The following is a 72,089-nucleotide window of genomic DNA, read 5'->3' as shown; positions in this document are numbered from 1 at the left end:
TCTTCAGGCTTTTAACCACTTGCCGACCGCCGCACGACTATATACGTCGGCAGAATGGCACGGGCAGGCAAAAGGACTTACATGTACGTCCTTGCCTGCCCGCGGGTGGGGGGTCCGATCGGACCCCCCCCCGGTGCCTGCGGCGGTCGGCAAATGTCCCCCGGCGATCGGAGGTGAGGGGGAGGCCATCCATTCGTGGCCCCCCCCTCGCGATCGCTCCCAGCCAATGGGATCATTTCCCTGCCTCTGTATTGTACACAGAGGCAGAGGAAATGATGTCATCTCTCCTCGGCTCGGTATTTTCCGTTCCGGGCCGAGGAGAGAAGACTGCAATGTGAGTGCACCAACACACTACACACACAGTAGAACATGCCAGGCACACTAAACACCCCGATCCCCCCCCCGATCGCCCCCCGATCCCCCCCCAATCACCCCCCCCCCCCCTGTCACAAACTGACACCAGCAGGTTTTTTTTTTTTTTTTTTTCTGATTACTGTATTGGTGTCAGTTTGTGACAGTTACAGTGTTAGGGCAATGAGTGGTAGCCCCCTGTAGGTCTAGGGTACCCCCCTAACCCCCCCTAATAAAGTTTTAACCCCTTGATCACCCCCCGTCACCAGTGTCGCTAAGCGATCATTTTTCTGATCGCTGTATTAGTGTCGCTGGTGATGCTAGTTAGTGAGGTAAATATTTAGGTTCGCCGTCAGCGTTTTATAGCGACAGGGACCCCCATATACTACCTAATAAATGTTTTAACCCCTTGATTGCCCCCTAGTTAACCCTTTCACCACTGATCACTGTATAACCGTTACGGGTGACGCTGGTTAGTTCGTTTATTTTTTATAGTGTCAGGGCACCCGCCGTTTATTACCGAATAAAGATTTAGCCCCCTGATCGCCCGGCGGTGATATGCGTCGCCCCAGGCAGCGTCAGATTAGCGCCAGTACTGCTAACACCCACGCACGCAGCATACGCCTCCCTTAGTGGTATAGTATCTGTACGGATCAATATCTGATCCGATCAGATCTATACTAGCGTCCCCAGCAGTTTAGGGTTCCCAAAAACACAGTGTTAGCGGGATCAGCCAAGATACCTGCTAGCACCTGCGTTTTGCCCCTCCGCCCGGCTCGGCCCAGCCCACCCAAGTGCAGTATCGATCGATCACGGTCACTTACAAAACACTAAACGCATAACTGCAGCGTTCGCAGAGTCAGGCCTGATCCCTGCGATCGCTAACAGTTTTTTTGGTAGCGTTTTGGTGAAATGGCAAGCACCAGCCCCAGGCAGCGTCAGGTTAGTGCCAGTAGCGCTAACACCCACGCACGCACCGTACACGCACCGTACACCTCCCTTAGTGGTATAGTATCTGAACGCAACAATATCTGATCCGATCAGATCTATACTAGCGTCCCCAGCAGTTTAGGATTCCCAAAAACGCAGTGTTAGCGGGATCAGCCCAGATACCTGCTAGCACCTGCGTTTTGCCCCTCCGCCCGGCCCAGCCCAGCCCACCCAAGTGCAGTATCGATCGATCACTGTCACTTAAAAAAACACTAAACGCATAACTGCAGCGTTCGCAGAGTCAGGCCTGATCCCTGCGATCGCTAACAGTTTTTTTGGTAGCGTTTTGGTGAACTGGCAAGCACCAGCCCCAGGCAGCGTCAGGTTAGTGCCAGTAGCGCTAACACCCACGCACGCACCGTACACCTCCCTTAGTGGTATAGTATCTGAACTGATCAATATCTGATCCGATCAGATCTATACTGGCATCCCCAGCAGTTTAGGGTTCCCAAAAACGCAGTGTTAGTGGGATCAGCCCAGATACCTGCTAGCACCTGTGTTTTGCCCCTCCGCCCGGCCCAGCCCAGCCCACCCAAGTGCAGTATCGATCGATCACTGTCACTTACAAAACACTAAACGCATAACTGCAGCGTTCGCAGAGTCAGGCCTGATCCCTGCGATCGTTAACAGTTTTTTTGGTAGCGTTTTGGTGAACTGGCAAGCGCCAGCGGCCTAGTACACCCCGGTCGTAGTCAAACCAGCACTGCAGTAACACTTGGTGACGTGGCGAGTCCCATAAGTGCAGTTCAAGCTGGTGAGGTGGCAAGCACAAGTAGTGTCCCGCTGCCACCAAGAAGACAAACACAGGCCCGTCGTGCCCATAGTGCCCTTCCTGCTGCATTCGCCAATCCTAATTGGGAACCCACCACTTCTGCAGCGCCCGTACTTCCCCCATTCACATCCCCAACCAAATGCAGTCGGCTGCATGAGAGGCATTTTCTTTATGTCCTCCCGAGTACCCCTACCCAACGAACCCCCCCAAAAAAGATGTTGTGTCTGCAGCAAGCGCGGATATAGGCGTGACACCCACTATTATTGTCCCTCCTGTCCTGACAATCCTGGTCTTTGCATTGGTGAATGTTTTGAACGCTACCATTCACTAGCTGAGTATTAGCGTAGGGTACAGCATTGCACAGACTAGGACACACTTTCACAGGGTCTCCCAAGATGCCATCGCATTTTGAGAGACCCGAACCTGGAACCGGTTACAGTTATAAAAGTTACAGTTACAAAAAAAGTGTAAAAAAAAAAAAAAAAAAAAACACAAACAAAAATATAAAATAAAAAATAATAGTTGTCGTTTTATTGTTCTCTCTCTATTCTCTCTCTCTCTATTCTCTCTATTGTTCTGCTCTTTTTTACTGTATTCTATTCTGCAATGTTTTATTGTTATTATGTTTTATCATGTTTGCTTTTCAGGTATGCAGTTTTTTATACTTTACCGTTTACTGTGCTTTATTGTTAGCCATATTTTTGTCTTCAGGTACAGCATTCACGACTTTGAGTGGTTATACCAGAATGATGCTTGCAGGTTTAGGTATCATCTTGGTATCATTCTTTTCAGCCAGCGGTCGGCTTTCATGTAAAAGCAATCCTAGCGGCTAATTAGCCTCTAGACTGCTTTTACAAGCAGAGAGAATGCCCCCCCCCCCCATCGTCTTCCGTGTTTTTCTCTGGCTCTCCTGTCTCAACAGGGAACCTGAGAATGCAGCCGGTGATTCAGCCAGCTGACCATAGAGCTGATCAGAGACCAGAGTGGCTCCAAACATCTCTATGGCCTAAGAAACCGGAAGCTACGAGCATTTTATGACTTAGATTTCGCCGGATGTAAATAGCGCCATTGGGAAATTGGGGAAGCATTTTATCACACCGATCTTGGTGTGGTCAGATGCTTTGAGGGCAGAGGAGAAATCTAGGGTCTAATAGACCCCAATTTTTTCAAAAAAGAGTACCTGTCACTACCTATTGCTATCATAGGGGATATTTACATTCCCTGAGATAACAGTAAAAATGATTAAAAAAAAAAAAAATGAAAGGAACAGTTTTAAAATAAGATAAAAAAGCAAAAAAATAATAAAGAAAAAAAAAAAAAAAGCACCCCTGTCCCCCCTGCTCTCGCGCTAAGGCGAACGCAAGCGTCGGTCTGGCGTCAAATGTAAACAGCAATTGCACCATGCATGTGAGGTATCACCGCGAAGGTCAGATCGAGGGCAGTAATTTTAGCAGTAGACCTCCTCTGTAAATCTAAAGTGGTAACCTGTAAAGGCTTTTAAAGGCTTTTAAAAATGTATTTATTTTGTTGCCACTGCACGTTTGTGCGCAATTGTAAAGCATGTCATGTTTGGTATCCATGTACTCGGCCTAAGATCATCTTTTTTATTTCATCAAACATTTGGGCAATATAGTGTGTTTTAGTGCATTAAAATGTAAAAAAGTGTGTTTTTTCCCCAAAAAATGCGTTTGAAAAATCGCTGCGCAAATACTGTGTGAAAAAAAAAAATTAAACACCCACCATTTTAATCTGTAGGGCATTTGCTTTAAAAAAATATATAATGTGTGGGGGTTCAAAGTAATTTTCTTGCAAAAAAAAATAATTTTTTCATGTAATCAAAAAGTGTCAGAAAGGGCTTTGTCTTCAAGTGGTTAGAAGAGTGGGTGATGTGTGACATAAGCTTCTAAATGTTGTGCATAAAATGCCAGGACAGTTCAACCCCCCCCCCAAATGACCCCATTTTGGAAAGTAGACACCCCAAGCTATTTGCTGAGAGGCATGTCGAGTCCATGGAATATTTTATATTGTGACACAAGTTGCGGGAAAGAGACAAATTTTTTTTTTTTTTGCACAAAGTTGTCACTAAATGATATATTGCTCAAACATGCCATGGGGATATGTGAAATTACACCCCAAAATACATTCTGTTGCTTCTCCTGAGTACGGGGATACCACATGTGTGAGACTTTTTGGGAGCCTAGCCGCGTATGGGACCCCGAAAACCAAGCACCGCCTTCAGGCTTTCTAAGGGCGTAAATTTTTTATTTCACTCTTCACTGCCTATCACAGTCTCGGAGGCCATGGAATGCCCAGGTGGCACAAACCCCCCCCCAAATGACCCCATTTTGGAAAGTAGACACCCAAAGCTATTTGCTGAGCGGTATAGTGAGTATTTTGCAGACCTCACTTTTTGTCACAAAGTTTTGAAAATTAAAAAAAGAAAAAAAAAATTATTTTTTTTGTCTTTCTTCATTTTCAAAAACAAATGAGAGCTGCAAAATACTCACCATGCCTCTCAGCAAATAGCTTGGGGTGTCTACTTTCCAAAATGGGGTCATTTGGGGGGGGTTTGTGCCACCTGGGCATTCCATGACCTCCGAAACTGTGATAGGCAGTGAAGAGTGAAATCAAAAATGTACCCCCTTAGAAATCCTGAAGGCGGTGATTGGTTTTCGGGGTCCCGTACGCGGCTAGGCTCCTAAAAAGTCCCACACATGTGGTATCCCCATACTCAGGAGAAGCAGCAGAATGTATTTTGGGGTGCAATTCCACATATGCCCATGACCTGTGTGAGCAATATATCATTTAGTGACAACTTTGTGCAAAAAAAAAAAAATAAATAAATAAATTGTCACATTCCCGCAACTTGTGTCAAAATATAAAATATTCCATGGACTCAACATGCCTCTCAGCAAATAGCGTGGGGTGTCTACTTTCCAAAATGGGGTCATTTGGGGGGGGTTTGTGCCATCTGGGCATTTTATGGCCTTCAAAACTGTGATAGGTAGTGAGGAGTAAAATCAAAAATGTACGCCCTTAGAAATCCTGAAGGCAGTGATTGGTTTTCGGGGCCCCGTATGCGGCTAGGCTCCCAAAAAGTCCCACACATGTGGTATCCCCATACTCAGGAGAAGCAGCTAAATGTATTTTGGGGTGCAATTCCACATATGCCCATGGCCTGTGTGAGCAATATATCATTTAGTGACAACTTTTTGTAATTTTTTTTTTTTTTTTTTTGTCATTATTCAATCACTTGGGACAAAAAAAATGAATATTCAATGGGCTCAACATGCCTCTCAGCAATTTCCTTGGGGTGTCTACTTTCCAAAATGGGGTCATTTGTGGGGGTTTTGTACTGCCCTGCCATTTTAGCACCTCAAGAAACGACATAGGCAGTCATAAATTAAAGGCTGTGTAAATTCCAGAAAATGTACCCTAGATTGTAGGCGCTATAACTTTTGCGCAAACCAATAAATATACACTTATTGACATTTTTTTTACCAAAGACATGTGGCCAAATACATTTTGGCCTAAATGTATGACTAAAATTGAGTTTATTGGATTTTTTTTAGAACAAAAAGTAGAAAATATCATTTTTTTTCAAAATTTTCGGTCTTTTTCCGTGTATAGCGCAAAAAATAAAAACGGCAGAGGTGATCAAATACCATCAAAAGAAAGCTCTATTTGTGGGAAGAAAAGGACGCAAATTTCGTTTGGTTACAGCATTGCATGACCGCGCAATTAGCAGTTAAAGCGACGCAGTGCCAATTTGTAAAAAGTGCTCTGGTCAGGAAGGGGGTAAATCCTTCCGGGGCTGAAGTGGTTAAAGGGCGAGTTCCTTATTTTACTTCCTGACTACCTATCACAGTTTAGAGGCCCTGAAATGCCAGGATAGTACAAACACCCCCCCCCATTACGACCCCTTTTCCGGAAGTAGACACCCCAAACTATTTGCTGAGAGGCACATTGAGTCAATGGGAGAATTCAATTTTTGCTATAAGTTTTTGAATAGTGACAAAAAAATCTTTTTTTTTTTTTTAACACTTTAACTACTTAAGCCCCGGACCATTTGGCTGGCAAAAGACCAGAGCGTTTTTTGCGATTCGGCACTGCGTCGCTTTAACTGACAATTGCGCTGTCGTGCAATGTGGCTCCCAAACAAAATTTACATCCTTTTTTTCCCACAAATAGAGCTTTCTTTTGGTGGTATTTGATCACCTCTGCGGTTTTTATTTTTTGCACTATAAACAAAAAAAGCGACAATTTTGAAAAAAACGCATTATTTTTTACTTTTTGCTATAATAGATATCCCCAAAAAATATATAAAAAAACATTTTTTTTCCTCAGTTTAGGCCGATACGTATTCTTCTTCTACATATTTTTGGTAAAAAAAATCGCAATAAGCGTTTATTGATTGGTTTGTGCAAAAGTTATAGTGTCTACAAAATAGGGGATAGTTTTATGGCATTTTTGTTAATATTTTTTTTTGTACTAGTAATGGCGGCGATCAGTGATTTTTTATCGTGACTGCGACATTATGGCGGACAGATCGGACACTTTTGGCGCTATTTTGGGACCATTCACATTTATACAGCAATCAAAAATGCATTGATCACTGTGTAAATGTGACTGGCAGTGACGTGGTTAACCACTAGGTGGCACTGTAGGGGTTAAGTGTGTCCTAGGGAGTGACTCTGTGGGGGCGAGTGGCTATGTGTGACACGACACTGATCACTGCTCCCGATTACAGAGAGGTGTGATCGGTGTCCTGTCAGTAGGCAAAACGGGCAAATGCTTGTTTACATCATTTCCCCGTTCTTCCTCTCCGTGAGACGATCGCGGGTATCCCCGCGGACATCGAGTGCACGGAACACACGACCACACTCACGGAGGTCGCGGCGGCGCGCGCCCCCCGGAAGCCGCTTCTTAAAGGGCAACGTTAATCAAAGGGTGTAATTTCCTCATGTCGCTTCCTCACTATCTATTAGTTTTGGAGGCTCTGAAAGGGCAAGATAGTTAAAACAACCCCTAAAATCTAATTTGTTGCCTCAAGTTTTCAGCAAACGAAGAAAGAAAACAATTTTTTTTTCCTTTCTTCATAACCTTCTGACTAAAATTGAGATCTGCAAAATATCATGCCTCTAAAGGGGTAATTTGGTGTGTGTGTGTGTGTGTGTGGGGGGGGGGGTTGGGTTGCACTATCCTGGCATTTCAGAGCCTCCAGAACTGTGATAGGTAGTGAGAAAGCAACATGAGGAAATACACCCTCTGAAAGCCTGAAGGTGGTCATTGGATTTTGTGGGCTTGTATGTGGCTAGGCTGCCAAAAGTCTCACACATGTGGTATCCACATACCCGGGAGAAGCAGCAGAATGTATTTTGGGTGTAATTCCACATACCCATGGCATGTGTGGATTTTATTTTCTTTTTTAATAACCACTTGCCGCTTCCCCCCCATCAAATGACGGCTTGGAGGTACAGCTCTTGTTCTGGGTGGGCGTCATATGACGGCCTCCCAGAACGACCAATCTCGCACGCCCCTGGGGGCCGCGGCTTTTTAACCATGTGATTGGCTGTGTCCAATCACAGCCAGTCAAATGTAAACATGGTATAAAATAAATACTGCACTAACACTAGTTCAACTTACATGAGCTGCGACTAAAAAGTAGTAAACCATATAATCTAATAAAATTCAAAAACTGCTGCCTCTTACCAGAAAAAGTTGGTCCTGTTGTGACGAAACGACGTAGGGAGGAGGAGCTACGTCCCGACGACACCGCAATTCGAATACCCGGAAGACACGGGTTGTCTTGGAGCCGGCCGGCTTGCATATATGCTTTTATACACTACTGCTTTTGTAAGTGCAATCCATACCTTTTTTTATTCAATAAACGTTAGATTTTATGCTATGTGGAGCTTTTTATCTCTTTTATGGGGATACATCCTACTTACTGAGGTGTGACTGGCGGAGGGAGTTCCTGGATTCGGATGACAACAAGTGCCTGTTGTACAGATCCCTGGCTGGGGTTGTAGCCATCCGCCCTTTAGGTCTCCCATAATTAAGAGACCAACTTTTTCTGGTAAGAGGCAGCAGTTTTTGAACGGTGGAGGTCTGCCTACGCACCTTATTCACTGCAGCAAGTTTTGGTTCCATATTCACTCAGCACTTGGGGACACTTATTACTCCGTTTTGTATGTGTGCTACAAAGCATGTACGGACTATAATCATCACTGTTTCTGTACAACTATGGACTTTCTTTTCTTTTGAATTTATAAGCTTGGTTTATTTTATACACTGAATATCATTTTTTAGTTTTGTGACACGGCTCTCTTAGACATATATCTGTCACACTGTTATATTTTGCCTTAGTGTTTTCAGGCATTCACTTGTTACCCGTATCAAGCTACTTATCATTGAGTGTTTTTTTTCTTCTTTTTTTTTGATTTTTTTATGGACATATAAAGCAATATCTGTGTTCTATAAGTTTAATTTTTTATGGTGCATTCATACACTGATTAGCATTGAAATATTAGCTTAGTGACCACTATTTATCCTCATATTTTTTTGAGGCCTTTAGGCACTTGCCTGTTGCCACTTTCATTTTTTTAGCACGACTTTTTGAATTTTATTAAATGTAAACATGGAGATGCCGGTAATTGGTGCTCCTCGCCTCACACTGACAGACTGTGAGGAGAGAAGAGCCGATCAGCGGCATCTCCTCACAATGGGGACAGTTAGGTATGTATTCAGGGCACTGATCATAAGTGCCCTGATTACAATTAAGTGCCCACCAGTGCCAGCAATGATTGCCCACCACAGCCAGTAATCAGTGCCAACCAGTGCCCACAATTGCCACCAATCTGTGCCCACAATTGCCACCAATTTGTGCATACAAGTGCCAGCAATCAGTGTCCACAAGTGCCAGCAATCAGTGGCCATTAGTGATGCCAGTCAGTGCTGGCTATCAGTGCTGCCTATCAATGCCCATCACTGCTCATCATTGCTGCCCATCAATGCTGCCTATATGTGCCCACCAGTGCCGCCTATCTGTGCCCAGTGCCACCCATCAGTGCCGCATTTCAGTGCTCATTAGTGCCACATATCAGTACCCATAAGTGCGGCATATTCGTGCCTCCTCATCAGTGCCACCTAATCAGTGCCCATAAGTGCCGCCTCATCAGTGCCCATCAGTGCAGCCTATCAGTGCCCATCAGCGCCCATCACTGAAGGAGAAAAATTACTTATTTACAAAATTTACTGACAGAAACTAAGAAAAACTTTTTTTTTCAAAACATTTGGCCTTTTTTTTTTTTTTGAAAAAAAAAGACAACCCAGGAGTGATTAAATACCACCAAAAGAAAGCTCTATTTGTGTGAAGAAAATGATAACAATTTCACATGGTTACAGTGTAGCATGACTGCGCAGTTGTCACTCGAAGTGTGACCTGTATTGAGGTGGTTAAAGTGACAACTTTGTGTAGAAAAAACAAAAAAATTATAATTTTTCAAAAACTTGTGGCAAAAAAAAATATATTTAATGGAATCAACATGCCTCTCAGCAAATAGCTTGGGTCCAAAAGGGGTGTTTGAACTGTCCTGGCATTTTATGCCCAACATTAGAAGCTTCCGCTACGCATCCACCCACTCAACTAATGTTGGGCATACATGTAATGTTCTTTTTTCGTGCAGCCTGTGGAAAATGGAGAAATCTCTGCCAGAAAAAGTGTGTGGTATGCCCACCGTTAGAATCTACTGCCACACATCCACCCACTCTTCTAATGTTAGGCATATATGTAATGTTTTTTTTTTTTTTTCATTCAGCCTGTGATTTTCCCCTTATAAACTCTGAATTTGTATGTATAGCTTGTTGCCCTCTCACAGAGCTTATACAGTTAGACCCCATATCTAGCACACTTGCTGGGGAGATACTGCTTAATTGCAAAGCGGCCAGTGAAATGTATAAGGGACTCGTCAATGCAAATGTTTTGTTGGGGCATATACAAATCTGCAAATTTCTCAGAAGTAGTTTATCAGGGGTCGAATTCTGTAAAGCTGATCATATTCAGGGTCACCCCAAGGACAACAGCGTTATAGCACTAAATTGTGTAATACGCATTATTGTCTCATATCTTTTCCTTGCCATTGCAGCAGAGAACATATGATGAATTGGGTTCTTTTTTGTAGTGCCCATGTTAAGGGTTAGGCCCAAAAAAGTTTTAAATTCAGAAACCGTGATACATTTCCATGTGAATGGTGTTGCAAGAGCTGAATTTGGGTTGGCAGCAATGTATTTTTGTGCGTAAAGACTGCTTTGGTTCACAATCGATACAGATTTTCCTTAAACAACAACTCAAAAAACCAAGGGGAGCTGTTAGTTTTGCTGTTTCCATCTAAATTCCGGGTTGGGCTGTGAATGGGGGGATAACAGGTGCTGCTGAATCTGGGGGGCTGCCAATCAGGATTTGCAAGCACCTGCAGAAGGACACTATGGGCTCTACAGGCCTGCGTGCAATTTCTTGGTTAGCTGTGGGAAACGAGTGCTAGCCACCTCATCAGCTTGTACTGCACTGCTGGGACTCGTCACATCACCATGCTGCAGTGCTGGTGTGTAAAAAGCCAGGATGTACTAGGTTGGGATGCCAATAATTCTTGATGGCAACCACAGGCATCGTAAAATGCAGCCACCATGTGGTTCTGTGTAGCGTGGTTTTGGAAATGGTTCTGGGACTTCTTCACCCATTTTTCTTGCGGGTACAGCAAATTATTGGGCTGCCGTACCCATGATGTGCGCGTAAACGCACACAAAATAGTGTGTAACTTAGGGTACGAAAACCTCTGGACTCTGCTCATTATATTGCTGGGAAGTTATGCCCCGTACACAAGGTCGGATTTTCCAATGGAAAATGTGTGATAGGACCTTGTTGTCGGAAATTCCGACCGTGTGTAGGCTCCATCACACATTTTCCATCGGATTTTCCGACACACAAAGTTTGAGAGCAGGCTATAAAATTTTCCGACAACAAAATCCGTTGTCGGAATTTCCGACCGTGTGTACACAAATCCGATGCACAAAGTGCCACGCATGCTCAGAATAAATAAAGAGATGAAAGCTATTGGCTACTGCCCCGTTTATAGTCCCGGGGTACGTGTTTTACGTCACCGCGTTCAGAATGATCGGATTTTCCGACAACTTTGTGTGACCATGTGTATGCAAGACAAGTTTGAGCCAACATCCGTCACTAGTATATATGAGGAGCAGGGACTAGTCACTACAAGAAAGGCACTCTTTCTGGGGAAGATTTTAAGTTTGGAAGTAGAGATCACCCAAGTGTTGCAATGATCTGTATATAGGAACATTCAAACCAAGAGCAGTTTTTAATGTCTAAACTCTGTAAGAAAATTCACAAAGAAAATATAAACTACCATAACATCATCTTAAATGCAACCCGGTCACAATTTAATGTTTCTACACTGCAAAGTGGAAAAATGTAAGGTGACCTTACATCTACGAAACCACTATATAAAGTTTGCCAAAGAATGAATGCAAAATATTTCCACAGATACTACATGTAAGGAAATTAGGCACTGTAGTAATTTATCCACAGAAGAAACACTTTTCTATATATTTACACAAATGAAAAATAAACAATCTGTCCATCAATTTTATTGTCAAAAACTAAGGAAGAGCATATAACACATGATTTAAACATCAGTGGCAACTGTTCTTTTTTTAACAATAGTTCTCCTAAACAATATTTAGTAGCAGATTTTTTAAGCAAATATATATTTTCTTCTAAATACAAAAGCATTTGGAAAAATAAAGTTGCGTACACAAACTAAGAAGGCTACAGAATTTGCTACATACATGAGAGGTTATTTTCAAGTTTATTAGATGTTAATAAACAGACTTTGCCACTTTTGGTGACCATGTTTAAAACAATGCTAAATATGCTCAAAATAACAACAATAACAAAAACAACAAAATAAACATTACAATAAGCACTGGCACAAAAAATAATAAAGAGATTTTGCACATTAAAAAGGACACCCCCCTGCATTTACATTAATCATTTATAACAAGACATCAATCCCACTGTTGTTTACTCTGTATCCACTAATTAACACCACCTCTTCAAACAGAGAACCACAAATAGAGTAAATAGCATGCAAATTCTAATTATGTGGGCCTGGCAAAAAGTGGCCTGATGATGGAGCAGGTTACTGCAAGGACAGGGCTAGCGCAAAGCTCCAGTTTCTATTAAAATTAAGTACTCCATAACAAAAATTTAAACAAAAGTACATCAGTGTTTTCTTATATTTTAAATTTTAAGAAAGCAATATTTGTCAGTGCAAATCTAGTGATGCGGTTACATCATCTTATATTTAGTACTGAATTTTGGCTCTGAATAAAATAGCACCTTTTTCCCTTATAGTACAATTTGTCAAATTTTCTTGTCAAAACTGCAATAAAAATGTATTAGTTTATCTTGGCTTTTTAAAAACATCTTCCGGATGTAGACTAATTATTTGATTTTTTCAAAGCTAAGTTGACTGATATATAAACATTAAACCATTTCCCTTGCATATCGGTTTGGTATTTAAAGTGAAATGTACGCCAAGTGCAAAGTGAACAGCATCTATTCCATTATGTAAATCAATCCCATTCTATAGCTTGCAAGACCTTAGATTATGTAACGCAGGACTGTTCTTTTTTTCTGAACTAAAGGTCCAAATTTTATTTAGGTATATATTTGTTTTTATGCATTGATATATGACCAATTGCTATAGATCATTTGGATTCCTAAGTAGATATCTGAATATTTAAGGAATGAATATGGCATAGCATTCTACAATGCTACAAAAACATAGCAATGAATATGAAGTAACATGTCCTGACACTTCAATGATAAAAAAGCAATGCTGTCACATTTAGAACTCTCTTTGATAAGCACTACAGAATTTACATCATGCTCTGTTCATTATTGCAAATCATTGCAGCAATCTTAGAATTAAAGACAACGTTCCCTTTTGAAAAACAAACTTACATTCACTTGTTCCCTGAAAATCATGGCACTTTCTTTTATACTTTTTGTCACAGGTGGCTGTTTTCGGTGCTACTTCATTCTATAGAAACAGCTAGCTTGATTCTTAATTTAAAATGGCCCTTCTAAATTACGTGTTTCTATTCTTCAGCCAGTGCACTGAATAAATGCATTGATGTCAAACATGGGAAGCGTAGGATCCAAGGCAAAGAGGTAACTTCAAGTAACCTCAATTCCAGCTAAAACTATTTTCTTTTTAATAAGGGAAGTTTCCCCAAGAGAGACACTGACCACAATAAAAACCTGACTGCTGTTCTTATCTTTCCCCAATTCTACTGTAAAAAAAATTTTACTGCTGTTTGTTGTTCTATCAGAAAATAGACAAAATGACCAAACTGTATAAAGTACTTAATAAAGTGGTATTAAACCCAAAAACAAACATTTATTATATTGCAACTTACCAATTATTAGATGTGATGGCAGCATTAGTTTTCTTTTTTTTTTTTTCTTTCCCTTGTTTTCACCTGGTGTTCAGACCATTAAGTCTGTTGTTTTTTTCAAGAGAACAAGCTCTCTTACAAATGTAGCAGTTGAAGCAAACCATATAATAAATAAATAAAATTGATCAATGTAAGTAAAACTTTTACCCAAAAGGAAAAAAAACAGCTTGCTGTTACTGCTTATAAAGTGTCAGCTGAAATTTGACTTCAATTTTTTAGTGTATCTAACAACCCCCTCCCCCAGACTGACAATGCTACTGCTCTTTTATCTAGAGTGGGAGCACTCTAATGCCCCGTACACACGGTCGGATTTTCCGATGGAAAATGTCCGATCGGAGCGTGTTGTCGGAAATTCCGACCGTGTGTGGGCTCCATCGGACATTTTCCATCGGATTTTCCGACACACAAAGTTGGAGAGCAGGAGATAAAATTTTCCGACAACAAAATTCGTTGTCGGAAATTCCGATCGTGTGTACACAAATCCGATGGACAAAGTGCCACGCATGCTCAGAATAAATAAAGAGATGAAAGCTATTGGCCACTGCCCCGTTTATAGTCCCGACGTACGTGTTTTACGTCACCGCGTTCAGAACGATCGGATTTTCCGACAACTTTGTGTGACCATGTGTATGCAAGACAAGTTTGAGCCAACATCCGTCGGAAAAAATCCTAGGATTTTGTTGTCGGAATGTCCGAACAAAGTCCGACCGTGTGTACGGGGCATAAGGCTGCACTCACACCTGGGCGTTTTGAATTGCCACGATTTGGCCCGCAATTTCTAAACACTTTGGTAACATGAAAAATCGCACAACGCACATTTCAGATGCCATTCATTTTAATGGCACCTAAAAACGCAGTGTGGTTGGACCACGATTGTCGCACGATAAATTGCTTTGCAATTGCGGCAAAACTAATCGCATGATGTTTGCCGTCCAAAAAAAGTTCAGGAACTACTTTTGGACGTCAAGCTTCGCGTGATGCGGTTTGCCACAATTTATTGTGTGACAATTGTGGCCCAATCGCACCACATTTTTAGGTGCCAGTAAAATGAATGGCATCCGAAATGAGCATTGTGCAATTTGTCATTTTACCAGAGCATTTTGAAATCGCAAGCAGAATCGCCCAAGTGTGAATGCAGCCTAATACAGGAGGTATGTTACTGGTCAGATTACAAAGTGAAAACAGGGAAAAAGCTAATACAGCCACCAAACCTAATGATTGGAACATTGTAATATATTACATTTTTGGTTCTGGGTTTAATACCGCTTTAAGCAATGATTGCTGATTGACACTGTAAAGAGTTTGTTTTTTTCTCAGCTCGGTTTGACTGGAGATTTTCAGTGTATATTGTGAAAGTGAAATGATATGAAACCTGGCTCATAAAACTGTCTGAGGTAAGAGCTGTCTAAACAGCTAACCAGATTTAAACATTAACAGGTCAGTCTACCGAAAAAGTATATGATAGGTGGAGCCTGGTGAGCTCAGTGAGTGAATACACAAACAGGGAGGACTTTAAGCCACCGATTGTGACTGACTTGTTCCTGTCCATTTGGGAGTTTTGAGTACAGAGGGGAACTCCCTCACAATGGATTCTGCAGGTGCACAGGTCCATAAACGATAGGATCTCACTAACAGGGTCCTCAAGAGGTATATACAAGAAGTTATTAACTCCCCAGCCTCTACCAAAAATCAAAATGGCAGTTTTGGGTGGTTTTATCCCTTGATGTTCCAATGCGAATTTAAATCTGGTTAGTTGCTACGTATTATGTCAGACATGCTATAATTTTTATATTTAAATAATTCAAAATAACTCTCCCTGATGTATATATGAAAATAGTACACAATATAACACGCTTAAGAACATGAAGGAAGTTATAGTGACATTTTTTTACCTAAATGGTATAGTGGATGCCTGCTTGTGCAAGAACACACAGAGCACGCATTCACAACCCACCTCATTAATACTAGAGAATCAAAGGCACAACTGTTCACACATTTCATCTATTCAAATTCAACAGCAATACATTGTATCTGAATAAATGGACTTAGGTTTGCCATAGTCATAAAACAGAGCTTGAACGACCTGTACAGTTTTACACAAAGGATCATTCAAAACACACTAAACATTTCTACTGAAAGAAACAATACATTAACAGATTAGAAAATAACTGCCTTGTTTCATATAATACACAAACAATACTTCCAGGGAGAGAAATGTTGATCCACAAACTTGTGCATATTGTGCATGATCATTCAATAAACCTAAAATGAAAAAAGAGATGTGAAAATATTCTTCAAATATTCTGCAACAGAAACCAACCAATTCCACAGACTAGTCCTCTTATCAAGACTGCGTTCTTAAACCGCACACTATTTTTCCTGACTCAAAATTCATGTTTCCTAAGACCGGCATCATATATCTATGGATAGCTGTCAGCTTGCAGGAACCATACAACGGACAGATCCTCTGCTGATCTAATCAGAGTCCACCCTGTGTGAAAGGGGCCTAAAGCAAGGATCCACTTTCACTTCAATATGGAACGTTTCTAATATAACCAGAGACAAAAAGTGAGTTGATCTAGCATTACCAACTATCTTAAACTGTTTGTTAACACAAAAGTGTAAATCACTACCAGCCCCTCTATTATAGCTAGGCATACCACACTGCATAAATCTTTTATTAAAATGAGGCATGTAAATACCTTTTTAGAGCTATTTTCGGACCAGTCATGTGACTCGCGGCCGGTCACGTGATTCCCGGGCGCTCTACACCTCCGGTACAGGGCTACTGCAGGAGGGGACGAGATCTCCCTCTAACGTCAGCCGGGGAGGTCACGTGACCACTCAGCCCCTCCCGCAGTAGCCCTGTATCAGAGGTGTAGAGTGTCCACGAGTCACGTGACCGGCATGAAGATGGCTCTAAAAAGCTATTTACATGCCTCGTTTTAATAAAAAGAATTGTAGTGTGGTATGCCTAGCTACAATAGCGGGGCTGGCAGTGACCATTTATAAACCATTTTCTTTCTACCAATAGCAGTGGAGGGGGGCGGAGACAGAGACACAGACACGGAGCTGACAGGCAGGGAGGGGGTGAGAGGCGAGCACAGGGGAGAGCTGCAGATGATGGTGGCCAGGGCTCAGCAGCCCTGATTATTGTGGTCAGCACAAAGAGGGGGACACAGGAAGTGGCAGGATCCGCCAGGTTTTTTTACAGTTTGGAGAGGGGCAGATTAGGGAGCACAAGCACTGTGCTGTTTAATCTGCTTTAAGGGAACAGGATCTCTATTTTTTTAGTTTAACAAACACTTTAAATACTGACGTCCTAAAGCTCGTTACATTAACTTTAAAGCCGGAAATGTATGAAACTTCTAAACCCAATAATAAATGAACTTCATAATCAAACATTTAACAGATAACTGATGATAATGTCCATTAGTGTAGGTAACCCATGACAAAAATTAATAACTTCAGATAAAAACTAATACCCCTTTGACTTTTTGAATGTCTGTAATATGATAGAAAAGACACACTCAGCTTCATTTATTAGTGTCTATAATCCGAATCAAATGAGAGAGTATAAAAGTCTGAATTTGGTAAATTGCTGTTGGGCCACACAGTTCCATACACTAGGGGGGCTTCATTTATAAAGAATCCAGCCATTTGGCCAATGAAAGTGCATGTACATTTCTTCTGTGCGAATGGGGCAAAAAACTAATGTAAATATGCTATACATTGTAACCAGATGTCGCTTAAGTGGTTGTACACCCTTGTACAACCACTTTTACCTACAGGTAAGCCTATATTAAGGCTTACCTGTAGGTGCTTGAAATATCTCCTAAACCTTCACGGTTTAGAAGATATTTACTAAAAAGCCGAGCGCCAATGACTACGGTGCATGCGCACTTTAGAAAGGGCACATCGTGCCCTTTCTAATAGGGGTCATGTCATGACTGGCAGAGAGACGTCACGTGACTCCGGCCAGTCATAGAGCCGGAGTTCACGGCCCCGGAAGGAAGAGGAGCGAAGATGGACGCTCCCTGCTAGTGGGGAGCTTCCATCTTCTTATGCTTTACCTTTGCAGGGAAATAAAGAGGAAGTAAAACCCACCAGGGTTTACTTCCTCTTTAGTATTATAGCAAATTTCTATGATACTTAGCGCCATCTAGTGGCCAAGTGCCAATGATTTACATTTGAAAGCACAAGTTATAGCTTGTTTGCATGCATTTTTTGCCCTATTTACACAGTACAAACGTACATACACTTGCGCTGGGCGCATGGCTATGCAAATTCTTTATAAATGAACCCCTTAGAAAAATCTAATCTGTTTTTTTTCTTCATATTTTACCCCCAATAATACAATTCTCCACAAACCCAATATTTGGACTTTATAAAACTGTAGTAAAAGTAACCTATTAGCGGACTGCAACTAAGCAGTTTTCTCAATTCAATAAGCCTTATAAATGGTTACTGTGGTAGGCATGTCTAAGTTAACTCTTGTTTTCAACATTCAGCGCACCAGCCAGTTTGTAGATAATGCACAACGTATTAAAGGAATCCACGTACAGAACAAACAAAAAGGTTGCCTTTGCTGTACTACTTCTAATGCAGCATACACACGGTCAGACTTTTCGTCCGGACTGGTCTGACGGACCGAGTCCGGCGGACAATCCGATCGTGTGTGGGCTTCATCGAACCTTCAGCTGACTTTTCCAGTCGTAGATCTGACGGACTTTAGATTTGGAACATGCTTCAAATCTTTACGTTGTAACTCCGCCGACCCCAGAAATCCGCTCGTCTGTATGCTAGTCCGACGGACAAAACCGACACTAGGGCAGCTATTGGCTACTGGCTATCAACTTCCTTATTTTAGTCCGGTGTACGTCATCATGTACGAATCCGTCGGACTTTGGTGTGATCGTGTGTAGGCAAGTCCGTTCGTTAAAAAGTCCGTCGGAAGTCCGTCAAAAGCCTGTTGAAAGTCCGTCGTACCAGTCCAGTCGAAAAGTCCGCCCGTGTGTACATGGCTTAAGAAGTATAGTTTCTTAGCTATCGATGGGCTACAATACTTTGAGATACTGACATGGAACAAAGTATACAAACCAGAACTCCTGATTTACATACATTTTCCAAGTCAGGTATTTTCAGGTGATGTCATTCATGGTAGTCTCCATTCTTCTTCAATATAGGTTCTTATTAAGAAAAAACATAATGAAAGAGCCACCTTACGATAAAACTCATGAAAACCCGAAGGGCTCTTCTGATAGAAGTTCGTATGTCTATACATACACACACACACACACACACACACACACACACACACACACACACACACACACACACTAAACAAATAAATAAAAACTATAAACAAATAAAATCTTTCAAAGTACTGCATACATTTTCAGAAATAAGAAGCCTGATTAGAAATAAATAGCCTCTGCTCCATGTGGTTTCCATTAGCCAAAGACAAGGGAGGTGAAACTGAGTAATTGGGGCAGGAGTAGGTTTTAGATGTATACGGGATTACATTTGCTGTTCCAGCTGAGAAAGCAGTATTCACTGGTGATAGGTTATTTGCTGAACCACGGCAGATAGTGTAGCCTGTAAAGAACACAATTAAACTTAGCTTGTTTATATAGAAACATTCAAACATTTACACAAAATTATATTTGCTGGTTATCCCTACAATAAAAGCATATCTAAACCTAAGAACAAAAATGTAATGTATTGCATATCACTGTAGATGTGGTGACTGCATTAGTTTTCTTGCAACTTCCTGTTCACTGAAATGATATCTAAAACAATGTTATCAGCTTTCCAAGTTATCTTCTGTGAACTGTAATACACTGCCTCCCAATGTAATGAAGATGAGAAGAAGGCAGTCCAGATCAGGAGTGCAGCATATGGTGACAGTGCTGCTTCTTCATAGATATTGTAGTGAATGAGCATTGTCACCCTAGGACAGGAACTGTGTTTTTCACAATATTACCAGGTGAAAAAACATGAAAAAACAAATGCAGCCACTACATCTAGACCCATAAGCTGTAAAAATAATATAAAAAGTACATTTTAGGGATAGTTTCATACAATAGTAAAGTGAATGTGTCCTGTCCTGAAATATGCCTAATCTAACATCCCTGCTAAAGAGCACGCACCAATGTTAGTCTTCAAACCCATCAATGTGAGTCCCCTGAGTTCCTATGTTAGATTGAAGAAGGGGCATCAACTTTTTTTGTAAGTCAAGTTTAAAGCTGGTCATAGGTTGATTGAAATTCAGCTGGTTCAGCAGGGACCGGCAGAATTTCGTAGGGCAGGGAGACTTACAGTAGTTAATCTACAGAACTATAGCCAGCAGCCCAGATCAGTGTATCCTGGCGGTGGGGAAGTTCCCCGCTGTCAAAATACAATGACACAGCGGGAGGATTCCCTCATCCCCCATGAATGTGTGGATAGGGGAATCGGGTTGAAAAAAAAAAAAAAAGAATCATCTATGGGCTGTCTAAGTCACGTCCTTGCGCTAGGGCTGACCATACACTAGCTTTAAGTAAAATTTAGTTTGTTTGGACCAAGGTGGTCCAAAGAACTATTACCTTTACTAACATCACTGTATAAACTTCACTTGGAGCACTGTATAAACTGTATGTAGCTTCAGCTATAGTATACAGCACTGTATTTGGGCAGTGGGATGGGAACTTCTCATCTCACTCCCGGAACAAAATCAAGTCTATGAATGAATACAAAGCTTCGTCTGTTTGGTTGAGATGGAGTGACGAATGTATGATGTCACAGTTCATAGAATACAAAGCTCCCTATGAACTGGTGATCACTGCTCACCCCGACACGATTTTCTTCTGGGATTAGAACCGTAAGTTCTTGTCCCACTGTCAGAACACAGCGCTGTATACTGAACGTACCTGAGGCTACATACGGTTTATACAGCACACACAGCCATTGCAACTGTTAGTGAAGATAACAGGTCATTTAGAACAGCTTGGTCCAAACAAAATATTTAAAGTGTAAGTTCACTTTTACCGAAAATCTGTAAGTTTACCTTACACTGGGCCCCCTCCACATCCACCCAGCTGTACCAGACTGCCACGTTCCCTCTCTGCCAGACACGGAAATCCGATTCACCGGTCCTGGGATTTGAAACCTTCCCACGGCTTAACCTTGTCTCTGTAACGCTTAGGCAGTATGGACTGCAGGAATTCTAAATGGCCAGTACTGTCACATGGATGGCGCTGACTAATCAGAAGCCATTTAGCCTCTACTGTCAGCACTGCAAGTAGAAGAGAGAAAGCCGTCAGGATTTCAAATCACCGGACCAGTGAAGCGGCTTTTCTGTGTCTGACAGCAGGGGATCGCGGCAGTCTGATACAGCAGGATCAGGAGGAATGGGGAGGGGGTCCAGTGTAAGGTCACCTTACAGATTTTCTGTAAAGGTGAACTTAAACTTTACTAAAAGCTGGAGATCAGCTTTAAGCATACAACAGAGATAACTGTCAGTAATGCCCCGTACACACGGTCGGATTTTCCGATGGAAAATGTCCGATCGGAGCGTGTTGTCGGATATTCCGACCGTGTGTGGGCTCCATCGGACATTTTCCATCGGATTTTCCGACACACAAAGTTGGAGAGCAGGAGATAAAATTTTCCGACAACAAAATCCGTTGTCGGAAATTCCGATTGTGTGTACACAAATCCGACGGACAAAGTGCCACGCATGCTCAGAATAAATAAAGAGATGAAACGGGGCCACTGCCCCGTTTATAGTCCCGACGTACTAGTTTTACGTCACCGCGTTCAGAACGATCGGATTTTCCGACAACTTTGTGTGACCGTGTGTATGCAAGACAAGTTTGAGCCAACATCCATCGGAAAAAATCCTAGGATTTTGTTGTCGGAATGTCCGAACAAAGTCCGACCGTGTGTACGCCCTATTAGGCTGGCTATACACATCTTTTTTTTTTTTTCTTCGTTTTGCTAAAAAATGAACAGATTTTTACACTGAATTTTTTCGCTAGCTCCTGGGATTAGATGGGAGTCTTTTAATACGCTCATGTGCATTACACTCTTATCAACAGCTGTGCTCTAAGACTGTCTACTAAATATGCTTCCATGAAGCACATGGTGTTACAACAATTATACCTTATTCACCTTGCTAGTAGAACTGTGGTCATTGATATGACTATAGCTAGTAATTAATAAAAAGCTACAATTTATTTTAAACATTTACTGCAGAGTTCTGTGGCTTTAGTTTATTCTCTGGCTTTTTGAACTAGGATTGCCAAAGAGAAATATCAAGTCATCTCCAGAGCACACATAAGGAATAAAATTGAAAGATGATTTTATTGTATTTTATCTGGTCATCAGCAATATGATATCTGAGGTCTCTGGAGATGAAGACAGTGCCAAAAAGAGGAAAGATTGATTGTTTGTGGCAGGACTTGCAGGGCACCTCTAGACCTGGTTTTGGTGTGGATTCAATCATAATATTTTTGGACTACAACTAAGTTCCATGTTTTTTGTGTTTTTTGGTAACAGTTCTTTTTTCCCCTATATATGTCACTACTGCTGACAAATGTTTTTGCTTTGAGCAAGGGAACAATAGTTCCATTGTCAACCTTACTAGTCCATCTCCCTCCCACTTCCACCTCCCTTAATAATTTTGCACTAAAAATGTATCTTTCCTTAGGGTAACTAGAAAGGCTAGAACAACCACCAGTAAGGTTGAAATGGAAGTACTGTTTCTTTGCTCAAAGCAGGCAACACCTTAAAAAACAGAGTGTGAACATTTTAAACTTACCCAAATGCATCAATGTAATTTGTGCTGCCAATTCCTTTGCATCTTCCAATGAGGTGCATAGCCTGTCAGGTATGAAGCAGTTCTGGGAACTATTACCAATATTTGGAAGTACAACTTTATAAATCAAAAGCAGTTTTTCATCCTGGCTATAAGTTGAGTACAAATAGTATTCAGGGAATGCCAAATTATTTTTGTAACAGTAGTACTCTAGATGCATCACAGCAGAGTGAAAGTGATTAGGCTTTAAAGACTGAATGTTTATTGGGCTAAGCTTTGTGCCAGGATAGAAAGGATACGTGCCTCTTTCAGGCTCAGAACATACTGGACTTTCTCTGCCTCTAAGAGGAGCAGGTAAAATTGAAGATCTTCCAATAGATTTCTGAGATACTTCCTCCTGATTTGCAAACAAATGCAAACTTTCTGCATTCTGACTCAAATGGCCATTCCTTTGTTTCCAAATAGAATCCTTATTTGCAGGCTTAGCTAAAGTAACCTCAATACTTGCTCCATCAATATATTTCCCATTCATTACTGAAATTGCTGCAATGGCATCATCTCGATTAAAAAAATGTACAAAAGCATAGTCCCTCAACTTTTTGACACGTTCAACAGATCCAGGCTTAAATTTATTAAACTCTGCTTTGATAGTCTCTTCAGTAGTTGCTATCATCAAATTCCTTACATACAGGACCTTAACTCTCTGCATCGTTTCTTCATCAACTTCTTTTTCTGGGTCTGCCCAGTCTACTTGAATAGTATGACCCCATAACTGAAAAGTTCCTAAAATGATATTGCACCAACAATGATATTAGAACCATTGAAAATATAAACATACTTGTATGATTAAAGACAAAAAGAAAATGACTGTAAGCATAGGAAATTTGACTTACCTGTAAATTATCTGTCTTGAATAGGAAACAGAACTTGTATTCATAGACCATGGGTATATGCAGACTATCCCCAGGTGATTAGACCTTGGCAGTGGACCACCCATATAATCCTGCCCACTCTGTCAAACTTCCCTCAAGACACAGAGGCGCAGAGCCCGTGTCCTATACTGTACACCAAGATAAAGAATATACAGGTAAGTCAAAGTTCCTATTATCTTAGTCATACAATACAGGATGCTGGACTTGTATACATAGCTCATATGATATTCTCAAGCAATAAAATGCGGAGAGGGCAACATCATAGTAAAATACTCAGATAACAGCTTACTGTAAAATTCAAGTAGAATTACCTTGCTGTAAAAATAGCTTGCATAAGCCAAGGCGTGAACATCCACTTGGTAAGACTTGGAGAACATGTGAACAGAGGACTAGGAAGCAACCTTGCAAATCTGGGATACAAATGCTTGGTGCTGAAAAACCCAAGATACACTAATAGCCATGATGGAATGAGCTCTCATGGGAAACAGAGGAAGCCCTGGAAACATGTTGTCTGATACATCTAGCAAGTGTGAATCAGAAAGTCTTCTACGAGGTACGAGGACCTCCAGACAGGGAGGGATTCAGTTTTGCAAACAGAGACTGTGGCTGTCAAGTGGACAATATTCTCATTGGTAAAAAGGAAAGTTTTGGTCTCAAAAAAGAGCTGCCAACTCAGAAACATGCCTAAAAGGACATAAATTATGACCATCTTTACATGCAGAGCTGATTTACACAAAAGTGAGTGCATTTACTTATTCTCATTTAAGCATCAACACAGGAATGCTTAGATGGTGCGCCCTCTCTCCCTCTCTAATTTATGTGCATTAGGCTTTCTAAGGACCTGATCCAAGGGATCAGTGGTCATTACCCTTCATTACCTCCTTCCCTGGGGACTCAGTAGCACCATAGTTGCTATTTGTATCTTTATGCCTAAAGGGTATAATGGCAACCAGGAAGGCAACCTTAAAAATTAGGTCTTCCAAAGCAATCTTTCTGATCGGTTCAAAGGGGGGGGGTCTCTGAACAACAGAGAGCACAAGGTTGAGATCCCAAGGTGACAAAGGAGGTCGAACTGGGGGAATTTCATGAGCAACTCCCCAAGAAGAGTTTTGATAAATATTTGTGAGGCAAGAGGTTTCTGGAAGAGAATGGATGAGGCAGAAACTTGTCCCTCAGGGCCGGACACTGGTCAAGACCAGACTGAAGAAAGGCCAAAGAAAGAGTATTCCCTAAAGCCGTCTGTCATTAGCAGCTTGCCAACCGTATCACTTACATGTACAGCGGCAAGGCAGCTCTGCTGTGCCAGATCACGTACTAGGTATGTGATACAGCACTTCGGGGTAGGGGGCACGCATGTGTGCCGCCAGCAACCTGGCTATGCTGTGATTATACACGCTTCCCAGCCAGTGTCAGTAGTACAGTGACGGTGTATATTTTTAGCACTAATCGCTGTATTAGTGTCACTGGTTCCCAAAAAGTGACAAGTGTCATTGTCCGCCGCAATATCTATGTCCCCCTATAAGTCGCTGATCGCCGCTATATTAGTGTATATATATATATATATATATATATATATATATATATATATATAAAAAGTACATATAACATAGTTTGTAGACGCTATAAAGCCTCATTCACACGATCTGACTTTCCACGGGAAATGTTAGATGTGAGCTTGTTGGCGGACAATCCAACCGTGAGTATGCTCCATCGGACAATTGTTGTCAGACTTTCCGCCAACAATGTTGGCTAGCATGTTCTCAAATTTTCCGTCAACAAATGTGTGTTGTCTGACTTTCCGCTCGTGTGACACAAATCCGTCGGACAAAAGTCCAAAGTACAAACACGCATGCTCGGAATAAGAAGCGGTTGGTCTTGTAAACTAGCTTTTGTAATGGAGAATAAACATTTGTGAGGTGGCAAATGATGAAATCTCCAAATGAAGCGCAAAATTCTCTTCTTCTTTAATATACTGATGGAGTTATTGCAAACTAATTTTCAAAGGCTTTTTTTTGTAGTGATATCAAGAATAATACTAGAAAAGGTAGAATTTCTGGGGAAATTGTGAAAAGTGTTCTTGCCTCTACAACTGGAGTGGGCGGAGTAACTGTGAAAAGTGTTAAAAAGCTTAATATTTTAAAAAGTATAAATAGTAGAAAAAAAGTTGAAGTCCCATCATTAGCTGAAAGAGCTGAACATTTTTTTCAAAAGATTTTTTTTTCAAAAATGATTTTTTTTTTTCAATGAAATTTTTTTTTTCAAAAATGATTTTTTTTTTTTAAATGAAATTTTTTTTCAAAAAATGATTTTTTTTTTCAAAAATGAATTTTTTTTTTTCAAAAATTAATTTTTTTTTCAAAAATGATTTTTTTTTCAAAAATTAATTTTTTTTTCAAAAATGATTTTTTTCTTTCAAAAATGTTTTTTTTTTTCATGGGGCGGTCATAATGTTTTGGCTGATCATGGGGTTGTCAGCTTTTGTCACCTCCCACTCTAGTTTTTAACATTTCACCATTCATTCCTATGGGACCAATTTCGCCGCAAAAACGACGATATTTTGTGAACCATTCTGTGAAACGTTCCACAAAATAATTTTTTTTTCATGGGGCGGTCATAATGTTTTGGCTGATCATGGGTTTGTCAGCTTTTGTCATCTCCCACTCTAGTTTTGAACATTTCGCCATTCATTCCTATGGGACCAATTTCACCGCAAAAACGACGATATTTCGTGAACCATTCGGCGAAACGTTCCACAAAGTAATAGCACACCAATTAAATGACATTGAGGCCGGATTCACACTGGTATATTTCAGCTTTTCACAAAGTTCCACAAGGTAATAGCACACCAATTAAATGACATTGAACATTTCGCCATTCATTCCTACGGGACCAATTTCGCTGCAATAACGACGATATTTCGTGGACCATTCGGCGAAACGTTCCACAAAGTAATAGCACACCAATCGGGAACAATCCGCACGTTTCGGTATATTACTTGTCTCTGTAGTGTAAAAACTGTGGGAGGAGTCTACAAGCATTATCAAGTCTAGCAGATGAAGTCACATGCATTTGGGGTGTCTCAGCATCTTGTGTTTACAACCACTGTTTCCTAGCAACGCTCATGCCCTGTTTATGCTTCACAAATACTGCTCAATACACAATAGACAGGACCATGATAGATGTAGTAACTGTGCAGTAATTCAAATGGCCGTATTTTAAAAACTATAAATCCTACAGCGAAGATCTTTATATTGTGAGAATCACAAGACCCAGACCTATATTTTGATACATAGTATGTCTCTGAAATATTAAAATTGAAGGCACAGTCGCAGTTAAGAAATTGCCCTTCAAATTTAAAGGGGCTAGAGTGTAGTTTCAATGAATGTCAATGGACGGTGTGAGTTGCAAACAAATGGTCATATTGTGAAAACTATCAGGACTATGGCTTAGCCGTGGACATGTTTAGTGGCAGCAGGGATAGCTGAACGTTTTGATATAAGATTTGTGTAGGTGGGCTTGAAAATTAGGGAGTGGCGGCAGTTTAGAAATCATGTTCCGATATTTCGTGAACCATATATATGTGAGATAACAGTAAGTGGTCTTGCTATGCAAGAACACTTAATAATAATAAGAATAATATATATGTGAGATAACAGTAAGTGGTCTTGCTATGCAAGAACACTTAAATAACTAGAAAATGCATTTCCTGGGGAAAATGCGTGGGAATGCTGAATAGCTAAATTGCTAAAACGGCCGCCATCAAAACTGCCCCATCATACTGCCATCAAAACTGCCCCATCAGAATTGCCCCATCAAAATTGTCCCCATTAAAACTGCCCCATCATATTGCCACCATCAAAACTGCCCCATCAGAATTGCCCCATCATATTACCACCATCAAAACTGCCCCATCATATTGCCACCATCAAAACTGCCCCCATTATATTGCCATCAAAACTGCCCCATTAGAATTGCCCCATCAAAATTGACCCCATCAAAACTGCCCCATCATATTGCCACCATCAAAACTGCCCCATCAGAATTGCCCCATCAAAACTGCCCCATCAAAACTGCCCCATCATATTGCCACCATCAAAACTGATAATAATATATATGTGAGATAACAGTAAGTGGTCTTGCTATGCAAGAACACTTAATTATTATGCTTTTTTTTTTTTATTTGTGCAAGTTACCACAACACCATTATCCACTAGTTTTTCAGAACAAAGATACAACTATGTTGGTGTCCCTTGTCAATTTTACATTGTATTTTTTAAAATGTAACTGCCTACTCCCAAACTGTCATTTGAAGTAAAACACATACCAACATTCACCAAACTTCTACTAACACAAAATTAGCAGAAGGAACCCAAAGGGTGGCGCAAAAGAGCTGAAAAACCACGTAGTACGTCTAGTACTTCACTACATTCGTAATTGTTGGCCAACATTTGTGTGACCATGTGTATGCAAGACAAGTTTGAGCCAACACCCTATGGACAAAATTCCACGGTTTTGTTGGTGGAAAGTCCGATCGTTTGTAAGAGGCATAACTTTTGTGCAAACCAATCAATAAATGCTTATTGGGATTTTTTTACCAAAAAATTTTTAGAATACATATTAGCCTAAATTTTTGAAGAAATTTGATTTTTTACATTTTTTTATTGGATATGTTTTAAAGTCGAAAGTAAAAAAATATTGTTTTTTTTTAAATTGTCGCCTTTTCTTGTTTATAGTGCAAAAAATAAAAAAACGCAGTGGTGGTCAAATGCCACAAAAGAAAGCTCTATTTGTGGGAAAAAAGGACACAAATTTCATTTATGGACAGCATTGCATTGCATTAAACACTTCAGCCCTGGAAGATTTGGCTGCTGAATGACCGGGCCATTTTTTGCGATTCGACACTGCGTCGCTTTAACTGACAATTGCGTGGTCGTGTGACGTTGCACCCAAACAAAATTGACGTCCTTATTTTCCCGCAAATAGAGCTTTCTTTTGGTGGTATTTGATCCCCTCTGCGGTTTTTATTTTTGTTGCGCTATAAACAAAAAAAGAGCAACAATTTTGAAAAAAACACAATATTTTGTACTTTTTGCTATAATAAATATGCCCATTATTTTTTTAAAAAGCAAATTTTTTCTCAGTTTAGGCCGATATGTATTCTTCTACATATTTTTTGGTAAAAATTGCAATAAGCGTATATTGATTGGTTTACGCAAAAGTTATAGCGTCTACAAAATAGGGGATAGATTTATAGCATTTTTATTATTTTTTTTTTACTAGTAATGGCGGCGATCTGCGATTTTTATCGGGACTGTGACATTATGGCGGATACGTCGGACACTTTTTGGGACCATTGGCATTTATACTGCGATCAGTGCTATAAAAATGCACTGATTACTGTAAAAATGCCACTGGCAGGGAAGGGGTTAACACTAGGCGGCGATCAAGGGGTTAACTGTGTGTGTTTCTAACTGTAGGGGGAGGGGACTGACCTAGAGGAAATTACAGATCCTGGTTCTTAGCTATTGGGAACACACGATCTGTCGCTCCTCACAAAGCAGAACAGGGATTTGTGTGTTTACACACACTTTCCTGTTCGGCCTCTCATGCCCGCGATTGCTCGTGGCCGGCGGTCATTGCGACTGTCGGCCACGAGCATCGGCACCCCCGCAGTGCAGCATGCGCGTGCCTGCTATAGCGTCCCACGAGCCAACGTATAGCTACGACGGCTTGTGAGATCATGCCGACCTGCCGCAGTAAAATGATGGTGGCTGGTCAGCAAGCGGTTAAAGTAACGCAGTGCCATATTGCAAAGAATGGCCTGGTCATGAAGGTGGGTAAATTGATGAACTAGCGCCTACCTTTGTATTTTTTTATTAGTTATGGATGAATGAAGCACTGGGCTTTCCAAGAATTGAATTTGCTTAATCCACATTGTAACTATGTTTGACCGAAGAGGTCTGGAGTGAAACTGGGCAAAGAGAACTGCCCAGAAAGAGGCTATCATTAAGCCCAGAACCTTCATGCAACAGTGAACAGAGAGGTGCCATTTTGACCCGAGAGTCCATATGTACAGTAGAACTTTAGGGAAGCAACTTTCTTCTGAAGAAGTGTGCAACTTTAGCTTTAGGCACCCTAGACTATATGAGGCCTGGAGAGCAGACTTTGGAAATTAATTATCCAGGTTTTAGGAGCTGAATCGTCCTCTGGACATTGGCAGACAAGGTTGTGACTGAGAAAACCTTCAATAGGAGGTCATCCAGATAACCTGTGACATGAATGCCATGGATCCAAAGAAGAGCCATAAGCGGAGCGAACATGTGAACACTCTGGGTGCACAGAAGATCCCAAATGGCAGTACTAAAAATTGGAAGTGTTGGCATCCCACAGCAAAATGCAGAAGCCATTGACCTGCGGGTGGGGGGTAATTGGGATCTGTAAATAGGCATCTTGTATGACACTGACAGAACTTGTTGATTCCATCCTTACAGTTATTGTAAAGCCTTTTTTTTTAACTAAAATAATAAACATGTTGTCAGGGGTTCACTCCAAGTGTAGTACTTTAAGGACACCACCACTAGCTTATATCCGTTTCAGGGCTGGTTTTGCCCACTTTTATTTAAAAGAAAGTTCAAAACAAACACAGAAGATTCCCTCGCAGGGGTATTCAGTATTTCAGTCCTGCTACCAAAGTAAACGATTTTCAGCCCTCCTGGCTTGTAAACGCAGCTCTCCAGCTAAGACCTTACACTTTAGGGCCTTGGTCTGTCTCTCACAGACTGGACGCTCAGCACCTCTGTACGTACAGCAAGTAGCCTCGTGCTACACTGGCTCCCACCTCTCTCTCCTAGGTGAAGCCCTACTGACTCCCATGCCCAGACCACCTTCCTGTCTGCAGGGTGGAGCAGTCTCCAACTGGGAGCCTAGAGCCTTGGTCTGGCGATTACTTAAAGCCCAGAACACAGCTTACTCATTAGTGAACTGGCTGTTTATTAGACCTGGATCCTGGCAAGGTACCGCCCTGGTACAATGTTTATATTTACCTGCTCTGTGCAATGGTATTGTTATGGCAATGGCATTATATGCCTTACTTCTCCTGAAGAAGCATTTTGCAAAACATGTCGAGCTAACAGGCATTTATATAGCTTTATATATCTATATGCATCTACTGTTTACTATCATGCTGTGATTTTTATATCATTGTTTGTTCATGTGAGCAAACCTCCTTTCATTTTCTTTAAAAAACACTTTTCTATATCAATAAAATTTTTTCTTTTTTATAAGAATTGTTATCCTTGTGGCACCATTAAAAAACAATTTTCCAGTTTTCTATATATATATCTCCTATGCGGGATGAGGGTGCCTTTGATCTCTTGAATTTGTGTGTTTATTTTAAAACACGTCAATTAATCTGTCTGCATTAGAGAGCATTTGGCATTTACCTCATAAAATGCAGAGGAATGAAATTCCTCTGCTATCTCTGCTACAAATGTAGGGTTTTCAATTTTCTTCATAATATTGTTAGGTAAAGGAGGTACTGCCTATGATTCTTGAACAGGGTCAGGGAAATAGAGGACATGTATGATTTCTGGTCTCTGGAAACTGAAGATCAAAGAAGAGGTGAGCTTTTCAAAACATTCAGACATAGTGACAGAAAAATCTGCTTTTTTAGGTTGAATGATTCGTGTCTGAGAAAGAGCGAGGATCAGATGCGGGGAGTATTGTCATATTAAGACATTGCAGTGTTTTGAGTTTCCTGTAGGCTGCCTGCAGAATGCATGTTTTTCAGCCCTTTTGTCTCAGCTACATTGTGCTTGTGATCCACCATTTCTAAATGAGAGGATCCTAAGTAGTGTATTCACAATTATGGAGTGTAGAATGGATGGGGCTTTTCGTGTATATATAAAGGTGCCAATATAACACCGGGGCTGACGATGTTCCTGTGGCTGAATGTGTCATCTGGGATGTGTGAATGTGTCATCTGGGATGTGCGCTAATCTAGAAAGGAGGAGAAACAATCCCAAATGTATTTTGCTCATGCTGAGAAACGTTAGAGACAGGATGGAAGGGGGTACCATAATAAAGTGGATAACCCCCAAATCCTCTGCCTATAAAACCACATAGTGTGCTACACACTGCAGATTATCTTATTAAAAGCCAAGAACTGGTGCCAACATACAGTGAAACCCTGTTTTACTTTATCCATGACGCTGGGCCTACTAGAGGTTAAAGGAGAAGTATGGGAATCGTTTATTTCCCCCATTATACATACCTAGGTGGATGCTGCATCTGTTCCCCGGCGTCTCTGCACTAAGAACCGAGCCATCAAACTCAGCCAATGGCTCGGTTCTCTCGGCTTCCCGAGCAGAGAGCTGCTGACTGTCAATCACAGCTCTCCTGCTCTGCTTCTCTATGCTCACTGGAGCGCTGAGCTGTGGAGGGGTGGGGAGCGGCCATCTCAGCGTCTCACTGAGAGGCTGAGACAGCCATCAGTCCAGGCACCTGGCGGATCCAGACTTCATTGTCGTGATGACGCAGTGCCTGGACTGATCTGTGTGACGTCAGCAGAGAGCGGACTTCATACCGCTCTCTGATGAAAACAGGTCACAGGAGTGCAAAACGAATTGCACTCCTGTGAACCTTAGGAGAAGCCCAGCCAAACAAGCTCAGGCTGGACATCTGCTTTAGGGCTTCACCTGTCATGGTGTATCTTCTGAGAATCATAGAAATGGACCAGGGCCCTGGATCTGTTGAGCACAAGGTGTACTTTGTGCAAAGGTTAGCGCCTGACAAAGGATTCAGTGTCCAAAGCAATCATTAAAGGCCAGTCCTACATAGTGGGGCACAGGTAGGTCCCTAACGTACACACCGAGGGTTACCAATCCCAAAACTTGATAGGAGAAATAAATTGAAATTGAATACTTTTCCGAAGTCTCACTGGTTGGGCAGGCTTATATGAATGTGAACTTGGGGCAGCCCTAGCAAGTTTTATGCCAACGTCCCATCACCTGAAGTTTATCTGCATATAATCAACAATCAGTAAATACAAGTCCTGTGTCTTGCACTGTATGATTAATATAGTGGAATTTTTGTAGTGACTGAAAAAAAATATTTTTGAGTTCATTAAGGCAGAAAGCCATTGATCGATAAAATAACTAAGACCAGTGGGTTTACAGTGCCATCTGCAGGAGTAATTTTGGTAGGTGCAGAAAAAATGGACTTTAATGGCACAACAAAGACTCAAATATGGTAAAAATTAAACATTTTATTAAATATCCAAAAATAGTTAAAAACATTTTTTTTTATTTTGTATAAGGCCAAAATGGGAAATGATTACTTGAAGACTGCCTAACGTACATATGGGCAGGCAGTTTCAAGTGGTATATATGTAGCTGCAGGCAGTTTGTTTGTCTGTGTCCATGTGGAAAGTGAACCTGTATAGGAGTGGTTTTGTAGTTAAAAATCTGCTGCTGTACCTGCAGGGCTCTAAAGAGGAAAATTGCAGGGTCTGCATCCCTTTTGACATGATTTCCTTTTGGGAGTACCTCACCAAAAATGACATTTTTGTGGCAGGGGATGCTCAGAATAGAATTTCTATCTTAGTGCAGACTTCTGGGAAAATCAGTAAGCCAATTACAAAAACAGGAAATTACATATTTGGGGGGGTGTGTTCTGTACACCATCTGTTTACAGAATGCCTCTAGGTAGACACATAGCATTGTATTTTTCAGAAAATGAAAGCACTGCAGATTGAAAAGGAAAGTTAATTTTTAATAACATTCAATATAATTCAATTACAATATGACTTGTGTCGCTATTGCACATGCTATATAATTTTTTTTATTTGCTATTTTTTTCCAGCCAAGTGGAGTTACCCATTAAGCAATTTTCTTATAAATTCATGTTTCACATTTCAGCACATTTCAACAAAAAAATACCTTGCACATGGCTGACTTGCTACTGTAAGCGGATCACACGAGTTGCCTGTTTCCCCTATTCTTAATCAATTCATGTAAAGTAATAATCTCTATATGATTATCTATCTCCCTTTCATTCAGATGCCATAATGGAGCAGTAGTGAAATTACCTAATGTACATTGCCATGTGTGTTTATGTATAGGAGGAGGGTTACTCAATCGCCGCCCCTCTGAAAAAACCCTGCTGTCATAACATCCAATCTAAAGAAAATGAATTGAATTACCTGGAATTAATTTACGTCTCGCCATCGCTGCAGCTCTGTGAGATTCAAATTCCACAAAGGCAAAACCACGATTTTTGGTTTTGTCATTTGCACTTGGGTACACAATAACATCCACTACTCCATCTGTAACGCTCCTCATTTCTTCCAATATTTCTTCTTTCTTCCTTTCCTTTGGGATGGATCCAATAAAGAGTCTGCAGTTGTCCAAGCTAACGCAAACACCAATAAATTTACCGGGACGAATCTCAAAATTGTTTAACATTCGAATAGCTTGCAAGGCATCCTCTTTGTTTGTGTACATGACAAAGGCATAGCCTCTGTTCTCCCCACTAAATTCCATCATTAACCGAAATTCATATATTTTTCCAGCTCTTTCAAAAACAGGAACCAATTCATCTTCATACATATCACGAGGAATTTTTCCTACAAACACTTCACAGCCACGTGGAGGAGCAGGACCTTCCCATCCTAGAAACATTATGAAAAAACGCACAGTACATTCATTTGTTTTTAAAATCCAAAAATAGTTCAGTTTAAAATAATTACAGGTCAGCAGGTGACTTCACATAGACAGTGGACCCATATTTAGAGCTGAACTCCATATTTTCTTACATTTTACATAGTTTGTTTGGGCCAAGCTTGCCCAAGCGAACTATGTCCCTCAGTAACATGTGAGGCCGTAGGATGTGCGGTATAAACTGTTTTTAGCTGAGGTTACATATAACATACCGTGCTGTGTTCCGGGTTTGAGACGAGACTTCCAGTCTCATACCTGGAACACAGTAGAGTCTATCACAGCGGCCATTCAGAGAAAGCGTTTCTAGCAATGAATACAAAACTTCCTCTTTTACTTTCAGCCTGCTCTCCTCCAATGATTAGACTTGTCCCGACATGCATCCCCCCTGCACAGCCATTTAAAGACAATATCACACTATTTCAAGCCTCTGTTTCTACATGTGACATTATGAGAGGAGGCTGCTGGTAACCAGAAGGAAGGAGTTGTTCTGGATCTACATTTTAAGCCAAATGGTTACCACAGGAAGGAGGAATCACAGGAGGATCTCTTAATGCTGTTAACATTTACTACAGGCTTTTATACAAAGCCCTTAAGGTGAGGGTACATCTGGTGGAGGGGTACACGAGGATTGTGTGCACACTGCATGAAGGCACCAGCATCACTTTTATCTATGGTTTTATGATGGACTGTCAAAGAATTTGATTCAACATGTATATTAAGGATATTGTGCAGCACACGGAGCACTTGCACTTTATTTTTGGACATCATAAATTATTGAATGTTATTTGCACACTTTTGGATTTGTTTCATGGCATATATTTTATTGATTCAATATATTCATTAATTTAGATTTGTGCAATATATATTTATGGTTGAAGCCCTATGGCCGATACGGATATGAACAAGATAGACTTACCATAAAGGACTTACAACGTGAAATGGACCTGAAGTGTGCCCTGGTCTGATGGACGGTATGCCAAAATAAGGGGGCATACCCAAGATTAGAAATGAATATTTTGTGAAGAGAAATTAACTTGAGAAATGCCCTGAAAAAGGGGATGGGAGGGTGGGTATCGCGCACAGGAAACCGACAAAGACCACAGGCAAGCGGGCTGATTAAATACCCCCCGGGCTCCTCCCATAAATTCAGACCACCATACTGGCCTTCTTACTTATGGTTGAAGCCCTATGGCCGATACGGATATGAACAAGATAGACTTACCATAAAAGACTTACAACATGAAATGGACCTGAAGTGTGCCCTGGTCTGATGGACGTTATGCCAAAATAAGGGGGCAAAAACATTCAGGTAGGGGTGTAGTATTATTATTCATTGAGCAAGTTTGGTGAATGCTTGTGCCATTTCCACCTGAGGATTGGGGATGTACCAGGCGAAGCAGGCAGACTTCCACCTGCCTAGTGTCTAAATGACATGAACTGAAACCTCATGCCGAGACGCGGTCGAGGCTTCTCCAATACGGAAAGAATGATCGGAGTACTGACTGTGGTTGAGGTGTAGATTGTGAAGAAGAATCCTCACATGTTTGACGAACTGGCATGCACTCAAGGGTTTGGTTGGAAAAGGTAGCAGGGGACTAGAGTTTGACTGTTCAGGTAGAAGTGACAGTAGGCGGTCGAATATGGTTCCGGACACCAGACATTGTTTGCTTTATAGAGGTGAATGTCTACCCTGGAGCCTGATTGCTGGGTTTCAGATACTGCGAGGTGTAAGATGAAATGATCCTGGTAGCGAGCCAGGTGATGCTTGCGCAAAACTTGGCCGGCGGGGTTGCTGCGAGTAAACTCGCTGACCGAAAGAACCCGTAGTAAGCTAGGTAGATGGCTGCTTGTATGACCAGGTTGGGGAGAAGGCGAAATGGCGAACTAGCAAGGATAGTAGACATGTCCTGGAAGATGGCATTTGGTATGAGCAGACGTATGGCCTTATGGGATTCAACTAAAGATGGTTTTGGGGATCTGGTAAGGCCAGAAGGTGCTGGACACTGGCTAAGTATATTTAGGGGTATCTCTGGAGGCCATGGTACTGTAAACCAATAGTGGCCAAAAATTGCAGCGAAGCCTGTGGAGGCTGTCACTACCTGGGGTGATAGGGGCGATATTGGCGGTATGAACATTGATATACCGTTCCACGTAGTACGGAACCCTCCGACATTGATTGGTCCGCTACTGCCGCAGTGTCTAAATAAGGATCTGATCGGGGTCCTGTGTCTGGAAGCGTTAGACCAGGAGGCATGACACAAAGGTCGACCCTGGGGAATGACCCGTATTGCAGAGTTGAGCATTCTCAAGAGAGACTGAAGAAACTTCTTAGTACACCCCCGTGTATGGGTGAAGTCTTGGAGAACTGACCTGATGGGGGTCAGCTTGTCAAGGGGGAGGCTGGCCTGCGTGGAGTTGTTAGTACGAAAGAGGTTAATGTAGACCTCGGGTCCAGATTGTTGAGTTTCGGAGACCGCAAGCTGAAGGACGTAATGGTTTTAAAAGCGAGTCAGGTGGTGTCTATATAGTACCTGGCTGCCAGTGGCACTAAAGATGAATTCGCTAGGCCGTAGAAAACCGTAAAAGGCCAGGTAGCTGGTTGCTTGGATGACTAGACTGGGGAATGTGCAAGGATTTTTGACATGTCCCTTAAGATGGCAGTTGTGATGGGCAAGCATTTGCCAATGGCTATGGGCTGATGCTTCTGGATGCCACGTACAAGAGATTTTACTGTATGGGCCGTAAACATCAACGGCTCTCCGGGATCCTGTAAGGATAAGAAATGCTGGGCGCTGGCTAGGTATAGCCCGATAGTGTTACGAGAAGAAGCCAGCTGCGTGTGGCAATACGATACCTGGCGCGGAAGCTGAACTCAACTGTCCTAAGGGAGAAATGACAGACCGGAAATGGTGAGTGGCTCTTATGAAAATGCCACTGGAGACAAGTGGCCAATTAAGTGCTGCTAAAAATGATGCGTGGCTGTTTGTGTGCCACAGGGAATGTGCTTGCAATGATTGCAAGAAGTTATGCTAAGTTGCGTGCCTTGCAACGATTGCAAGAGTTGTGCTTAAATGTGTGCTTGCAACGATTGCAAGGGAGTTTATGTCACTGGAGATGTGTTTGTAGTGACTGTGAGAAGTTCGTATTACTACATGTGCTTGCGAAGACTGCAAGAGTTGTGCTTGAATGTGTGTTTGCAACGATTGCAAGGAGTTATGTTTGGATGCGTGCTTGCGACGATTGCAAGAAGTTTATGCTTGGATTTGTGCTTGCTACGATTGCAAGAAGTTGTGATTGGATGCATGCTTGCAGCGATTGCAAGAAGTTATGTTCTTCTCCTCGGCTCGCTATTCTCCCTGGCTGACAGCTATAGCGGGCGAGGCCGAACACTCCCATTGATGTCAGCTGGGGAGGAGGGGACAAGAGAGGAGAGAGAGGAGAAGTCATGCGAGATATAAGGTATAATCAGCATTTTTTTATATAACACGGACACATAATGTTATTTTACAGAGGGGATGGTATGTTTATAGTGTAGTTATGATAGCAACAGGAGGGGAGGGCTGGGGAGTGGATGGAGCTGACAGGCGGGGAGGGGAGAGAGGACAGGGGAGAGCTTTAGATGACGGAGGCACATAAACTGGCCACGGTGTCAGGGCTCAGCAGCCATGATAAACCGTAGTCAGTTTGCAAAGGGGAGGGCATAGCCAGGCAGGATCATATATTTTAGGTGATAGAAGGAGCCAAATGACACAGCACAAGCACTGTGCTGTTATTCATGCTTTAAGAGAACAGGATCTGTTTTTTTTTTTGTTTAGGGTGACAAACACTTTTACCACTTGCCGCCCGCTCACCGTCAAATGACAATGATATGAAGGCGCCCAGTTTAGCCATGATTGCGTGCTTACAGGTCCCAGGAACACGGCACGACCCCGATCTCGGCAGAGAGCCGTGGCCACGGCTCTTTGCTCATGTGATAGGCTGTGTCCAATCATGTAAACAAGGAAGTGCTGTTTATCGGCTCTCCTTGCCTCACACTGACAGAGTGTGAGGTGATTAGAGCCAATTGGCGGCATCTCCTCACAGGGAAGATTTGTAAAGGTAATCAGGGCACTGCTCATCAGTTCCCTGATTACAATGCAGACCCAGCAGTGCCCATTAGTGATGCCACTGTGTGCCCATCAATGACACCAGTCTGTGGCCATCAGTGACATCAGTCTGTGACCATAAGTGAGGCCAATCTGTGCCCATCTGTTATGCCAATCAGTGCTGATTTTCAGTGCCCATTAGTGCCTACCCATCAGTGCCGCCCATCAGTGCCACCTATTAGTGCCACCTTGCAGTGCCCATCAGTGCCACCTTGCAGTGTCCATGAGTGCTGCATATCAGTGCCACCTATCAGTGCCCATCAGTGCTGCATATTAGGGCCTCCTCATCAGTGCCCTTCAGTGCCGCTTCATCAGTGAACCCTATCAGTGCCCATCAGTGCAGCCTCAACAGTGCATATCAGTGAAGGAGAAAAATTACTTATTTACAAAATTTTCTGAAACTAAGAAAAACTCTGACGAAGTTTCGGTGTATAGGAACGAAACATATAAACTTTTGACACTGGGATATGCATCCCCCCCCCCAGCCACCGTGAATTTCAGGGACTTTAAACCCGAGTGTTTGATGCACCGGAAAAGTCCATCCGACTACCTCTGTGGATTCAAGAGCAGCCGCCTCTGACTATACTGGAGTACACCAGCTGATCTGCACAGATAAGAGTATCCCAGCCAAGGAGATCACCTGCAGGAGAATCGTATATACTGGGAGTATACTAAATGGGCTGCTTTTTCATCCATCTGTGGAAGTCTGTGAACGGCGATCTGTGAGGTCTGTGAGTACACTAAGCATATTGAAGCTGTGAGAAGTTATGTCTATATTTGTGATAAATTGGAATTACTTGCATGCTGCGGGAACTCCCTTATGCTGTTATGCTTTATCACACCTGATACTGTGGCAACCTTTCAAGTGGAGTGTACGGACATTTGACCTCATACAGCATTTAATTCTTGCTTCAATCAACCCTGTATTTCAGCATTCCCTCTTTCCACACGGATAGTCCGTTTCAAGCAATAGTAGTTGGGACTCACCATTTATTTGGTTGAATCTTACCTGTCTTACCAGTGTGTATTAAGCTGGATATTGGGTGAATTGACATCGATCGAATATCCGTGTGTCTATTCTAAAAATCTTTTTTGATCAGCACCATTTTTTTCATGACTGACTTATGTGCAGATTTTCCTGTGGGTTTAGTAAAGTGTAGACATACAACGGCCAGTGTGTCTCTGTCCCATTACAGGGTAGTGTGTTATATGTCCTTTGTATTTACAAAGTTGATTACTGCCACGTTTTAGAAACGAGTTATGGGGGTCCTTGATTAGTCGGCTTAGAGCAATCATTAAAGGCAATAAGGGGGGTGTTTTGTATTGGGTATGGTGGGTTGAGCCCCCTGTGGGGATTGTGCCTTCTGCCACTCTGTTTCTTTTACGAGGGGTGCACCATCGTCCCATACAGGGTGCGGTACTTAGAGGTTATTTGTAAGGGAGGGGATAGAAATATTTTTTGGGGGTTTTGGATATGTGGGGATTTTGGGGTTTGTGCTAGAAATATTTTGTATAGCTTTTTGATGTAATAAATTATGTAGTTAACTCTTTAGGGTGTAGAATCCTTTGTTTTTACTCTTGTCTACTTTATTTTGATTACACCCCCCCCCTGTATATATAAGGTGAGTTCTACACACTAGTATTAGGTGGGATTCCCATTTCTTCGGATTTCGGTATACAGATCACCCTGAAAGGATTGTGTCAAGAACTGGATCACCTGCTGGTGGCACAGTGGTTTGCAGACCTGAAGGATGTAGTCCCGGTGTTCACCTGGTGTGGCAAGCAGACCCCAGCAATTATTCCCCACCTGATTCTGGCTGTAGGGAGTGTATTTAGCTCCCCTTCTAGGTTTCCACAGTGCCTCAGTCTTTTACCCTATGTGCCAAACATTCTGATCCTGCTGCCCTTGAGCCAGGGATCCTGCTTCTGTACCTGCTACCTCAACCACGCTCTGCCTCCTCTTCCTGACCAGTCTCATCGCTATTCCTTGTACCTCCTGCCTAAACCAGCCTTACCCGATCTCTCCCCTTGCTTTATTGTGTATCATAGTTATTTTGTTAGGTAATTTTTCACTAGGTTTCACTTGTCATTATTGCTTGTATACTGTACATGAAAGATGAGCTATCCCACCAGGAAGTTATCAAAGTCAATAGCCAATAAAAGACGATAGAGGCATTTGCAGCTGCACATTTGCAAGGGATGTGTATACAAGTTGCTTGTATGTGGGGAAGGCCTCCACTGCCTATGATTGGCTGTCAGCTTTGACAGATAGCTCAGACAGGTTCACACTCATGTCTGAATACAACTGAGCTCATTGCTGTACACAGATCAAGTCACACCTGTTTTTTTCCTGATGCGAAAGTATAAATGAGTGAGCAGCTGCTGAATTACATTTGTGTAGTTTACTTCACACTAAAGGGGTTGTAAACCCCCATTTAAAAAAAAAAAAAAAAAACAAACGTCATACTTACCTCCATTATGCAGTTCGTTTTGCACAGAGTGGCCCCGATCATCCTCTTCTGGGGTCACAAGGACCACTGGTGGCTCTTCTCCGCATCGAGTGTTCACGTTGGAGAAGCGCTCTCCTTGGTGGACACCCGTGCGGGTCCCGCATCTGTGTCCATTCACACAGAATGCAGGACTCGGCCCCGCCCCCCGGCTCCGCGTCATTCGATTTGATTGACAGCAGTGGGAGCCAATGGCTGCACTGCTATCAATCTATCCAATCAGGACAGGATCTATACAATCAGACACCATGTAGAGCTGGTATGCTCGTTCCCGGCCGGAGAAGGCTCGGGGTCAGGTAAATAAAACGGGGGCTCTGGGGGGCTGCAGCACCACAAAAGGTTTTTCACCTTACAACCCCTTTAACTGATTAGGGCAGCTTTTCATTTAGAGAAGTTGAACCTCTAATTCACATTAACTCTGAACTGACTTTTTCTGGTAACTCTAATGGTGGTAAAGATTCTTCTACTCCTTTTAGTGTTTCTCAGATTGTGTCCCTGGTGTCGTTATTGGAAGAGGATAAATCATACTTCCTATTTTTTTTTATATTATTGAGTATATTCATGAGGCTCTGTTGCATTAATGCAGTTCATTCTCTAATCAGATAAGGGAATTGCAAGCTGAGTTTTGTTAAACCCCCAATTGGACATATCAACCTCAGCCTGATTTAACCTTCACCAATCCATTCCTGACTCTAGAAACCAGCTTACTCTTCACTCTCAACCATATATTGGTACAATATTGGTATTTGCTTTTTTTGTTTATATAGCAAAAAGTAATAAACCCAGTGGTGATTATATATCACCAAAAGAAAGCTCTATCTGTCTCAAAAATTGTAAAAATGTCATTTGGGTACAGTGTTGCATGGCTGAGTATTCATTCATTCAAATTATGACAGTGCTGAAATCTGGAAAATGGCCTGGACTAGAAGGGGGGGGATGTCCAGACTTGAGGTGGTTAAAATAAGTGTGATTTCTCCATGAGGGAGAGGAGGTCCTTCACCTTAGGATACTTTAAAAAAAACTGAGCATTCATGGAGTGGGGTAGGGTTATAGGGGGCCACACAAGGGGGTTTCCTGAAAAGGTTTGCCAGTGTTCTATCACCCGAAGGTACCAACCTATAATCCAGGATCTTTGAATATCAAGCCTCTGTCTGTCTGCACTGTACAAAAATTATACTGTGTTTATACATAGTTTTAGCACTAGGAGTTTTAACTATACATTTTTTTAAATGTAAAACAATTATTTAAAAAAAAAGTGTTGTTTTACCCAAATAACTAACCAGTCCGGCACGCAAGCTGCTATCTCCATACCAGCAATAGAGCTGCAAGCGCGCAGCCCTCCTTTCATGTTGATACCAAGCTATCATTCTGTATTGGTGGTGGGTTGAGAAGGCCCCCCCCCCCCCAAAAAAGGAGGGGGTGCCACCAAAGTAGAGCTGCCCCTGGATTGGGAGATTTAGTACCACCTACATACTCTCCGATAAAGTGGCAAGTAGGAGGTCACTCCCTCTCCCTGGAGAAATGAGGGAACCATCTCGATCCAGCGATGTTGCTTGAGAGACGGCTGCCCGGGACTCTCCCTTCTCATTGGCTGAGGGTACAGCGAAGCGCCATTGGCTCCCGCTGTCAATCAAAGTCAGTGAGCCAATGAGGAGAGAGAGGGGACAGGCCGGGGCTCCATGTCTGAATGGACACAGGGAGCTGCGGTTCGGCTTGGGTTCCCCCATAGCAAGCTGCTTGCTGTGGAGGTACTCAACAGGAGGGGAGGGGCAGGAGAGCCAAAGAAAAAGCCAAGAAGAGGATGATCTGGACTGCTCTGCGCAAAACCATTAAGCAGAGCAGGTAAGTATACTTGACTGGACTTTAGTATCACTTTAAATAACGAATGTGGTATTTGTTCGATTGAGCTGGTTGCTAAGGAGCGGGCCAGGAACCTGGCTGCCATGTCCTTAAAGCGGAGCTTCACCTAAAAGGGGAAGCTCTGCTTGTTTGCTTCCTGAGCCCATCCACTGGCACATTTGGCACCTTTCGGGGGGGTCAAAACCAGGTACCCACTTACCACTTCCAGGTAAGATTGCCACAATCGTGCGGCTAGCTACACAACTTCTGCCCCCCCCCCCGCTATCTTCTGTGAGACACACAGATCCCAGAAGATGGCAGGACCATTCAGAAAGCGCAGAGCGACTCACGCATGCGCAGTAGGAAACAGGCTGTAAAGCCGCAAGGCTTCACTTCCTGTTTCAGTGAAGATGCCTGCGCCCGGAGCCGATGGATGGATCGGCTTCAGGTGCCGACATCGTGGGCTCCCTAGACAGGTAAGTGTCCTTATATTAAAAGTCAGCAGCTACAGCATTTGTAGCTGCTGACTATTAATTTTTTTCCCCCAGGCTGGAACTCCTTTTTAACAGGATGACTCATCAGCTGAATGTCAAAAAAACATGCAGACAATTAAAAATGATCCCTACCCCCACAACCCTGACCTGGCTGGGACCCCCAGATCCCCCCCATGTGAATGAGTATGGGGTACATAGTACCCCTACCTATTCACCAAAAAAGTGTCAAAAAGAAAAAAAAAAACACAGTTTTTGACAAGTCCTCTATTAAAAGATAAAAAAACAGTGTCTCCCGATGTAAATCCATCGTCACTCATGCCGCCCACCAAACTGTCGACTCGAAAAGGAAAAAGAATGCTCCCGCAGTCCATAAAGGCTGGCCGCCTACTGCAGGCTCCATTTGACAGTTCTTTTATGGGTAAGGGGCGGGGCCATCTGGCGACGTCACAAGGTGGCCTCGCCCCTTACCTATATAAGAACTGTCAAATGGCAAAGCCTGAAATAGGCGGCCAGCCTTCATGGATGGCGGGAACGTTTTTTTTTTCTTTTTCGGATCGGCAGTGCGGTGTGGTTGACGATGGATTTACATCGGGGGACATTTCTTTTTTTTCTTTAATAAAGCAATTGTCAAAAACTGTCCTGTGGGTTTTTTTTTTACTTTTTGACACCTTTTTGGTGAATAAGTACGGGTATGTACCCCTACTCATTCACATGGGGGGGCAGGATCTGGGGGATCTGTTAAAGGGGGTTTCCATATTCAGATTCCGCATGCGATAATTTATGCAAATGAGTCACGTGACCACATTATCGCATGCAGGAAAAGTTAGTGAATTGACCCCATAGTCACTTGCAACGCCGAGGGGAAATTTACTAAAAATGGAGCAGATAGAAAATGGAGCAGCTAAGCTTTGAAAATGAAAGCTAAAAGCTGCCAAATTCTTGAAAATGTGGTATCTATGGCTCTAATACATCAGCAACCTAAACCTTGATCATTCCCTACTCTTGCTTTGAGAGCTAAAGGTCTTATGAAATAGGAGCCCCTGGCCTACAGATGTAGCCCCCTTGCTCCCACCCAACCCATGAATAACCACATCCTTCAGTTTCTCTTGCTGGCATTAGCCTTTAATACGTCTTGTTGACTACCTGAATATGCTTCTCCTATTTGTTCATTTCTATCTGGCAAACTTTTAATATTGAACCATGTATAATTTTTGTATGTCCTACCTTCACTGTATTAAAACTTTTAAAAAACCAATAAAATATATTGATTGCTGTTTGCAGGGCATGATGGGACTGTGATGTCATAAGGGGCGGGGTCACCGGGTGACATCACCCGTTGACCACGCCCCATGCCTATATAAGTCGCCGCGCACCTCGCACACATCATTACAGCGGGAGAGAGCGTTGTGTCAACATCGGAAGAAGAGAAGAGGGAACGAGACAATGGAGAAGACCGCTAGCCAAAGAGCGGCAAAAGAGCAGAAGATAGCGGAGGAGCCCAGCAGAAGAACCGGACAAAGGGAGAAGAGGCCAGAGAGCGGGAGAAGAGGCCGGAGAAAGCGGAGAAGTCGGAAGAAGACCCCCGAAGTCGGAAAAAGACCCCCGGAGCTGACTAATAAATTACTTTAAAAACCTGTCTAGTGTGTTTTTTTATTGACACTTTTTCCCCAGGTGAATGGGTAGGGGTACGTTGTACCCCATACTCATTCAAATAGGGTGGGGGGCCAGGATCTGGGGGCCCCCTTATTAAAGGGGGCTCCCGGATTCCGATAAGCCCTCCGCCTGCAGACCCCGACAACCAACGGCCAGGGTTATCGGGAAGAGGCACTTGTCCTCATCAACATGGGGACAAGGTGCTTTGGGGTGGGGGGGCCCGCAGGGTGCCCCCCTGCCCCAAAGCGCCCACCCCCTCATGTTGAGGGCATGCAGCCTGGTACGGTTCAGGAGGGGGGGGCACTCGCTCGTCCCCACCCCCCTTCCTGACCGGCCGGGCTGCGTGCTCGGATAAGGGTCTGGTATGGATTTTGGGGGACTCCCATGCCGTTATTTCAGGCGTAGGGGGTGCCCCTTAAAATCCATACCAGACCTAAGGGCCTGGTATGCCCCTGGAGGGGAACCCATGCCTTTTTTTTTTTTTTAATTTGGCACGGCGTTCCCCCTTATGATTCATACCAGATACCTGTCAGCAATGCTTGTCGCTCATCGGGAGTGAGCCAGCTCAGCGCTGGCTTCCGTGACGGGGCTCGCAGGTGTCAAATCTCACCGATAACAGCGGCGAGATTGACACAATATCGCGGTCACCTACTGTAGCTCATAACCAAAAGGTCGAGCAAGGCTGTAACTGTAGTTGACCAAGGCTGCAGTTCTAGGCGACCAAGCATTAGTAGGTAGCAAACAGTAGATTGCCTGTGTTTTACCTGGCTCTCATTAGTGCTGTGCTCTACCCCTGTTGACGTCCTCAGTGTAACTTTATCAGGTTAACTCCATTCACGTCAATGCCGGTAGGAAACCAGGTTATTACTCAATCCGCCCTAGAGCAGAAATACTGACCTTCACAGCTCACTCTTGTAGAAAGTCTGACACAGGGTCAAACGAAAGCACTGACACAACTGAGGACCTGGAAAGCATCCTGCCATGACAGACCAGATATACTGGGAGGCACATGAGGTAAAATCCTATACTGTACTTGACTGCTGCACTGACTAGTCTCCCAGATTAGTGATGATTAGTCAACCAACAGCTGTGGTTTGAAGAAATCTATATAAGAAGGGTCTGGAAATCAGCAGAGATAACTAAAACATCGAGAGCTTATAGATAGGGGCGAGTGGCGCTACCTGTATAGAATACCTGGATGTGTGCTCCTGTATAAATTTATATAGTGGGTGTGTGCCCAGTAGGGTTAATACCCCGTACTACTGTATGCAAAACTAGTGCCTCCTATTCCTCGGATATAAATAGTTGCCCTTCCACCCAAGGGAGGCGCACGCCGCTCAGCTGAGGAAATACATCCACGGGCTCCTATCCGGGCTTGATTTCTTTACGCAGTGTGAATGCTAGGCTCTTGTAGCAGGAGTTTGGAACTTTTAATATATTTTTTTATTTTTTATTTCGTTTTTGTGCTGGTTTTACTAGCTTTTTAAATAAAATTATTTTTACGGTATCACACTACGAGAGCCCTGTTTCTTTGTTACGAGGATAACCAGGATCACTTAAGGAGATACCATATCTGGAGGGGAACCCCCGGGGACAACTCTATTGGAATCCCAGATGTCATCCACGGCCAGACAATACATGCCTATTACCCCTGCAGGGGTGTAGGGAGCCGGTGAGTGGGGAACCTTGAAGGGGAGCACCGCAAGTCACTGGATTTAAAATTGATGTCGTCACAAAAGTCACTATCCACAGGAATCCTATTCATGGTGGAACCTCATGCAATTCTATGCAATTATATCTATGTTGGAACTCTGCAATTTGGGATTGTTTCATATACGATAATTTATATTCCTGATAATTTTTATTTTATTTTTTTATTTTTATAGGGTTCATTTTTTTCCAAAAATTTTTTTAATATTTCACTAATATTGCACGTTCCAAATGTGGTAGTATTGAACTTTGATTACACTCTCCACTTGCTCAGGCATACGGGTGAGAGCACGGGGAGTTGCATGAACTATTGGGTGTCAAGTTGCATTTTCAGGTCAATGTGATTAATGCACAGGTTTCATTATAAGAGGATAAGTTGCATTTAGTAATTCATAGATATTTATTCTCCTTCACGCACTAGAGGGAATGTTTATTGAATGTTTGATTTATTTTATGTATAATTTACTGGATTAATTCACATTTGGGTGGAAGGGCAACTATTTATATCCGAGGAATAGGAGGCACTAGTTTTGCATACAGTAGTACGGGGTATTAACCCTACTGGGCACACACCCACTATATAAATTTATACACGAGCACACATCCAGGTATTCTATACAGGTAGTGCCACTCGCCCCTATCTATAAGCTCTCGATACTATATCTCACCCCTTTTGGGGGTGTGTTAGGGGAGGCTGCAAACCTGCGTCCAGTCTGTGAGCGCGGAAATTCTTTTACACTATAACTAAAACATCCATTCTCCTAAAGTCACTAGCAAAAGTAGCATGCCGGATCTGGAAAGGGTTACATCCTATAGGGCTGGCATACAATATTTGTCTTTATGTGTCTAATTCTCCAGCAGGCGTCAGTCAGACAATCTCAATTGTCTAAGAATCCTGTATCTATTAAAGCGGAGCTCCATCTCAAAAAAAAAATAAATTAAAAGTCAGCAGCTACAAAAATTGACTTTTAATATAAGGACACTTACCTGTCCAGGGATCCCGCGATGTCGGCACTCCAAGCCGATTCGTTTATTCGGCTTCGGGTGCAGGCGCCGCCATTGCAAGTAAGGGAAATTAGCAGTGAAGCCTTCAGGCTTCACAGCCGGTTTCCTACTGTGTATAGGAATGGATGGCTGCACACCGAGGTAGTGATGAATCTCTTTATTGTAAAATCCGTTACATGAATGATATCACAGGGCAGGCAAACAGGTACAGGTAGACGCGTTTCACACAGCTAAGCTGTGCTTATTAATTACTGGTAATAAATAAGCACAGCATCGCTGTGTGAAACACGTCTACCTGTACCTGTTTGCCTGTTCTGTGGTGTCATTCATGTAATGGATTTTACAATAAAGAGATTCATTACTACCTCGGTGTGCAGCCATCCATTCCTTTTATCCAAATTGCACGGCTGACGAGCCGAGGCTGGCACCCTTGGGAGGAGTCCATTCCCCAGCCTACCTGGTTCCATCACTCACCTGGAGCGGCATTTACTTTTCCTATTCCTACTGCGCATACGCAGGGTGCGAACAAGCGGAGCTTCCCCTTTTGGGTGGAGCTCCGCTTTAACGAACAATAGAGAAAAATCTTTTACCTTCCAGGTTCTGGTGATGTTCAAAAGTGTCCAATGTCCAAACAGCAGCCTAGTTGAGGATGGAGCGCTGGTTCCCTCTTCCTCACTGCATTTATTAATTTACTAGCAAAAGTGTCCTTGTTCATTAAATGGGCTGAATAAGGAAGGACACTGTACCAGGCTATGCACAGCTGTTAACCCGTTTTAACCAGGCCCGTGAGCACCTTCAGTTCCTCACAGTATTTTTGTTCACAATGGAGGAGCACAGCAGAAAAGGGATGGCGAAAAGGAGCTTTTGAGCACACTCAAAACAAGATCAGGTGGTGGGAAATTCTATGTCCTGTGGGAACCTCCCTTTATAGCATAGGGAGTCTATTTGTCCTCTGTCAGGGTCCATCCCCTCCTCAGACTCTCCTCACTTGTCCTGCCTTTTTGGCGATATATATGGGTCGCACCCCCATGCTATCTATGGCAGATAACGGACCACAAGCATCCCTCCTTCCTGCCCAGATTTGTATTTGTTTACCCCTTGGCTAGCACCTTTCTACAAGAAGAGGAGACAGTAAAAGATGAGGCTGAGGTTATAGAGAAGTCTTCTTTGCAATCGGTAGACTCTAAATGGGAAAAAGCTGTTTCTTTTACGTTTCCCCAGAACTCAGAGACACTGTTACAGTCATGACTGATGAAAAGTGTTCCTATCTAAAACCGGAAGCCCAAGTTTCAGATACACTTCAAGTTACCAACATAGGGTCCAAAAAGGCCTCCTAAAGCATTTCCTATGTATTCTACAGTACAGAAGGCCCTACACGAGGATAGGAAAAAAGTGTTCTACCTTCACCCAATGGGTTTTTCTGGTTCCACAAAAAAAGGATAGTCTCTTCAGTGTATTCTGCTATCAGTGCTATTAAAGGCATTCTTTGCTTGTGTGTCCTCCAAGTTTGTGAGACTCTCACAGTTTGGTGTTGTGGATGGCTAGGGAACCTGCTTTCATTTTCACGGATTCATGAGACATCTAGAATGCTACTACTCACCGTCTTCCGATACTGTATAGGGAGAGCAATAAAACAAATGTCTAGGGTATGTCTACTCTCCATCTACATGCTTAAGATGATGTGACTAAAATACTGAAGATGGCTTGTAAAAAACATCTAGAATGGATGCCTTTTGCAGTTGTGGGTCTTTTTGGTGAATCTCTGGACTCTTTGCTCAAGAAGGTCACTGGTGGAAATAGCATGCTTCTGTCTAACAAAAAGAGAACAAGGCTCCACACTGGCATGTTTGAGTCTTCCTAGTTTATGAAGGCTTCATTTTGCCCCTTCCCAGCTCTCTACCTCCAAGACGACCAACATTTTTGTTGCAAGCGCTGGACTCCCAAGCCAGCAAAGTCCATCTCCAAGCCCTCTCCGTAGTGATGTGTTGCCCACACTTCTACACATGGGGGGAGGTCTCTTAACCTTTGCAGCTGTCTGGACTTAGAACCCTCTGGACCTATGGGATCAATCTGCACTATCCCAGGGTTACAAGCTGCAGTTTTAGACCTACCCTTCTCCCCAGTTCATGCCTTCCAATGTTCCCTCCTCCCCTCAGCAGCAGGAGGCACTCTGCATTGCCTTACAGCAACTCATTTCCTCAGGATCATTGTTTTGGCTCCTCATGGGAAAAGATTTGAGGGGTTTTATTTATTCCACCTTGTTCATGATTCTGAAGCCCAAATGGCAATTTCCATCTCATTATGAATCTGAAGCCCTCAACAAATTTATTAGAACCAGAAAGCTCCACATAGAGTAGGCAAGCTCGGTGATCATTGCCCTATGCCAACACTATTGACAATTTGTTGTGCTTCCCTTTGGCCTTTCCACCAACTCTGTGGTCTTCCGACAAGAATGACCATGACATACATCAACCATCAAGGAGAAACAAGAAGTTGGCAAGCTCAAAGTGAAGTGGACCTAATCCCTGTCCTGGGCAGATCTGAAATGAAGAACTAGCAGGCAGACTACCTCAGTTGTCAGCAACTGGGAATGGCTGCACCCCGAAGTGTTTCAAAACATTTGAAGATGGTGGAGTACACTGGACACAGATCTCCCAGCATCCAGAGTCAACAACAAACAAACAGAGATCTTCATGTTTTTGCAGTGGATGCTCTGTAGGGTCAGTTCTTTCTGATTTACATCTTCCATTTCTTTAAAATTATTCCTTATCTGCTCTGCAGGGTCGATGCAGAGAAAATTCTGGTGGTCCTCATGGCTCTAATCTGGCCCACAAGTGTGTGGTACAAAGACATTGTGCTCTTCAGGACAGTCCGAATCTTCTGTCTCTGGATTCAGTATTTCATTCTGTTTCTTGATCGCTTGCTTTGACAGCTTGACTGTTGGAAGCCCAAATCCTGAGTGAAAGGGGTCTGTCTGAGTTGGTCATCCCAACTCTGTTGCAGAAAAAGGAAATCTTCCTCCCACAAGGTCTATCTTTGCACATGAAAAGCTTACTTCACCTGGTGCGAACAGCAGCATTTTTATCCTCTGAAGTATTCTGTGGGACATATTCTGCATTTCCTACAGTCAGATTTTTTTCCCATTTACCAGGATTGTATCAAAGTTTGGTTTTGAGCACTCTCAAGGGTCAGATTTTGGCCTTGGTTATTCTATTCCAAAGACCACTAGCTTCTCGCGCTCTGGTGAAAGCTTTTGTGTAGGAGTTTGGTCATGTTGCTACTCCCAGATGCTCTCTGGATCTGAATCAGGTGCTTTCATCTCTCCAGAAAGTTCATTTTCAACATATCCACAATATGAGCTTCTCTGACCTCACATGCAAGGTGGCTTTCCTAGTCACTATCACCACTGCTAGAAGGGTTTCCAAGTAGGCTCCACTGTTTGGATGGGGTCCGTGCTGTACAGTAAGTCTACCTCTCAGCAATGGCTTTCTTTCAGAAAAATGCCTGGCTTCCAAATTTGTTCTTCCTGAAGGATCTCACAGGGGGCTCCACCATTTCTCAATTGCTTTGACAAGTCATTGTTCATGCCTATACTGCTGAGAACAAGGTTCTCAGCTTTTCTGTCAAGATACATTCTACTTGATCTGTCAGGGTAGCTTGGGCTTTCAGCATTAAGCCGCGTACACACGAGTGGAATGTCTGACAGAAAAAGTCAGATGGAAGCTTTTCATTGTCTATTCCAATCGTGTGTGTGCCTCATCGGACTTTTTTTTTTCAAAAATTCTGACGGGCTTAGAAATAGAACATGTTCTAAATATTTCCAATGGAACCAATTCCTATCGGGAAAACCGTCTGTATGCTGTTCCAACGGACCAAAAATGACGCTTGCTCTTAAGCAAGTACGAGACGGGAGCTATTGGCTACTGGCTATTGAACTTCTTTTCTAGTCCAATCATACGTGCTGTACGTCACCGCGTTCTGGAGGTCGGACTTTGGGTTGACCGTGTATAGGCAAGACCGCTTGAATGGAATTCCGTCAGAGAAACCTTCCGAGTTTATTTTGACGGCAAAACCGGTCGTGTGTACACGGCATAAGTCTTCTGTCCAACAGATTTATAAGGCTGCCATCTGGTCCTCTGTTAAAGCATTTACTAGGTTTTATTAGGAGAATATTTAGCCCTCAGCCGATGCTAGTTCTGTCTGCAAGGTGCTTCAGAGTGCTGTTTAAGTAATAGTGTTTCCTTTTTTAAGTGGGCCTATTGGCGTTTGTTTGTTCTGTTGCCCACCCTTTGTTTGTATTGCTTTGGAACGTCCAAGCTATCTTTGAACCTGCCTGCGTCCTGTATTGTATGAACAAGAAAACAGGATTTTTGACTTACCTATAATATCCGTTACGTCAAATACAGCACAGAAAACTTTTGTCCTCTATTGCTTGATTAATAGCTGAGGATTTCTGGGAGTGGAAAGAGTTATATGAGGGACTTCAGAGCTCTGTGCCAGTGTGAAAATAACTGATGATATCTGTATATATGTGTCCTGTACTGTACTCCCATATTTAAAAAAAAAAAATATTTTTAACTTTTACGTATCACATGCACTACTGAATAGAGCTGCATCAGTTATTACTGATGGGAGGCATTCTGTGCCAGGGGTTCATGGCTGTTATTTACAGGGATCACTACAGGTTAGAAGGGATCAGCAGTACTGTCTCTAAATCCCACTATGGGTCCTGCGCATGTTCAGTAAAAACCTACAGATTTCCAAGAAGTCCTTACGGCACACATCACATAGTCAGCAGTGCAGCTCAAACCACTCAAGACCCCCATTCACACTATGTCACGCCATTGCAGTTTGTTACTGTATATACAATAATGTGTGGTACATTGTACCTTAATATGTTTTGCATTAAGGCAGCCAGCTAATCAAAAATGGTCTGCCAGGATCGATACCCCGAGGATCAGGAGGCGGGACCGGATGTGGATGGAGGAGTGAGTCAGTGAGGAGCGGTGTGAGTGCTCTCCTCACCCCACCTACAGTTTGGCAAAACTTGAGAGTATGTAGCCGGTGTAACCCTCGGCTGCTGTGTGGTTTTACTACCTGCTATTGGTACCTGCTCCCCCAAGAAGAAGCCGTGGCGTTCTCTCCCTGTGTCGCCGAGCCCCCCTGCCGCTCGCCAGATATCGCGGGAACTGGAGCTGTGCGAGACCCGGAAGACCCGGAAGCGAAAGCCGCAACACACGGGAACAGCTGAGACACTCGCAGGGTGTCAGCAGGAAAGGACCGCTGAGACCGAAGTAAGCGGCATCAGGAGAAAGGTTGCACTAAAGGCTGAGTGGGATAGCAGTTGGACGAGAGGACTCAGCTCTTGGGTACCTGTATAGCTGGAGGGCGAATCGTTGGAGGGGTGAGTGGAATTTCAAAACTTGAGCCGGGACTGAAAAATGCTCTGCTATTTACCATAATAAATGGCTTCTATGCTTCAGCTCCGGGGAAGAGGCTGATATAAATCATAGAACCCTTAGGACTGGCTGGTGATAGGGAAAGGAGTTTTTGGTACATTGTAATATATTAACTAATGTAGTGGTATACTATATTAAGAAGCTTAAATTTAGAACTACACCGGCCGAAACGCTGGAAAGTTGGAAACAATCTTAAAAGCTCCCCCTCTATATTAGACCCTCCTTTATAGCCCTCACTGATTCCTGGCCCCATCATATATTGCTGTATCGTGTTAAACGTTATAAATCAGTGGTGCCCGGAGGGGGTAAGAGAAGAAGGGAGAGGAGGAAAAAGGCAAAAAGGAAAGAATGTCGACAAGAAGGAAGGGAGAGGAGCAAGTAAATATGGAAGCTATGGGGTCTCAGTCCCTTCGTTCAGCCAAAGAGAAAGAAAAAGACAAAGATAAAGGGGGTGCTTCAGCGGTGACAGGGGCAACGGCAGCTGCGGTGGCGGCAACTGCAAAATTGGAGAGGCTGGTTAATATTATAGACCATACACCAACGAAAGGGGGGCAGCAGGTACAAAGTAAAACAGCGTCAGACAGGAAGAGCCTGGGCCAGACGAACACGCTCCCAATTAACACCATAACAAGGAACCCCTCAAATAAAGGTGCGTGTATGGTGGGGAAAACAATAGAAACAAGTAATACCCAGACACATGCAACGGAAGGCGAACCAACCCTTAAAGAAATCTTGGTGGCAGTTAACGCATGTAAACAGTCTCTGAATAATATGGCGGACCAAATGAAAGATATGAGGGAAGAACTCGCCCATGTAAGCCAAGATCTCAAGAAAATGGCAGAAAGAGTGTCAGAAACAGAAGGGAGAATAAGCCTGCTGGAGGATGAACTAAACCCGATGAAGCAAGAGTTAAAAGCACAGAAAGATCAGATAAAAAAGCTTATGGAAAAATTTGATGAAATGGAAAATAGACTCAGAAGGGACAATGTGAGGATAGTTGGATTCCCAGAAAAGAGCGAGGGATCAGACCCGGCAGGCTTTGTGGAAAAATGGTTAATTGAGACTTTCGGGGTAGAAAAATTCTCACAGCAGTTTGCCATAGAAAGGGCACATAGAGTTCCATTCAGGCCCCCTGCTCAGGGCAGGCCCCCAAGAGCGTTGCTTTTGAAGTTTTTGAACTATAAGGATAAGGTGACCCTTCTTCGAATAGCTAGGGAAAGGGGGAATCTATATTATAATGGAACCAAAATATCAATGTACCCTGACTTTTCACCCGAATTGCAGAAGCGCAGGATGGAGTTCCTGGGTATCAAGCGTAGCCTCCAAATGTATGACATTACATATGCCCTCAGGTACCCCGCTAGGCTTCGAGTAAATGCGCTGGGGGGCAGTCAAATCTTTGAATCCCCAGAGAGAGCGCGAGCATGGCTGGAAGAAAAGAAAGATCAGCTCTTACCAAAATAAGCGGGGGCTGTAAACAAGGAAGGAAAGAATATTAAAAAGATATAACATTGTATGTGTGGGGTGGGGGGACTCACTCACAGGGTTGGTATAAAATAAGATAGGGTTTTGTATGGGTAAGGGATGGAAGTTAGGAAGGGGGGGTAGGGGGTGGAGGGGAGGGAGGAGGGTAAATAGGGTAGGGGTAAGAAAATGGGTGATGGTCATGAAAAAAGCCTCCAAAGGGGACCTAGAGTGGTGTGGGGGGGGGGGAGGGATGGGGGAGGCGGGAAGAGAAGGGTAACGATTATAATATGAAGACACAAAAAAGGGCACGTTTGCACTTTAAAGGAAGAGGAGGGAGGAAGAAAGGAAAGGGAGAGAAGTATGTCTGCTTCCTTCCTTTTTTTTTTTTTTTTTTTTCTCTTTTCACAAGGTTGCATTGAATATATTAGTAAATTATATATAGTTATGGCAAATAGGCACGTTGTTTGTATCATGAATAGGTCTTTAAGACTTGAAGTCACTAAAATAAAAAGGTTGTGGGATGGGGTAAAGCCCCTCTTTCCAGTAGAAACAAGCACTTTAGCTAATTGGGAATGTAAGGTGTTAGGGAAAGCCCCTGATGATGGGGTGGTGACCCCCCCCCCTTTTTTTTTTTCCTTTTCTTCTCTTCCTCCCCTTTTATTTCTATCTTCTTTCTGTCTGGTGATGCCAGGCCCGCTTCAATTACTCAAGTACTGCCTTTTCCTCTTAATTTAAGAACCCCTGTTGATAAACACAAGTAATAAATCATGGTCCTGAATATTGGTTCATGGAACGTTAGAGGGTTGGGTTGTCCTGTTAAAAGAGCAGCTGTATATGAGGGTTTAGATGCACTCAGAGTCGAAGTTGCCTGTCTGCAAGAGACACACCTGACAAAAGATACTAGAGATAATTTATGGAAGAGGAGATACAAACATCAGTTTCACTCCACATATACCTCCTATTCTAGGGGAGTATCAATCTTGATCGGTAGTGGGCTAGCGTTCACTTGCAGACAGTGCAGGTTAGACGATGAGGGGCGGTATGTATTCCTGCATTGCGTAATGGATAATCTGGAATGTGTATTGGTTAATTTATATATTCCGCCCCCGTTTAAATTGGATATAATGTATAATCTTATGGAATTTATAGTTGATAAGGCTGAATTGCCAGTTATAGTTGTTGGGGATTTTAATATGGTTTTGGATAACAAAATAGATAGATTCCCTGGGGGGAAACAGAGGCAACGAAAGCAGGAAAACCGGTTGAAACAATTCCTTCAAGAAGCAGGATTGCTTGATATGTGGAGAATACGGAACCCGAAGGTTCAGCAGTTTTCGTGCTATTCGAGCTCCTGTGCTTCATTGTCAAGGATAGATCTAGTTCTATGTAATGGTTTAGCATCACAAGTAATAAATAATATAAATTATCATCCTAGAGGGGTATCGGACCACTCACTTCGTTAAACTCGGGCCTTAAGAAAACCTATAGAACATGGAAGTTGAACCCCGCTTGGCTTGAAGTAATAGAAAATCAAGAAGGGGTAATAGCAGAACTGAAAGAATTCATAAAGATTAACTCGGGTACCACATCGAGGGGGGTGCTGTGGGACACACTAAAGGCATATTTAAGGGGTCTACTCATACAAAAGGTGTCAAAAATTAAAAAAACGTCCCGGGATTGGGAGGAGAGGTTTAAGAGGGAACTAATGGCAGCTGAAAGAGAGTATATAAATGAACCTTCCCCCGAAAATCAGAGAGAGTGGGAAAATAAACAACAAAGGTATAAAGATATAATAATTAGGAAAGTAGAAAATAAAAGGGCCTTCCAGAAACAAGTTATGTACGGGGAAGGGGAAAAAGTTGGAAAGATACTGGCCCATATAGTTAGATCCGGCTCCCCCCCCTCCATGGTCCCGGCCATTAAGACTCTGGTAGGTGAGACAACATCTCAATTGGAAACGATTACTGAGACTTTTAAAGAATACTATAAGAAGTTATACAAGTCGAGTGGGCCCAGGGATGAGGGGGAAATGGATACATTTTTTCAAGACATTGATATACCAACATTAGAGGAGATGGATGTTGAGGAACTGGAAAGACCAATTACTATAGAAGAGATCAAAATGGCAGTATCAGAAATGGCCAATCATAAATCACCAGGTCCAGATGGCCTCCCAGTCGAGATATACAAACAGTATGGGGAGGTTCTTTTTCAGGAACTTCTGGGCGTTTTCAACTGGGCAAAAGAGCAGGGGAGGTTACCCACTTCAATGACAGAAGCCACAATAATAGTACTACATAAAGAAGAGAAAGACCCCCTGGACCCTGGGTCATATAGACCTATATCTCTGCTTTGTGCAGATGTAAAAATTTTAGCAAAAATCTTAGCTATCAGGGTAAAGAAAGTGATTCACAAAATAGTTCACCCAGACCAGACGGGATTTATACCCCACCGAACAACCAGCATGAACATCAGGAGAGTTCTTTTGAACTTGCAGATACCCACGGTAAATAGGGGCTCGAGAGCAATGCTTTTGCTGGACGTGGTAAAAGCATTCGATAGTATAGAATGGGAATATCTCTGGAGGGTATTAAAAGAGTATGGTTTTGGTCCCTCATTTATTAACTGGGTGAAAGTATTATACAATGAACCAATTGCAAAAGTAAAAGTTAATAATGATTGCTCGTCCGGGTTTAAATTAGAGAGGGGATCGAGGCAGGGATGCCCTTTGTCTCCCATGATTTTTGCCCTAGCTATGGAACCATTAGCCACAACAGTAAGACAAGATAGGAAAATAGTGGGGTTCCATAGGGAGGATGGAGAGGAGCGGATCGCATTGTATGCGGACGATGTCCTCGTATTCATGGGAGACACAGAGGGATCCCTGAATCAAGTAATGGACATATTCTCAAAGTTTGGGAAAATCTCGGGGTTATCTATAAATTGGGAAAAATCAGTTCTGTTGCCATTAGATCCAGATAGCTCAGACACCTCCTCAATTAATAACAAGTTAGAAGTAACAACGCTAACAAAATATCTAGGTATTAAGATAACTAAGGACCCAGAGAGTTACTTAGATAATAACTTAGCCCCGTTGTTAAAAAAATTCAAAGATAAGATCGAAATATGGAAAGGCCTCCCACTATCAATGGCGGGGAGGTGCAATTTAATTAAAATGCTATGGCTCCCCCAACTGTTGTATATAATGCAGAACTCGCCAATATGGATAAGCAGGAAATGGTTCGATAAAATAGACACATTATTCAGAGACCTTATATGGAAAGGGGGATCTCCTAGGATAAGATTACAGACCTTACAACTATCCACGTGGGAAGGTGGGATGGCAGTACCGCACCCACGTGGTTATTTTTTGGCAGCCCAATTATAATACTTGGGGAAAGATAGCAACGAGAGATTGATGATCATAGGTTCCCCTCATAGGACATTGATAGAGACCTTGGAAGCAGACTCTTTTGTTTATAAAATTCCTACGGTTAAATTAATAAAAAAAGTGTGGAGAAAAGCCAAAGAACTATTGGGAACGGGGGGTTGGATTAAACACACTCCCTTGTGGCATAATAAGAATCTACAAGAACTACAAGAAATAGGAATAATTAAAAAATGGGAAAAAAGAGGAATAGAGAAATTAGCTCAGCTATATAATCAATCCTTACTTAAACCCTTTTCTACATTAAAACAAGAATTTGGTATACCGGATAGTTCACTATATAATTATATACAAGTTAAGCACGCCCTTAAGTCACAGTTTGGGGATCAGGGTCCTGTTTGGGACGAGTCCACAGTGCTTCAGAAACTGGGGGACCAGGAGGGCCAATGCGGGTTTATAGCTGAAATATATCCACACATCTGTAAAAACAGCATAGAGGCCCCAGGAAAACTTAGATGTAGAGGTAAATGGGAGAGAGAGCTGGGAGTACTGTCAGATGGGCAGTGGAGGGAGATATTAGTGGGGGGACAGAGGGTGTCGATTTCCCCAGCCCAGAGGATCTCACATCTAATGGTACTCCATAGGACATATTATACCCCTAAAAGGTTGTTTGAGTTTGGGAGGAGAGTGGATGCCAACTGCCCTAGATGTCAAGATGAAGGAGACTTGCTGCATATGCTATGGAAGTGCCCGAAACTATTCCGGTACTGGTCAGAGATTATAGAAACTCTAAATAAAGTTTTTTCATTAGAACTTAAAATGGATCCGAAACTATGTATATTGGGAGTAGGAGAAGATATGGATATAGGAATCAGCAAAATTACAATAGTTCAGAGATGCCTCTTTCAGGCAAGGAAGTTAATTGCTCAAAGGTGGCAGGCAAGAAACCCCCCACGGAAAGATGACTGGTTTAAAACAGTGACCGAAACAATGTGGAAGGAAAAGGCAGTGTATATAAAGAGGAGGAATCTAAAAAATTTTAAAAAACTTTGGAGACCTTGGCTGGAGGAAGTGGGATATCCACTATAGTGTAATATAGAGATAATGCCCGTATGAATAGGTATGTTAAACGTGCTGTAATGATGTGAACGGGGGAGGGTGGATAGGGGAGGGAGTGGGGGGGGGTTAGAGAGAGGGAGTGGAGTAGAGGGTTAGGGGTATGTAAGGAGGGGGGAGGGAAGGAGAGAGATGAAGGGTAAGGGGGAAGGGAAAAAGTAGGGAATAACTAGAGCACTTTTGATATGGGGTTCTTCTTTTTTTTTAGATACATTCAAGAATGATGGTTTGTTTGATGGATAATATATCACTGTAAGATTACTGTACACTGAGATGTATAATGAATGTATGTATACAAATAAAAACGATTGAATTTAAAAAAAAAAATGGTCTGCCAACACACAGCAATGAAAGAAAAGCAGACCTGTTTTTTAGGGGTTTTTTTGCAGCGCACTACAATGCAAATAACATGCTTTTGGTATGCAGTGAAACTTCATTGACACCTACTCTATTTGTGTATTGGGGTGCCAGTCGTAATGAATGGCACTGCATAGCGTGCCATATGTTGCCCCTCACCAGGGTATTGTGCAGTAAAATGCACACAAATAGTTTAATAAAGACAACCCTCGCCAATTTAACTGCATTTACCTTGGTTTAGCAGGCAATGCAGTGCAGGAATCTACACCATACCAGGTGATGCTTAGTTGGAGAAGCCATTGTGTAGGTTTACAAGTAAACAGCTTTAGTATTCAAGCTGGAAGCCAATATCTAAAGCATTCTGGTCCCTGACAGGGCATTTCCCTATCACCAAGCAACCGTAACACTGCATTCCCATGCAACCCTGTCTCTAAATCTCCTTGCCTACCTAACTCTGAACGTCCTGCTTCCCTGTCAATGCATCCCACACTTTTGAGCTGAGAGGATGAGAGGTCAAAACACTGAGATGTTATTATTAAATCACTCACCATCTCCATTGTTTTAGAACCATTCTAATGTAGCAGCCATCCTGTAGAAGTCCAACATCCAAACATATTCTTTTTCTTTCAAGGTAAGCTTTTTATTTCAAGTACAATACCACTATTTTTCACCTCTCCCCCCTAAACTACTGAACCTTCTCTATTATTTTTTGGAACATGTAATCTCTGTGTCACTCTAAAACTAAGGGGGGAAAGACAGACAACGAGAAGTGGACTCTCTCCTGGAGCGCATTGGGGTCCTGGAAAAGCAACATAAACTATCTCTAGCCCGAGACGTAGCCGTAGATCTACAAAACTTACGTGACTCCCGTAATTCTCTCTTGATGGCTAAAGCAAAAACCAAATTCATGTACTCACGGAGACTATTCTATAAATTTGGAGGTAAACCTGGCAGACCCCTAGCCCGTGCATTACGTGAGACCACGGCACGTTCCTATATCCCCTCTCTGACGTCCCCTTCGGGCCAAAAAATCTTCAAATCACAAGAGATAGCCAACTGCTTTCGCAGCTATTATGAGAAACTTTACAATTTGACCCCTACGGTAACAGAGTCTACATCGCAGACTCACAACTCGTTAATAGACGAATACCTGTTCACTTCAGGTGTCCCCACGTTGACGTCTCAGGAGAGGGAAGAAATGGAAGGCCATATTACAGAACAAGAAGTGCTCAAAGCCATCCAAGGTATGGAAGCACGCAAAACACCGGAACCCGATGGTTTTCCCCTGCTTTATTACCAGACGTTTGCATCGCATTTGGTGCCTCGTTTTATGCAGGCCTACAATGCGCTCCTGGACGGGACTCCACTCCCTAGGGACTCCTTATTTGCTCACATAGTTCTGATTCCTAAAGAGGGTAGAGATGCGACAGACTGTGCGAACTACCGCCCAATATCTTTATTGAATACGGACCTCAAGATATTCACCAAAATACTAGCTAACCGCCTGATCTCCTTTGTCCCCAAACTAATCCATTACGACCAAGTAGGTTTTGTCCCAACCAGGGAAGCCAGGGATGACACGATTAGGGCCTTGAATCTTATTCACTTGACCCGGTCCAGGAAAACTCCAATGTTGCTGATTTCAGCTGACGCGGAGAAAGCCCTCGACCGGGTCAACTGGCTCTTTATGAAACGCAGGTTGAAGCACCTTGGCCTAGGGCCCCATATGTGTCAATGGATAGAGGAAATCTACTCCCAACCCTCAGCAGCAGTCCGAGCCAATGAAGCAATTTCAGCCCCCTTTCCCTTGAGCAACGGGACGAGACAGGGTTGCCCATTGTCACCTTTAATATTCATATTGGTTCTAGAACCCCTGCTGGCTCACATTAGAAATGATCAAAACATAAAGGGCGTCAGCACCGGCAACGCACAGCACAAAGTTGCGGCTTACGCCGATGATTTATTATTTTTTGTGACAAGCCCCGTCACTTCCATCCCCAATTTATTGCAGGTGCTTAAGACATACTCTGCTCTTTCTAATTATAAAATTAATGTGCACAAATCTGAGGCTTTAAACATTAATTTACCTAAGGAGACTCTCAATATTATTCAACAGAATTTCCCCTTCTCTTGGGCTCGCCACAAAATGAAATATCTGGGCGTTTATCTTACCCCCTCAGTGTCAGCAGTCTTCCAAGAGAATTATGTTCCCTGGCTTGCCTCTCTACGTCTGGATCTCCAGCGCTGGCACAAGAATACTTTCTCCTGGTTCGGAAGGAACAGCATTTTAAAGATGGCGGTTTTGCCAAAATTACTATATCTCCTCCAAACATTGCCAATAACGGTCCCAAACCACTTCCTTCGTTCTGTCAGAGGGGAATTTTTGAATTTTGTATGGGGCTACAAAGTAAAAAGATTGTCTCATCATATCCTGACCTTACCAAAAGACCAGGGCGGCTTGGGGTTCCCAGACCCGTTTAAATACTACCAGGCGGTTCATTTAACTAGAGCCCTAGACTGGGCCAAGCATGCCTCAGAGAAGGAGTGGGTGGGGGTGGAACAGGCAATGACATCTCTCCCGCTCCCAACTTTGATGTGGCAGACTTCTGCCCTGCCAGTACCCCTGAAATCCCACCCTTTGATTGGGACTACTGTAATTGGCGCTCAGGAGTTCCCCTGTAGTTTGTCGGGGAGGAGGTTTAGGGAATTTCTGATGATCAACAGATTTAGGTTTCAAGACTTTCATCACGAGGGTCGATGGTGCACTATCGAGGAAATATAAGCAATGCTATCGCCACCTCTAGATAGATGGAGAGCAACACAGATTAGACATTTCCTTACCTCCTCACAGTTTGTGCCATCCACTAGTCAATCCACGTGTGCTTTTGAGAGGCTCTATCTGGATCCTACTCCCCTCCGTCATCTACTGTCCTTAATGTATGGGTTTCTAGTCGACCCCCAGGACGGCTTTATACCTCATTATCTACGGAAATGGGAGAATGACCTGAGTCGGGCCTTCTCAAAGGAAGAGAGAGAACGAATTTTATACTTTGCACACTGCTCCTCAATTGCGAGCAGGTTCCAGGAGGTTGGGTTTAAGATACTGACTCGCTGGTATAGAGTGCCCAAGCTCCTCCACAAAATCTACCCTTCAGTTCCCTCCTCCTGCTGGCGTTGTCAGCATCCTGACGGTTCGTTACTACACATTTTCTGGACATGCTCCCGTGTTCGTCCCTTTTGGGAAGCCATTAGGCGCATAGTTCTTAGACTGACGCACATTACACTTGCAGATGATCCGGCGCAATGCCTGCTCCACCTTACCCCGATGTCGAGACGTCGATATAAGAAATCCCTCTTGGTCCACCTTCTAAACGCCGCTAAAATATGCATTCCGCAAAAATGGAAATGCTCAGATCCCCCGTCAGTTGGTCAGTGGATAGCTGTGGTGAACGAAATTAACCTGATGGAACAATTGACGGCTGCATTACAGCGTAAGGAGGAAAAATTCAACAAAACCTGGTTTCACTAGCACGATTTCCGATTCTCTCAAGATTACAACACCTTTGTGTCCCCCTCAGTAGAGCTACAGAGACAGTGCATGTTTTTCTTTCCAATTGCCTCCGCCTTCATCACCCCCCCCTTTTTTTTTTTCTACCCCCCCCTCTCTCCCCTTACTGATCTTACATCCTTTCTCTCTTTTAAACCTGCCTTACCTTACCGGTTCTTACCATGTTCAGGTCTTCTTTCCTGTCTTCTGATTTCCGAACTGTTATGTCTTCTTCATTATTTGAAAAACCTGTTTGTGTACACCTGACTAGGGGCGAGCATATTGTTTTACATTGTATATAGTATTACTTTATGTTTAATGTGGGTGAGCTGGCGCTATTTTTGACGACAGCCGACTTGCCATCTGCATATTGTATGTTGATGCTTTGTCTTTGGTTTAAGTATTAGCCTGTCCTCAGTGTACAAGTTGTCAGTGTTGGTCTTGTTTTGCCCTGCCTGGTGTACTCAATAAAAAACTTTAAATGATAAAAAAAAACTAAGGGGGAAACTAAAACTCTATTTACTTCCTGCATTCTTTCTTTACAATAGTGTATAGGATTATGTTCAAATTTCTACTGAATTGAGTTCTGTTCTCAGCTGACAAGTTTTTATTCACTAACAGATTACACAATATCAGATTTAAAATATGCCACAATAAACCAGCTGATGTATATGGGTGAAGCAAGTGGTGCAAAAGATGAACCTCTTGGCCAATGTGCCTTGTAGACAGTAAAAACTTGTAGAACATTTTCTAAATGTAATACACATCTCTTTCTGTTGTACATCAGTTGAGTTTTTAACATGCACTGTCCAATAATGTTACCTGGAGGAGGACCACCAAATTTTCGCTGTCCATTTTCTTGTACCATATTGTACCCAGTCTTTTCCATTAATGATAATAATGCTGCTTCATTCTGTGCTGCAAGTCTAACTTTACTGCTTCCATTCAAGATATCCGAACACTCTTCATTCATTGCTGCAAAGTCACCTATAAAATAGAAAACACTGCTGATAAAGAGATTATGAACAACTTGCAGATATTGAACTGGCTAGTACATTTAGTACAGAAACTGACATTAGATCTGTCCCTGGCACAAACAACTGTACAGTATATACATGCATATATATATATATATATATATATATATATATATGGCATGAGCTCTACCTGAGCTGTCCCAGCTCTCCTTAAAGTGTTACTAAACCCACAACAGTAAAATCTGTCTGTATATGCAGCATACCATGCTTGATATACTCACTGTGGATCTTAAGGGGTAATCCTCTGCATTGTGTAAAAAGGCTGCTTAATCTTGTATGCAAAGATCCTTCCCTCCTGCACTGTCTATCTAGGGAAGGCCAGCTAACACAGGAAGGGTAACCGACCTGCACATGGCTCAGTTGTGTCTTTTATGATGGAGAGAACATTTACTTGTTCTCAGAGATAGCCAGGTCACATGATATTGGCATCACACACGTGGGCATGTATAGAGGCTGCAGTGGAAATCTCCTCCTACCTGAACTCTCAGTGCTGGAGAAACTGGATAGTTTATCACCGACCGTGGTATACAGATCAGCCAAAAAGGTGTAGCACCCTGATGTTTAGGCAGGGTTGCTAGTAAATTTACTTGCCGGGTATAGTCGCCTTAGCCAACTGATAGGGGATCAGCTGATTCCACCCTAATTCTGGAATTGCTGCACTTCTCTCTTCTGTCACTAGATGGCCGGGTATCTGGTGGCACAGATTAGGAATAGGTGGGGTATCTCAGCCAATGGACAGGGATCTATTTTTGTCTCTTGGCCTGCTGGGAGAGCCTATTTATTTGGGTGAGGTCAGATGATCAGGGTTCTGTGCCACTTGGACAGCTGTCTGGGTGGACGTGTGTTGTGCTGCCCCGGGCTGTTAGGCCAGAACCTGAGGCCTATCCCAGGGACATCTGGCTGCCAGGCTGTCTGAGGGCCTATCCAGAAGCAAGAGAGCAGTGTAGGGTTGGGACTGCGGCTTGCAGTCCAACCAGAAGTGACGGTTCTGCCAGCCGGAGAACCTGTCATGGTCAGAGGTAGAGGAGAAGCTGTCCCCACTAAGCATCTATCCACCTTATTATCAGGGACCACTGTGAGTAGCTGAAGCAAGTACCAGAGCAGTAATCTCACCAACCGGGGATGGGGAAGAATTGGGAAACTTCAGCAGGAGTCAGGCCAGGGACCCAGTCAGCAGAGGTGACGCTTGCAGAGCAGCCTTGTGTGTCAAGCCAGGGGCCGAGAAGGCCAGTGGGGTGACGCTTGAGGATTATCTTGGATGCCAAGCTAGGGCCCCAGCGGGGGTGACGCTTGAGGAAGAAGGTTGGAAGAGCTCAGGAGATCCAGTGGCAGTGGATCAGCAAGTCTACTAAGAGAGACTGGGAGCTCGGTTGAGTGAAGATCTACAATAGGAGATTGTAGAGGAAGTGAAAGAGTTCATTGCAACCTTTGTTAGAAACTGTTCAAGATGGTTGCCATTGGAGACAGCGTGTCTACACATACAAATGTGGTGTCCGTTTGGGTGCCTTTCCCTGCATGGCTGTCTACCTATAGAAGTCTCGGAGTCTGCCAATTAACACTGCAACTACGGAAGGGTGTCCTGGCCCTAAACCCTCTTCGACAGTTCTGTTTAAGAGACAATAAATCTCTTTGGATTCAAGAAGTGTCTGGCGCCCATGAATCTACCTTGCATTACACCCACCATGCCTCGTAACTCATTCTACATAGAAGGATGCCAGCTCTCCCTGGCTCACCATTAGGCATCTGGAGGCCTGGGACCTTGCTACAAAGGTATATAGTGGCAATATTTTAATGTAAAAAGAAGATTTATAAGCTGTGGGCACTGTGGGGGGGCAGATTAACTATTTTCATATTACTGGGTTTAGTAACACTTTAGGGCCTCATGTACACTCCAGCTCCTAACTGTATAGGAGCAGATGGGCGTTTTTTTTTCAGCAGCCCCTGAACTCTCTTCAATGTTATATTATGTGTACATGTACACTCAGTCGTTAGTAGTAGTTTAGAAGCAGTTGAGTTTACTGACATTTTTTTAGAGAGAGAGAGAGAGAAAAAGGGAGAGATGGGATCCATAGTTAAAGCACACTGCTCTCTCTGCTGCTGCTCTCTCTTCTCTCCCAAAATGGCTAAAATAGTTAATAAATTACTTTTTTTTCATGCATTGTGGGCATTTAGAGGGGTCACCTGAGGTTAGCTTTAAAAAATGCTTCTAAACGCAAGCGCTCATAAATGTCGCTAGACGCGCAAAAAACACGTTATGTACAGTAGGTGACCGGGATATTATGTCAATCTCGCCGGTTAGCTGGCTCGCTCATCAGGAAAGGAAAAATGTGTTTCCCAATGAGCGACAAGCATTGCTGACATGTGTTTGGTATGAATCATGAGGGGGAACTCCACGCCAAATTTTAAATAAAAAACCAGCATGGGTTCCCCTGCAGGAGCATACCAGGCCCTTAGGTCTGGTATGAATTAAGGGGAACCCCCTACGCCGAAAAAAAACGATGCGGGGGTCCCCCCAAAATCCATACCAGATCCTTATCCGAGCACGCAGCCCGGTCGGTCAGGAAAGGGGGTGGGGACGAGTGAGTGCCTCCCCCCCCTCCTGAACTGTACCAGGCCGAATGTCCTCAACATGGGGTGGTGGGTGCTTTGGGGAAGGGGGGCGCCCTGCGGCCTCCCCACCCCAAAGCACCTTGTCCCCATGTTGATGAGGACAAGGGCCTCAACGGGGTTGTCAGAGTCTGCGGGCGGTGGGCTTATCGGAATCCGGGAGCCCCCTTTAATAAGGGGGCCCCCAGATCCTGGCCCCCCACCCTATGTGAATGAGTATGGGGTACATCGTACCCCTACCCATTCACCTGGGGGAAAAAAAGTGTCAATAAAAACACAATAGACAGGCTCCGGGGGTCTCCTCCGATTCCTCCGGCCTCTTCTCCCAGTCTCCGGTTCTTCTCCCGTTCTCCGGTTCTTCTGCTGGGCTTCTCCTCTATCGTCTGTGTCACGGAACGTCCCACACTCCGCTTGAGTGCTTAGGTCAATATACCGCTTCCTAAGTTCTGGAACACGAGTCCAATGGATCTGGCTATAGGAACCCCCAAGAACTAGACAACACCAGTCTTGGAGTACATCAGGACTAACTCTTTATTTGAGATCTCACACACATTTATACAGCAGGCTGACTCAAAGCTAACCTAATTAACATGAGCTAATTTACTAAAAAATTTACCCAGACCAGATGACAGACTTGTGGGCACCGAGCTTCACACAGTAGTATAAACACAATAGCCGGAGCTAATTACAATTAACAATACAAACAACAATCTCCCCCGCCTCCTCAGCTTAGTCATAAACAGTTAGTTTCCTAGCCAGTCCTGGAGGCTAATGTGATCAGCTCACTCAATTAACAGGTTGAGTTCAGAATCAACCAAACCAATAATAGTCTCTACATACATCCTGGGAGATATTGCGGACAAATATTACTGTCCCATTTTAAGTAGTCCAAGTATTTTCTCACTCACTGTGTGCCAGGACAGCACTGGGTGACTTAGAGATAAGATGTATATGGGGAGCTGAAACAAGGACATCCCCTACTTTCCAAGGGATTCTGAGTTCCACGGGCCCTCCCGTCACAGTCTGTTCTTTTGCTAGCGTTGGCCCGGTCTTCTCTGTCGTCTTCTTCCCTCTTCTCTTCTTCCGATGTTGACACGACGCTCTCTCCCGCTGTAATGCCATGTGCGCAATGACTTATATAGGTGATGTCACCCGGTGACCCCGCCCCTTATGACGTCACAGTCCCGGGGCATGATGGGAATGTGATGTCATAAGGGGCGGGGTCACCGTGACCATGCCCCATGCCTATATAAGTCGTTGCACACCGCGCACGGGCATTACAGTGGCAGAGAGCGTCGTGTCAACATCGGAAGAAGAGGGAAGAAGACGACGGAGAAGACCGGACCAACGCTAGCAAAAGAGAGGCAGAAGATAGTGGAGGAGCCTGGCAGAAGAACTGGAGAGCGGGAGAAGAGGCCGGAGGAGTCGGAAGGCCGAAGCCACAGACTAGGCCGAAGCCACGGCCTCGCCGAAAAACTCCTGCCTGCAGCTCTTCAGGACCAGCGCGGTGAGAAAAAAAATCTATTTGCTTAAATTTTGAATCGATTTGACTTCTCAACTCGATTCAAGATTTAAATCGATTTTTCCCCAGCCCTAATTATGAGCACAACTGTATATGTGTATATATATATATATATATATATATATATATATATATATATATACACATATATATATATACACACATATACATACATACATACATACATACACACAGTTAGGGTCCATAAATATTTGGACACAGGCACAATTTACATTTTTTTGGGTATTTACCAAAACATATTCAAGCCATAGTTATATAATGGAGATGGCCAGAAAGTGCACACTCTCAGGTTTTATTTGAGGCTATGTACATCCAAATCGGAGGAAGGGTTTAGGAATTACAGCTCTTAAGAATAGCCATCCCCCTTTTTCAAGGGACCAAAGTAATTGAACAATTGAATCATAAGCTGTTTTATGGTCAGGTGTGGGCTAGTCTTTCGTTATTTCTTCATCAATTAAGCAGGTAAAAGGTCTGGAGAAAATATAGAGGGTTCACCACAAGGTGCAAACCATTAAGCCTGAAAGGTAGAAAAGCCAGATTAGACTTTGCCAAAAAACATCTAAAAAAAACAGACCAGTTCTGGAAAAGCATTCTTTGGACGGATAAAACTAAGATTAATCTGTACCAGAATGACAGGAAGAAAAGTGTGGAGAAGGCTTGAAACAGCTCATGATCCAAAACACACAATGTCATCTGTAAAACATGGTGGAGGCAGTGTGATGGCATGGGTGTGCATGGCTTCCAGTGGCACTGGGTCATTGGTGTTCATTGATGATGTGACAAAAGACAGAAGCAACCGGACGAATTCTGCAGAGATATACTGAGATATACTGTCAGCCCAGATTCAGACAAATGCAGCAAAGTTGATTGGATAGAGAAAAATATCACCGCTCTGAAAGAGGTCTGTGAGGAACAAACATTTTCTCCATGCTGGAAGTAACAGGTTCAGGCAATGCTGGTAATTGAGAGGTAAACAAGAAATCCTGGACAGCCGCACTCAAAAGTAATCTTCGATCTTTAAATATGATCATAAAAATACATGCCACAGCATCACAAAGCAGGAAAGCTGACACGTTTCACACTGTAGTCAGTGCTTAATCATAGCTAAATATCACATGAATGAATCCCCTATATATACCAATATTCATTGAACATGTGTCCAGGAAGTTGATTAGTGGCAATCAATCTACAAACTCAAAAAAGCTGTGACTGAAATGGAAGTGGGAACTTAAAACTGTGAAAAAGTAGGGCCTAAAAAATTCCTTTGAATAATATAAGTGAATAAAAATAATAAATAAAAAAAAGTTAAATGTGAAAAAGATGCAAAAAATGCAAAAAGGAAGTGTAAAAAATTCTTTGATGTGGAATAATATCGACAAAAAATTATGCATAGCATGAGTGATGAAAAAAGAAAAAAAGTGGAAAAAAAAGGTGAAGCTCAAAAATGTGTGTGTGTATATCCAAATAAATATCCTTAATAGATATCAAACATATAATATAATTATGTCATACTGACCAAACTCCAAAAAGTGGAGAGGTTAGAAAAGAAGAGGATATACAAAAAAGATGTACAGATAATGTGTATTGTCAATGAGGACTTAATACTTTTTGGATATGGTGGCGGAGGTTGCGCTGAGCGGATGATCATCTCAGACACCTTGTGTTGGTGTAGTGGGTGGAAGCACGGGCCAGTGACAGAACTACCAAGAGAGACCATCCACATTAATCCATTATGCCTACCACCCCTGTATGGGTATGAGGAGCTGGTGAGTGGGGACCCATAAGGGGAGCACTAGAGTCACCTGTTCGGCTTGAGCACAAGAGTCACCAGATTGTTTGAATATTTTTGACATTTTGGAGCTTCACTACATTTTCCAGTTTTTTTCCTTTTTCACTATTATTCGGACGATTTTTTTCCCTTTTTTTTGGGATACTTTATAGTTGGACTTGTCATAATGCACATATTCTGATATATATTTTTTGTTGGACTTGGTATGATGCACATATTTTGACATATGATTAGTGCAAATTTCAACTCATGGCAATTAATATTCATGAATTGATATATCACTGATTTTTACTATTTTCGATATATAATTTTTTATAACCACCTAATGGGTACGTATAGCACTGTTAATGGATGTGATTAGCCACTTATAATAGTAATACGTATATAGCACTTATTGTTCTCATTGGATATAGTCATGTAATATAGGGGACTATCATTAGTAGATTATCACTTTTTTTATTATTTTTTACCACTTTTTGTGCTTTTTGCTTTTTTCTTATGTAAGCACTGATGGTGTTTAAATAGATTTTTTTTACCCCCCCCCCCCAACTAGGGAGTGCCATTTACCCTATTTTCTTTGATTTTATAAAGCTAGGAGGGAGGGTCAAGTTATATAAAAGGGTAAATCTAGGAGGGAGGGCCAAGTTATACAAAAGGGTAATAGCTGGGGATGAGCTAATGGAGAAAACTGTGCAGTTGTTAGATGGCGGCAGGATAGGCTTCTCAGAAGAGGAACGTTTTCAGGGATCGCCTAAAAGTGGATAAATTTGGAGACAGTCTGACATATTGGGGTAGCGAATTCCAGAGGATGGCCGAGGCTCGGGAGAAATCCTGGAGGCGGATATGGGAGGAGGTGATGAGGCAGCTAGAGAGCAAGAGGTCTTGGGAGGAAGAGGGTGATTAGGTTGGTATTTTGAGACTAGGCTAGTGATGTAGCTGGGGGCAGAGTTGTGGATGGCTTTGTAACTTATTGTTAGTATTTTGAATTTAATTCGTTGGGCAAGTGGCAGCCAATAGAGGGATTGGCAGAGAGGGGTAGCAGACACTGTGCGGTTTGTGAGGTGGATCAGTCTGGCAGCAGCATTCATGATGGACTGAAGGGGGGATAGTCTATTTAAAGGTAAGCCAATGAGGAGGGAGTTGCAGTAGTCAAGGCAAGAGATAAACAGGGAGTGAATCACAAGCTTTGTGGTTTCCTTGGTTAGAAAGGGACGTAGTTTGGAGATGTTGCGGAGGTTGAGGCGGCAAGCTTTGGAAAGTGATTGGATGTGGGGCCGAAAGGAGAGTTCAGAGTCCAGGATAACACCTAGCACGCTGACACGTGGGAATGGGTGGATGGTTGTGCCATTGTTCTTGACAGAGAAGTCAAGGTAAGAGGCACGTGGTGGAGGAAATATAAGCTCGGTTTTGGACAAGTTGAGTTTAAGGAAATGTTGTGACATCCATACAGATATGTCTGTTAGTAAGTTAGTGCTGCGTGAGGAGACTGATGGAGTAAGTTGAGGGGTGGAGAGATAGATGTGTCGGCAAAGCTAAAAAGAAGCTGCCAGCCACTCCAATCCTTCCCGGTCTTCTGCCGAAATAATCAACCCGTTAAAATCTCCAACCACGTCACTTCCGGTGACTCTCCAGCAGCGCTGTCATTGGAGATTTCGACGAGTTGGCTGTTTTCACAGAACACCAGCAGCATATACGCTACGGTACAGGACAAGTTAGCTGTTTTCACAGAACACTAGATAAGGAGGAAAAAAGTTGTCGCCGCCTTGGAGGCGGCCATGTTGTTGGTTATGTGTTCTGTAAAAACAGGTAACTCATCGAAATTTCCAATTATTGCTCCTGGAGAGTCACCGGAAGTGACGTGGTTGGAGATTTTGGTGAGTTGGCTGTTTTGGCAGAACACCCTCTCACAAAAACAGCAAAACTGACAGAACACAGTTCCTACTCATTCTGAACATTAGGCTCTGCCCCTACATGTTTCGTCTATTCTGACTTTATCAAAAATAACACCTCCTCCTTCAGTGATTTTAGTGAGTGCAGTAGCAATTAACCCCTCCTTCATTGATGTCAGCAATAATATATACTTCCTTCACTGGTAGTGACAGAAATGATATCCACAGCCAATGTTGTTGGTAAAGCAGCAATAATAGGTCCTCTGTAAGGATCTCATCTAAGAAAGTACCAAAAATGTGTCCCCAGCAAAGGGGGCACAATAAGAAACATTTCTGAAGGCATTGTTGACACATCAAGACTTGAGCCAGAGAACCCTGTGGACAAAGATATTGTGCTCATACAAGCAACCAGGGGAATGTACTGTAATTCTGT

General features: G+C 42.9%; 1 protein-coding gene across 1 annotated transcript; it reads right to left on the bottom strand.

The window, feature by feature from the left end:
* Positions 1-19,045: 19,045 nt before the first annotated feature.
* RBM46 (RNA binding motif protein 46) lies at positions 19,046-71,351 on the bottom strand. The gene is made up of 5 exons (XM_073611778.1): positions 71,336-71,351; positions 63,614-63,784; positions 33,588-34,055; positions 22,458-23,237; positions 19,046-19,252 (listed from the first exon to the last, which is right to left on the bottom strand). Exons 2-5 carry the CDS (start codon positions 63,762-63,764, stop codon positions 19,053-19,055), a joined length of 1,599 nt encoding a protein of 532 aa, XP_073467879.1. The 5' UTR covers positions 63,765-63,784; positions 71,336-71,351; the 3' UTR covers positions 19,046-19,052.
* Positions 71,352-72,089: the final 738 nt, after the last annotated feature.

This window comes from Aquarana catesbeiana, linkage group LG01, assembly GCF_042186555.1.
Source record: "Aquarana catesbeiana isolate 2022-GZ linkage group LG01, ASM4218655v1, whole genome shotgun sequence".
Lineage (NCBI taxonomy): Eukaryota > Metazoa > Chordata > Amphibia > Anura > Ranidae > Aquarana > Aquarana catesbeiana.
This window is presented reverse-complemented; position numbering and strand designations above follow the sequence as displayed.

Excerpts from the sequence above, each read along its gene's own strand:
- RBM46 (XM_073611778.1), bottom strand. The coding sequence starts at position 63,764 with ATGAATGAAGAGTGTTCGGATATCTTGAATGGAAGCAGTAAAGTTAGA. Across the intron at positions 34,056-63,613 it reads ATTTGGTGGTCCTCCTCCAG|GATGGGAAGGTCCTGCTCCT; the intron begins GTAACATTATTG and ends TAATGTTTCTAG. Across the intron at positions 23,238-33,587 it reads GAGACGTAAATTAATTCCAG|GAACTTTTCAGTTATGGGGT; the intron begins GTAATTCAATTC and ends ATATCATTTTAG.